General features: G+C 42.3%; 1 long non-coding RNA gene across 1 annotated transcript; it reads right to left on the bottom strand.

Annotated features, from left to right (window-relative positions):
• Positions 1 to 24,097: 24,097 nt before the first annotated feature.
• On the bottom strand, positions 24,098 to 61,848 carry LOC150055870 (uncharacterized). Its single transcript, XR_016537473.1, has 4 exons — positions 61,700 to 61,848; positions 43,962 to 44,091; positions 43,236 to 43,384; positions 24,098 to 24,182 (listed from the first exon to the last, which is right to left on the bottom strand). It is a non-coding gene; the product is annotated as an uncharacterized LOC150055870 (long non-coding RNA).
• Positions 61,849 to 72,089: the final 10,241 nt, after the last annotated feature.

The following is a 72,089-nucleotide window of genomic DNA, read 5'->3' as shown; positions in this document are numbered from 1 at the left end:
TGATTTAGCTTGGGTCCCTCCACCAGAGTAAACTTCTCTCCAGTCTTTGGAAATGGATACGCCAAGGTCCTTTGTTGGCCCTGGACTCCCAGCTGCACTTCTAACTTCAGGCAGTAGGGGGAGCTTGTGTGCAAGGGGAAGAAAGCTCCAAGTTAGGCAGGAAATGTTTAAGACCCAAATGTCCTTAGCATGTCCAGCTTAAAAACGAATTTTCCCCCCTGCTTGCCTGGCTGCAGGCTTCTTTGAAAAGATTCGTGTTTACTGACTTGTAGAATGGGAAAGCGAGGGGAATCAGCCTTGGGAGTTTCAGAAAAAGATCCCATATATGTCTACTGGATCAGAGGAATGAAAAGCTTCCCCACGACAGCTGAGAGAAGATCCAGGCCTCCTCACTTCCCTCCTCAGCTGAGAGGAGAGTGATGGGGAAGCCAGGACAATGAGCTCTCCTGAGCCCAAGCAACCACCCAGGACCTGCTCAAGAAGACAAGGTTTTATATAGCCCGGCGGAGATGTTTGTCTGTATCTTGTCTGACCATGCAGGTGGCTGGCCATAGCCTTTTGTGGGGGGGCGGGTGCAGTCCATGCATGCTATTTCCCTTGAAATGCATGGGTCATGGGGCTTGAACTCAGCCTGGGCACTGTCCTTGAGCTCTTCAGCTCAAGGCTACCATCCTACCCTTGAACCAAGCCCCACTTCCCATTTTCTAGAGGTTAATTGAAGATGAGAGTCTCAGGTCCTTTTTGTGCCCAGGCTGGCTTTGAACCTTGATCCTCAGATCTCAGTCTCCTGAGTAGCTAGGACTACAGGCCTGAGCCACTTTGCCCAGCACCCGGCTTTCCCATTGACTTTTGACAAAGGCCTGGAAGTCAGGTGGAGAGACAGCAGGCCCTGAGGCCAGGGGTCAGGAAGGTGTCTGTGGCCTTCATGCTGCAGCTGGCTGCTCACCTGTACTCTTGGGCATTACTGTCTTGAAAGTTTCCCTCTGAACTAAAACGTTAGCCTTCAGTCTGGGAAAGAAAAGTTGCAAAGTTCTAGCAGTGGAGAGAGCTAGCCAGTAGTGGTAGACTGGTAGCAATTTCTTTCCCAGGAAAACAGAAAATCAAACATGTCTATTGAGCTACCCACAATTGGACAATTGACTTTTCTCCCATGGCGGGTCTTTACAGAAAACTTCAGTCTTGGTTCCAAAGATACACAAGGTATGTATGCACTCTTAATGTACCCAGTCCTGTAATTATATAAAAATCACCCACATGCACACACACACTCATACAATAGAAGTTTAGAATATTGACTTCCTAGGGTATTTTTCTAGATGAGTAGAAAAGCCATTAACTAAAAGTTTCTGTTAAAGGATGAAAGTAAACTCTCTGCCTTCATGCTATTTGGAGGCTAAAACTTTATTCACAGTGAATAACTTAATAAGGAGTCATCATCTAGATATGGTTCTAGTCACATAAAATGCCAGCACTCAGAAAGTAGAGGCACGGGCAAGAGAACTTGCACCAGATTGTACTACATAGCAAGACTCTATTGAAAAATAAATAAAATCAGTGTTGAAGAGGGACATGGACAATATAGTGACACATCAAGAGAAGAAAATACTTATATCTCCTTAATTTAGATAACTTCATGGTAGTTTCTCTAGTATAAAATGATGCCAGTGTCATTTATATGTATCATCATCGAGACAACCTGTGTACTCCACTGTATCATTGTGTAATCTCAATTTGAGAACTTTCATCTTTGGAATGGTTCTCATTTTCATGATCCAATAATTCGGTGGGCCAGGAGTTTGGCCTAGTGGTAGACTGCATGCCCAGCATACACAAAGACCCAGGTTCCATTCCTCAATGCCACATACATAGAAAAAAATCAGAAGTGGTACTGCGACTCAAGTGATAGAGCTCTAGCCTTGAGAAAAGTCCAAGGACATTGCTTAGACGTTTAGCTCAAGCCCAGGACTGGCAAAAAAAAAAAAAAAGCATTCAATTTGCAAACCTTCTAATTGAAGTAAGTCATTGACTTGGTACCCTGTATGCCAGGCCAAGGTGGAAGGATGCCCACGTACCCCATCACTGTGCTTGGAGGGGAGGCCTAGCCTCTCAGGGCTGTGGGTTTATGTGTGGGGGCAGCAGAGAGAATATTTGAGAGCAGGGAGTAAGGAAGGCTTCCATGAAACCTGCATGGGGCAGTTGGAGCAGGTATTGCAGCTCTGAGTGAGGACAAATCCTAGTCCAACATTTTATGCTGTGTGTCTGTGTGTACCTGTCCAACCTGCCTGAGCCCTACCATCATGGTGTGTGTGACACTGGGATGGTGAGATAATGGTGGTGTCCATGACACGGTTCACTGCATGCTGGTGACAATGCTGGCCAGTGGCATAGGAGACAGAAAAGTTGTAACTCAGGTCTCCATCTGGTAAGGAAGGGATCTATAAAGGGCAGGACATTGAATGAATCTACTGCAGCATTTTTCTCTTTTCTTTAAATGGTGTGTGTGTGTGTGTGTGTGTGTGTGTGTGTGTGTGTGTGTGTGTGTGTGTACATGCCCACACTAGTAGTGGGGCTTGAATTCAAGATCTGAACTCTGCCCTGAGCTCTTTCACTCAGGGCTTGAGCCACAGCTCCACTTCCAGCTTTTTGGTGGTTAGTGGAGTTAAGAGTCTCGTGTTTTCTACCTTGGCTGGTTTTGAATTATGCTTCTCAGATCTCATCTTCCTGAGTGTCTATGATTACAGGCATGAGCCACTGGCTGTCAGCCGAATGCAGACTTCCTATAGTGCAGGAACCACAGATTCACAAGTTGTGGATTTAAATAATGAAGGAACTGCCTTTGATTTTTGTTTTGGGGGAGAATGGATGGCTGAATGGAGGATGAGCTGGAAGGAGAGAAACAGGAAACACGACAGGGAAGGGTCAGATCTACTGAGACCAAGGCAGAAGCGCTGGAGACTTGAGCTGGAATCATGGTGGAAAGAATGTGGGAAAAGGAATGACAATGGAAGTTGTGGGGTCTGGGAAAAGAGACCCCCTGATGACACTGAAGAGGTAGAGATGGCCAGAGTTACCAGGGAGGAAGAGAGCGGGTGGGGCCAGAGTCATACCCATGACAACATGGCGCCTCTGTGGTCTAGAAAGACCATTCACTGGGCCTCTCCCTCTCCTTCACCACAGGTGACTGACATCTGTGCAGGGGGTCTGTTTCCCTTTGGAATGCACTGTTCCACACTGGTGCCCTGCCCTGCGGGCCCCGCCCGTCCACTCCCGTCACCCCCCACTGCCTGGCCTGGCCTCCTTCCCCCACCTTGGTTCCTGCCACGAGGGCTGTGAGTCACTCTCCCAGAACAGCCTCTAGCCAATGGACTGCCCTCTCCCATGGTTTGGGAGCACTTCCAGGGACTGACTCTTCTAGGGGAGGGGGGCATGCCTCCCCCATCTTGAGGTCCTCTTCAGTGTGGGCCCAACCCACAGCACATCAGTACTTAGAGTTCAGGCCAGGAGACCCCTTTTATAACAAAATCATTTGATGTTTGGTAAAAATGAAAGTTCCCAAGTCCCACCACAGTCACGTTGAATCACGAGGCAGGAACTCTATATTTTAAATAAGCATCCTCTAGTGATTTTGTTTTCTCTTGCTGGTACTAAAACTTGAGCTCATGGCTTTGTGCTCTTGCTTAGCCTTTTTGCTCAAAGCTGGTGCTCTGCCATTTGATTTACACCTCTGCTTACAGCTTTTTGGTAGTTAGTTGGGAGAAAAGAGTCTCAGTTCAGGTTGGCTTTGACCCATGATCCTCAGACTTCAGCTTCTGGAATAGCTATGATTCTCGGCAGGAATCCCTGGCTAGTTTTCTCTACTTAGTCTTCAATCTTTTTTTTTTTTTTTTTAACAGTACTGGGATTTAAACTCAGGGCTGTGGGCTATACCTAGGCAGAGCTCTATCATTTGAGTCACCCTCCCAGTTCTCCTTGCATCTGATTTACTTTTCAGGGAGGGTCTTGAACTTTTGCCCAGAGCAAGGCCTCTGATGGTGACTCTCCCATCACTGTCTCAGCATGTGAACTTTCATGTGTGAGTACCATGCCTACCTCCATTTTCTCCTGCTTTTTTTACAAGGATCTTTTTTTTGATTTTGAGATATGATCTCCAGATAACTTTGCCTGGGCTGGCCTTGAACTCAATACCCTCCTGCCTCCACCTCCCAGGTAGCTGGGATTACAGGCATGTACCACCATGCCTGGCTTTAAATTACCTACTTAAAAGGGATAGTGGTAGTAATATTTCCTGACTCACCAAGTAGCCCGGGTGAGTTCACAATCCCAGGCAGGCAGTACATCTATTCTTAAGGAACAGAGTACAAGCATGTACTTGATTCTGCCAGCATTCCAGACTCACATCAGCGTATGGTTGTCCTGTTCAAGCCCGAGTGTGCAAATTAAGCAACTGTACATAAATCCTCATAACATATCTGTCAGTAGTAAATTAAATGCATGCTCAAAATAATGATGTTGGGCCATCATTACCCTATTTCTTTCTCAAAAAGCAGTGTGGAAATGGGCTCACCCATTATCCAGGAAATGCTTTGCTGGTTGTTCTTGATTGCCACGAAATGTTTGTCCTAAGGTAGGTTTGCCCTGGCCTTTCTCCCTCCGCCAGTGACAGTGACGAGCCAAGCTCAGCCACACAGTCCCAGCAGTGAACTTGACCCAGTACTGGACAGGATCACAGGCGGACACTGTGGTCCAAGGGCTTGGCACTCAGGCAAATGCAGAAAGTTCTTTTAAAAAGCTTCTGAAACCTAAGTCTGCTGGGGGGTGGGGGTCTTGTTCTGCAAGTATTCACCAAGGCCTGGACTTGGCTCTGAGTGAAAGGTGGAGTGGATTAAAGGTGGAAGTGAGATTGCTGTCCTGTCCTGGCAAGCAAGATGGGACATGCCTCCTGCCTGGGTCCCGGGACATTGGCGAATGTGGAAGCATCAACTGCTGCAGGGCCTTCAACGACGGAGGTCACCCAGGACACACAGGCAAGGAGGGGCTCAGCCCTGCAAAAGACAGGCAGAGCACAGAAGAGGACAGAAGGGACCGGGCTGGGGGCCGGGGGGACCTCTGAGCAAAATGCTTTGCCCTGGAAGAAGAAAAGTGCAGGTTAGGGAGCACTTGACAGACAGATTGGAGGAAGTTGAGGCTAGCGATGGAAAGGGTAAAAAGACATCATTCGGATTTCCTTCTCAACATCTAACCAGTAACGTGCCGGGCTCTATGCTCTGCTTGTCACTGGCATTTTTGTCATTTAACTGTTATAACACACAGGGGCTAATATTCTGCTGTGTTCTATTTCAACCAGGAAGCTGTGGCTCAGAGAGGTTTGGTGAGTAGCTCAACGTCACACAGCTAGAAGTGCAAAAGTCAGGAAGCAAATTCTGCCTCCAAAGCCTGTGAGTGTGTGTGTGTGTGTGTGTGTGTGTGTGTGTGTGTGTGTGTGTGTGTGTTGCAGGGGGGCAGGGGAGGGGAACTCTTTGAGTTCCCTTTTTGTTTCTCCAGATCATATTGCTCCTTAGCGCACACCTGGCTTGCATTGCTTTCTTTCTACATTTCTTTTATACTTGTTTCCCTAAGAAGAGAAAAAGAAAGATAGCTTTATCCTACCTGCAGCCCTCTTAGACACTTGGTTGCACATGGTTGCTTTGATTAAAGTTTGGCAAGCGCAGAGCACATTCCCCCAGACAGAATTTTAACAACTCATGAGGCGTTTCTCCTTCTCTCCCCGAGACGCACCACTTCAGCTCTGTGTAACGGTCCTGTGAGGTTTCACAAGAGTCCAGGATTAGTTCCCCCCCCCCCTTCATCCCTTCCACTTTTTTTTCTTTCTCTTTTTCTTTTCAATACTGGAGTTTGAATTCATGCCTCGTCCTTGCGAGGTTAGAGCTCTATCATTTGAGCCATGTACCCAAGTCCTTTTTGCTTTCAGTTTATTTTTTGGATGAAATCTTTGGCCTGAACCAGCTTAAAGAGATCTTCTTATATCTGCCTCGTGAGTAAGTGGGATTCGAGCTTGTCTTGTTTTTGAGCTAGGACTGGCTAATATTTTCCGGAATGACCTCAATCCCCCTATTTGGGCCCCTTGGATAGATGGGATTATTGACAAGGACAACGCCACACTTGATCTCAGAATTCTTTCTTCTTGCTTTTCTACCACCTTTAGGTTGCTGCCTCCTGGAATAAGAGGGCTGCTGGGGATCCAGCTTTTACTTCCTCCCTCTAACCTGCAGGGAAAGGAAGAGGCTAAGAACCTATGGCTTTATCAGTTAAAGGTTTTCTGTGTGAGGTGATCACAGCCATTTCCTCATGGGTTTGTCTAAAGTGACTGGAGGTGAGGGGTTCTTGGAGCAGCTGAGCTGATCTGTGTTCCATGGATTCCACACGCATCTGTTCCCCACTATTCTGCCTGCCCCCAGCAAAAGAAAGAACAACCAGATACTGTGTGTTTACTCACCCTTAGGTGGGAGGACCTATCTCTTGTCTTTATTTTTCCTAGTTATTTTCCCCGGGGAAGGAATTATAATAATGTCCTGGAAGCCGAGGAAAGGAGAATGTATAAAGTCCTGACGGCTGGGAGCAGAGAGCACAGTTAAATGTCCCAGATAACTGCTCCCAGGCAGCCAAGGACTGGCGGGGTTGGGCCACCTCAGGGGATGGGCAGCCTCTACTCAAAGGCCACAAAGGCCTCTGGGCACCTGTTGGCCTCCACCAGCTGTCCTTGAACTTGCCTAAGTCCTATCCACCAGCTGGAATGTTCTGCCAGCTCTGCTCCTGTGATGGTCAGCTTGGATCTGGCCTAGGTAAGAGGTAGGTCAGCCTCTTCTCACCACTCCCTCATGCAGGGCAGGGCAGAGCAGGGCAGGGCCGCTAGTCCTGGCCCAGCCTGGCTCCCAGAATGTGCTGAGACCCAAAAGTGAACCTGGAGCCCTGGTGAGCCAGCAGCAGCCTTGGATCCTGGTCTGGGGGAAACCAGTTTAACCTGCCTGGAGACTGCTGGACACTACAACCTCCTCCTCCTCCTCCTCCTCCTCCTCCTCCTCCTCCTCCTCCTCCTCCTCCTCCTCCTCCTCCTCCTCCTCCTCCCATCTCCAGACTCCTCCTGCCCCCAGCTGCTTTCTGCTGGGCAAATGATTAACCAGGAAAGAGACTCAGTCTTCCAGCAGTAGCCACTCAGCCCCACTTTTATTCCTGAGGCTCTCTTGCTCTCCTTCCCTCTCTCTTTTCCTCCTTCCTTTCCTTCCTCCTTCCCCCTCCCCCTCTCCTTCTCCTCTTCCTTTCCCATCTTCTTCCCTCTCCTCCTCTGGCCTCTTTGTAGCGGTGGATATCAAACTCAGGGCCTGGAGCATGCCAGGCCAAGACCCTTCCATTCACCACTCGCCCAACCTTGCCCATTCCTCTCCTAGTCTCCTATCCTCTCCGAGTTCCGCCCTGGGAGTCTATCGGAAGAGACGAAGGTTTCCTCCCTTGTGCAGCTCCAAGAAGTTAAGGCAGCAGATCAGAGTCAAACAGAGCCAAGTGGTAGGGCTTTTCGTTTTATTTTTCACTCTTGCCCAGGGTCAGCTTCCACCTCTGCCTCACAGACGTGCACCACCATTCCTGGAAGGAGTGCGCAGTTTTAAAGACACGCATTCTTTGTCACAATGACAAAAACAAGGAGGTCTGGAGGTCTGGGGGCCGGGAGTTTGGCCTAGTGGTAGAGTGCCTGCCTAGCATGCACGAAGACCCGGGTTCAATTCCTCGGTACCCCACATACATAGCAAAAAGCCGGAAGTGGTGCTGAGGCTCAAGGGGTAGAGTGCTAGCCTTGAGAAAGCCCAAGGACAGTGCTCAAGCCCTGAGCCTAAGCCCAGGACTGGCAAAAAAAAAAAAAAGAAAAAAGAAAAGTAAAACCCAAAAGGACTGAGGATATGTGTCTAGCATGTATAAAAAAAATCCTTAATTCAAACCACAGTAAAGTTAAAAAAAAAAAGAAAAGAATAAAGGCCAGTCTCAAAAAAACAAAACAAAACAAAACAAGGAGCTCTACGCGATCACTAAGTTCCAATTTCTTCCAAATAAAAATACCTAGCTCCATCACTTTCCCACGAATTCAAGGCATCCCTCAACAGTTTTATCGTAAAACAAGACGGCTCCATCATGTGAATCATTGCATAAATAAACCAAAAAAATACAAAAGACCCATGTTCTGTCCATGCCTGTCCATCACTTGGCTCCCTGAGATCTACATGATTTAATGGCCATGTGCACGCCAGGCCAGGTGCCTGTGTTGGTCGTGGATGGAGAAATTATTTATCATTGCCTGCAGTCAGAGCAGAGATCTGCTACTTCCAAGGGGTTATCAGTACCTCAAAGTGAAAACACAAAGAAGGAAAAGGCATTAGAGGAGCATCTGTGTGTGGCCCACTGGAATCAGCTCCTACAAGGCCAAAGAAGAGGCCATCTTTTTGCAGTAGCCTGGACACACACACACACACACACACACACACACACACACACACACACACACACGGGAACAGAATTGCTGGAGCTGTCAGGTGGATTTCCAAGCTCTGGGGGAGGAGCCTCACATAACCACGGAAAGCTGGCATCTCACCAAGTTCCCCAAAGACAGTCTGCTTCCTGTTTGCGTGGGGTTTGATTTTCTTTTTGTTTTGGTTGAGAGCAGATGGAAAAAGTCTTGAGAGTCCCCTTTACCTCCAGCAATGGCAAATGCACAGCGATCGTGGCACTGCCAGCTACTCAACCCAAGACCCTTCCCAATGTGGTGACAGGGGACTCAGACATCCCCACCGGCCCAATGGCTGAGTGCACATGGGAAATGCCTGAGTGTGCACAAAGTGGGGAGCAGGCACATGCGTGCACCCACAGCACACGCATGTGCACACTGCCCATGAGTGGACGTGCTTCACACACCACACGTGGACACCCTGCACACGTACGCATGCTGTTTTCAATGCAGGCCTGCAAGGTTTTGTTTTTTGCTAAGTTTATTCCTTGGAACATATGTTCTTTGACACAATTGGCAACACAATTTAAATTGTTTTTCAATCGGGTGCTCCTGAGACGTAAGATGACGGTTGGTTTTTTGTGTATTGGTACAAATCCCTGCTCCATTTGCTCATGAGTCCTAGTTTGGAAGCTTCTTGAGGGTTGGGTTGTAACTGTGAAAGTCATCTGTAGATATAATCAGTTTTACCTCTTCCTTTCTGATCTGTATGTATTTTATCTGTCATGGCCTTATTGTGCTATTACTAACCTCCAGTAACACGTAAATTCACTATTGATCAATTTTAATTTGTAATCCAAGACAAAATCTGGCAAAAATTAAAATGCTAATTTTAAAAATTACTTGTTTAATTTTAAAACCTACAATAATAAAAGTAACTTTAAAAAAAGGTTAACAAATCCAGATAACTTTAATTGCTTGTTTTCAAGATAGTCTTTCATGCTATGGAAATCAAGAATTAAACCATGTCTTGATACAAATAAATAAATAGAAGCAAAGAACAGAGACAGAAAAAAATGGACCAACACTGAAATGGTTATTTGGTGTTTGAAAAAGATGTGAACAGTCCAATGACAAAGTAGAAGTATACCCAATGAATTTTGCTAAAAAAAAAAAAACTGCATATGAACAAAACTAATACTTATCAAAGATGTTTTTGTGTGTGTCAGTATTGGAGCGTGAAATTCTATTCCAACGTTTGACTCTTGGCTGGTGCTCTATCTCTTGAGCCACACCTCCAGTTCTGGCTTTCTGCTGGTTGCTTGGAGATAAGAATCTCTGGAGCTTCCTTCTAAGCGTGACTCTCAGAACTCAGCCTCCACAGCAGCTAGGATTACAGTAATGAACCACCAGTGCTCAGCTAAAGGCATCTAAAAATGAATAGAACTGGGTGCCAGTGGCTCTGACCCATAATTGTAATTATTTAGGAGTCTGAGATCTGAAGATATAACAGTTTGAAACCAGTTCAAACAGGAAAGTGCAAGAGATTCATCTCCAGTTAACTAGCAAAAGACCAGAAGTGGAAACCTTCAGCAATAAAGCTAAAGAATAGCACCCAGATCCTGAGTTCAGGCCCTAGCACTGGGGAGTGTACACACGTGCGTGCGCGCGTGCGTGGGCACACACGCACACACTCACACACACATTTGAATAGAAATGCCACTCTAAGAAAAAAATACATATATATATATATATACATATATTTTGTAATCCAAAATACATAAAGAACTCTTTCCAATCAGTGTCAAGGCAAATCAATTTGCAGTAATTATGTGGCTAGTTTTAATAAGAGTAGCTTGTTATTTAAAAAACGATATCAAAGCCAAACACCAGTGGCTCATGCCTGTAATCCTAAATCAGGAGACTAAGATCTGAAGATTACAGATCAAAGCTAGCTGGGGCAAGAAATTTAAATTAACCACACGCACCAAAAAAACCCAGAAGTAGAGCTGTGGCTCAAATGGTAGAGTGCCAGTTTTGAGCCAGAAAGCTCAGGGACAGCGTCCAGACCCTAGTACAGCACTCGTACTGGCATAAAACCAAACCAAAAAACAACAAATCTTAAAAGTCAACCACAGCTAAAGATATGACTTATAGAAATAGTGCTAATATTTGAGAACTTTAAAAGCTAAAAATCTTAATACATTTAAGTGTGTGTGTGTGTGTGTGTTGAATGTTGTGTGTATGCATACACAAGTACTGCAAACTTCAAGTTTAATTTTTAACTGATCAGAAATAGCCAAAAGGCAACTTCTATGGTAAGCTTAGATTTTTCTGCTACTTAGTAAATTGACTCTCCATACCACAGCCATAATTTTTAAAGAGCATTGCTTTTTATACTAAATAGCCCCAGGTTGATTAAAATCATATATAATTCTTGGAGCTGGGAGTTTGGTCTAGTGGTTGAGTGCTTGCCTAGCATACACAGAGACCCAGGTTCAATTCCTTGGTAACACATACATAGAAAAAAAAGCCAGGAGTGGTTCTGTGGCTCAAGTGGTAGAGCTCTGTCCTTGAGAAAGCCCAAAGACAAGTGCTCCAGCCCTGAGTTCAAGCCAGGACTCGTTAAAAAAAAATCATATATAATTCTTATCCTCACAAATGAAACTATACTGTACTTACAAAGTGAATATGCTTTAAACTAAAAGCCAATTACATTTGCAAAGCACTTTAACCAAGTGGGAGATAGAAATGGTTATTAATTAGAGTAACTCATTGCTCCACACTTTATTTTGTTCCTTTTAGATCTTTAAATTTATTGCTATCCAATTAAACAATTTATAGGAGCATACAGTTTAGCTCACTTGGTCTTTTCCCTTTGTGCTAAAATGTTCAATGTGATTTGAAAGGCAGAGAAAAGATGATACAGAACCAACAGGCCATTTTGCCTGTTAGGGGATACAAGCGTAGATGATACTATGTGAAACTAATTATTTGAAAGAACCACTCTTCGCAGAATGCTGAGTAGTCTCTCCTGAACGTTCCCCTTTCCTCATGACACGCGAGACTATTGAAGAAATATCGTAGCATTGTAGCATCTTCTGACAGGTCTGATTCTTGTAAGAAAAATGCTTGCCATATCAACAATAGCCACCAAAACCCTTCCCTTGGATTTTAAGCATGTTATTCCACAGCTATTTCTACTAGACAAATGATAGGCTCCGGTTGAAGATGGGTGGACATAAAAAGAACATGTGCTGAGGACATGGATGAAAAAGCTTAAAAATTAGTGTTCCAAGGAAGAGAGCGGGAGGAAGAGGAGATGGCAAAACTTGTGGTTTGGCTTGCTTACCCCTCTGGAGACTTGGAACTACTTCTGTGCATCAGAGATCTCTAATGGGCTCTCGCCTCTCTCATAGCCCGGATGAAACAACTCCTACATCAGTCCCCCTTGGTATAAACTAGTGACAATTTAGGAGAAAAAAAGAACTTCTAGGAACATTAAAGCTACATGTGCATGTTATCAAATAATCAATGGATATTTCCTGAGCACTTTTTCTGAGCAGGTAGGAGACTGACAGGCACAGAAAAGGAAGAGGAGGACCTTACATCATCTGAATGTGTCCACCTAGCATGCATGGGGCCTGCACCCTGACAGCTTGGGTCCATGAATAGTTCACTGCCCTAAACCATGAGCTCGAGAATGGACAGATGCCTTGGCACAGGAAATCCTATCAGGGCAGAGTAACATCCAGCTGCAGTGCTTCTCTGGAACAGTTCACTGTATTAATGTGAAAATGAACGACTATAAATTGGTCCAAGGGGAGTCACTGCGTAGCAGAACGGTAGAACTGGGGAGGGAATACTAAAATATCACCAAATCTAGTGGTATTTTAGAGTCCATTGTTCTCCCCTGTGGCTCCCTGAAGGGAACAGGAAAGCTACTAGAGCAAGGAGGGCTTCTCTGACTCCTTGGCTTTGTCTGTCCATTAGAACAGTTTATCTGTGTTCCATGCGTGGACTCTGTTTTCACCAGATTAAGGCAAAAAGCATGTTTTACTGTGAAAGGAAGAAGAAATGGAGAGAGGGGCAAAGGAAAACCATGAATGGAAGCCAGATCTCTCAATGGTCCTGAAGGCAGAAAGGTTAGGGAGCCTGGCCAAGGCTTTAGACCAGCAAGTCTCCTCCAAAGAGGGGCACCTGATGATGCACCAACCCTGCCATATCCACTATGGGTTACCTGTCCCGTGGAAGACTGAGTCCCTCTCCAGCTCAGGGCTGAATCAGAATCTACCAAGGTTATGATGAGCAGATAGTGGTAGTGGATAGTGTCACTGTTGTCTTTTGGATTGCCATTCTATAGTGGGGGAAGACTGGGACCTACTGGCACTATAAATTCTGCCATGATAATTGATACGGTGGAACATCGGGTCACAGACTCCCAGGCACCCAGATTGCTGGTTAGAGTCCACCCATCAGATGCATTTAGAAAGACTTCAGCATAGATTTGAGCAATATGGAAATGGGGGTTCTATGTGGAGTTTCCTCCCTCCCTCCCTCCCTCCCTCCCTCCCTCCCTCCCTCCCTCCCTCCCTCCCTCCCTCTCTTTCTCTTCCTCTTTTCTTTCTTTCTTTCTTTCTTTCTTTCTTTCTTTCTTTCTTTCTTTCTCTCTCTCTTCTTTCTTTCTTTCTCTCTCTTCTTTCTCTCTTTCTTTCTTTACCTCCCCTCTTTTCCTGGCTCAAAGAAATGATCAAAGCATCTAGATTTACTGGCTTCAGCACCCGAAATTCCAACTTCTTTTTAGTTCCAAAGACAAGTTCCTAATAAGAGAAGGCCTGAGGTAGTATATGGCCAGCAGTGTCCACTGGTGGGAGAGAGCCAGTGGGGCGTCCCCTCCTCCAGTTCTGGGGGCACAGTTTGGAGGCTTGGCCATTAACTTTCCACTATAATTCCTAGGTCCTCCCCAAATACTACATAATACTTGTTTAAGTTTTATTCTGTGTGATAGATAGTTAAAAGACTAAAAAAGAAGAGAGTAGCATAGAACGAGCTGAAGCCCTATCTTTGAAAAATTATCAACAATTTTATCCATCTTTTCTTATCTAGCCCATTCCATTTTTCTTTACCAGGCAGTATGCAATTTGATCATATGGTGGTGGTGGTGGTGGCTGTTTTCATGGGTTGGGGGCTTGAACTCCACCTGAGCGCTATCCCTGAGCTCTTCAGCTCAAGGCTACCACTCTACCCTTGAGCCAAACCCCACTTCCCATTTTCTAAAGGTTAATTGGAAATAAGAGTCTCAGGTCCTCTTGTGCCAAGGCTGGCTTTGAACTTTGATCCTCAGATCACAGCCTTCTGAGTAGCTAGGATTACAGGCCTGAGCCATCATGCCTAGCTTCATATGGTTTTTAAAGGAGAAAAATTAATAGTAGTCAAGTCCTCGCTGTCATTTATTATCTATAACTTATTTGAATTTTCTTTTACGCATAGTTCTGATCTACAACATTTTGCATTTGGTTCTATCTCTTAAGTCTTTGTTATTCTAACAATTCCTCCCTTTCTTTCTCTCTCTCTTTTTCTTTTTATTCATGTCATTGGTTTGTTGGGGGGGAACCAGATTATTGGTTCAATAGCATCTGTTCAATACTAGATTCCGATGAGTTTCCCCTACACAGTCATGTATTTCCTTTAAACCGGTAGTTGGATCTGGAGACTTGGTTGGATTCAGGTTGGATGTCATGGTTCTGTGAGAGTGCTTTCCTGAAGTCATCCAGTGTTCCTACTGCGTGACATCAGGAGATGTCTGCCCTTCAATCCTGTCCTTCCATTCTCCTTCTGGGAAGGATAAGATTCACTAGTAAGTTACAACCTGAATCCTGGAAAGGAATTCATTTCTGTTTTGGCAGCAGGAATCAGTTTCTAAGGGCCATAATAAAGCAAGCTAAGATATAATGGACAGTTGACTAGAAAACTTCTAAGAAGTTTGGATCTTTACAGTGGACCCAAACAAGGATTCTCACTCCCAAACTTGGGACATTTTCTCAGAAGAGACAATATTTGCAGTGTGACAGCTACTACGTAAGCATAGGACACATGTTACAAGGCAAAGCACAGAGAACAGAATCAAAGATGAGAAGAATGGGGACACCCACTAATGTCATAAGCTTCTAGCTGAATCAGCTCAGAAACTTCCCATGTAGGATAATCAATTGCTGTATCCCCCTCGTCTCTCTTGTCTATGGCACTCAGAGGCAATGTTTGTAGTGTTTACTTAACACACAAGCATAAGAGCTTAAGGGAGTTCATATGACATAATGAAGACAGGGAAATTATATGTAATTACTGTGGGATATATAGAGCAGAAAATGTGTCTGACATTCTAAATTAAAAAAATAAAAATTTCTTTAATAGTAAAATCTCTTTAATCATTTAATAAAATTAATAATCTTGCTTTTGTGAACTTAGCATTTTAAAGTCAGATGTTTATGCTTTAAAAGTCTACATGGAAAGACTGAACAAAATTTTAAATGCTGTCATCAAATATTTAAATGTGACAAATGACAAGAAGCTCATAAAATAATAAATAATAAAATACAGAGGTAAAATAAAAATAAAAATATAAAAATTTTATATTCAATGGTAATTGTCTCTTAAAAATCTGACAGGTTGGTCGCTGGTGGCTCAAACCTGTAATCCTAGTTACTCAGGAGTTTGAGGTTTGAGGATTATAGTCCAAAGCCAGCCCAGGCAGAAATGCCTGTGAGACGCTTACCTCCAATTAGCTACCAACGAGCTGGAAATGGAGCTGTGACTCAAGTGGGAGCTCCCTAGCCTTGAGCAAAAGAACTCAGGGATCTCATGCAGGCCTTGAGTTCAAGCCCCAGGACCAGTACACACACACACACACACACACACACACACACACACACACACACACACACACACACGCACGGAGGCAAACAGCATTATGTGAATGTATTATGCTAACGAAGTCTCCCTCCGAGGCTCTGCCAGTGCTCTCCCCTGCATGCTATCTCATCCATAACATTGATAACGCAGGCAGCTCACAATCTGGAACTGATGCTGCACCCAAAAGTAGTCTGTAAATTGACTGTTTGCAACTTGAAATGTACTCTGTAAGAGAAAATACCAAGAGAAAGAGTTCTAAATGGCAAAGCATGATGCCCATGGAAAAAATGAGCCATTTGTGTGGTTCTGCTTTGCGTGGAAGAGGCAAGTCATCAGAGACTGACCTTGTAGAGATGGCTGGACCTTGAGGCACATCAAGGCCAAGAAGAACAGAGGAGAAACAAATGTCAAAGGACAGGTAATCAGGTGATAACCGGAGTAGAACCTACATTTAGGAAAACATGCTTATAAAGAACTGTATTGAGTTAGATTGGCTTCTTCCTAAATTCACGTCCACCAAGTACCTTAAACTCTAATCCTGTCTTGAAGACTCCAGCTCTACATATAATTCCCTAAGTTAACTGGAGGATCTACTGATTTAGAGTAGACCTAAAATCTAGAAAAGAAAGAGATGGATATACACACATATCGACAAGAAGGGAATGTGAGAGATGAGGGCAGGAATTAGAATGATGTGGCTACAAGACAGGACACCAAGACCTGCTGGGAGGGATGAAGAAAGATCTGCACCCAGGTGTGAGGTGCAGCCAACCCTGAGTTAAGATGAAGAAATTTCTAGTGTTTCAGAGCATCTATTTTGTGGCAATTTCTTATGATTGCCCTATCAAATACATTTCATAACTAGAGAAACTAGGGCCTTGGATTTTAAAAAAAAAGACTTATTAATCACGTATTTACAAATATAATGCTTCCTCTTTCAATTTTCAGAATTTTATTTCAGTAACTGCCAAGAGATTGGAGCAGAAAGGAATCTCCCCTCTTACTTTCAAATGTGGTGTCATATGTTTTAAAGTAATAGAATATAATGTTATGTCTAAAGTCAGGGTTCAACGCCAAAACGCTTCTTTAAATAGGAATAATAAAAATTTATGGAGGATCTACTGTGCTTGAAACTGTATAATTCACTAACTTTTACAACAATATTGTTAGAAAAGGTGCTTTTATGAATAGAATCCTAATTGCTCAGAAATAAGAACAAGAATTGGAAAGTAGGATTGCATAAAACTAAAAGGCTTCTATACAAAAAATGAAATAGTTACTATAATCAAAAGAAAACCTATAGAATGGTAGAAAATATTAGCAAATTCATCAGATAAAGGACTAATATCCAGAAAATATGATCCAATCAGTAATAGGTAAATGAACAGTTCTGAAAAGAAGAGCAAACGGCTCATGAAAAAAATGTTGCAAAACTATGTGAAGTTATTTCTTTTCTTCTTTTTTCCCCTTGACTTTGTTACCTGGTATATTGTATATATGTTTGTTTATTTGAAATAGGAAAGGGAAGGGGGAAAAAACAAGGTGATTGGGAGGGGATGGGGAAAACAAAGGGGACAAAAACTTAACAAGGGGCATCAAGAAGTAATGTATTCACTACCTGACAAATGTAACTGTAACCCCTCTATACGTTACCCCAACAATAAAATACAATTAAAAAAAGAAAAACAAAAATAGTTGCAAAGGAAACTCAAATAAAACATCTTTTAGATTTTATTTACTTTGAGATTTTGTAACATTTTGAGATTTTTACCTATCAGAATGGCAGCCATCATGAAAATAAACAACAATAAATATACCTCAGATATTGTTTGTGGGAATATAAATTTTAATGCAGACACTGTGGAAATCAGTACGGAGATTTCCTAAAAACTAGAAATAGAGTATGGTCATGCAGGATTATTCCTGAACATATAGAAGAAGGAATTTAAGTTCACAGACAATCTAGATATCAACATTCCTATCAGTATGGCAGCATTATTAACAATAGCCAAACTGTAGAATCAACCTAGGTGCCTGTCAACTGATAAAGACATAAAGAAAACATAGTATATATACAAAATAGATGATTATTCAGCCATTCAGAAGAATAAAATTAGATTATTAGCAGGAAAATTGACTTGCAGGATCATCATATTAAGCAAACTAAGACAAATTGAGAAATATTACATGTTCTCTCTCACCTCTCTCTCTCTCTCTCTCTGTCTCTCTCTCTCTCTCCTCCATCACCTCCCTAGTCCTGGGGCTTGAACTTGGGGCCTACGCACTGTCCCTGAGCTTCTTTTGCTCAAGACTACTGTTCTACCACTTGAGCCACAGCACCACTTCCAGGAGTTTCAAGGACTTTCCTGCCCAGGCTGGCTTCAGACTGCAATCCTTGGATCTCAGCTTCCTGAGTACAGGCATGAACCACCAGTGCCCACTCCTTTAAGCTTTGCTAGCTACATCTCTCCTCAAGCAACAGCCAACCTTCTTCAAGAATATCTCAAACCTTTGGGTGTGCCAATGAATTTAAGCTTAGTTTACTGGATGTCAAAATGTTTCTCTGATAGTTCCACTATCTATCATGTTGGGGTTACAATTTCTGCCAGGAAGGGTGGATGTCTGCATGGAGACCAGCGAAGTAGCTAAATCAGAACCAGCCAGTGTACACAGAGCCCTGGTTAAGCAAGTCATGGGGATGCAGCTGGGTGAGTAGGACTCGCTTTATTTAGACTGAAATTGAACTGTATATCCAGCAGCAGGTGCAATGGGAACTACCAGGACCAACCTGGTTTTCAAACGTCAGCCTAGCTTGTGTTTTGGCTAAATGGAGGCCAAAGAGAGGTGCTGGATTTGCTTTATCTGTGCATCTGCTAATCCCCTTTCTGTTTTAACCTTTTCAGTCCATTTTCAGATAAATGCAAAGGTCTGAAGCCATATTTAACATTCAAGAACTGTAAGGCCCTCCAGGGCGCTCACTTAACACCTGGAGGATGCTATAAATATAGACAGAGTGCAGATACAATTCAAAGGAGTTCAGTCCGTTCCCAAGGATCTAATCATGATCAGACTCCAGATGTCCATATGGTCCACTCTAGGACAGGCTTTGGCTTTTGTTCCACTGGGAGGAATAAAATCTGGATCATCACTTCTATGGCTATCATTTACTTCTTCCTTTGTCTTACAACATAACATCTGGATAGCAATCCAGGTAACTTGGCTTAGCTTGGTTCCATTTAGCTGAAGCAGATAGTGGAAGCACTCACAATCATCTTATATAGCTATTGCATCAAAAGAAACCATACTGAAATATATAGCTACAGAGTCTATTGGTCTAATATGTTTAGTGTATGGCGTTCTGATTAGTCTCAGAGTCTGAAGGACATAAGTGAGGGTTCCAACCCTTAATTACTCAAAGAGGTATTTAAATTGGACCAAAATAAATACATCGTGTTACTGTTGGGGGTACCCTTCTCCTGACTCCAGGAACCTCACCCCCACTCTCCTCTCCCTTTCAGCACATGACAAGATGTGGCACGTACAATATGGAATGCCTCTCCTCTTGGCAGATTCTGGATGAAGCCAAGGGAAACAGTTACAAAACAGAAAACCGACTATGATGGGACACTCTTCGGTGCTATGTCTGATATGATTAGTAATTTATTTTGGCAACACCCGAGATGGATTTCATCTGGCTTTCCTGAATTCAATAGGGATTCCTGCCAGAAGGTTCAGGAACACTAAGAAATCATTCAGGCTGAGTGAAGAATATTATGCCATCTTGCAAAGTGTTTCTGTAGTACTGACTCTGATCTGGAAACCAGCCTGCAGTCTTCCAATCCAACTGCTCTTCCACAAGTGTCTTAGGAAGCCTGGGTGGGTGGGTGGGTGGATTTCTAGTGATCAGCATAGAGAGCCTCGAGAAGGGAGAAAAAACATGTGGCAGCCAAATATTTGGCAATTCACAGCATTCTTAAAATGTGAATATTCAGTCGTCAGCTATGAGAATTCCGACTGCTACCTATTGTGAACTCTCAGAGTTAACTGCTGTTAGAGAAATTTACTTCCAAGATGGAAGCAAGGTTAGTCTGCTATAAGGAACCCTTCTTTACCAGCATTATTGGGGTTTGCGTCTATGTGGAGAGACTTTACTAGCTACATGATACCCTGGGTTTTCTTGGCTTTCCATACCTGATTCTTCCTCTGGATGAACAGAAGAACTTGGGCTGGCATTCCAGGACTTTCTTCTCTTTCTTTCTCCTAGGAAAGAGTCCATCTGCAGGGAGCAGAGGTGATCATTGTCCTCACACCTTGGAGAAACCCACGGGAGAGACAGAGGCCTCTCTGTGCCTGGATGTGTGGTTTCCATATTAGGAAGTCCACATACTTACACATAAAAGGTATGTTCTTCAATGTTAGAAAGCCACTTAATGCCGTTGTACATGTCTTATTTGTTTGTTTTGTTTTCAGATGAGCTATCAGTATGTCACCCTCTAATCTTGAATTCCTTGACTCAGTGATTCTCTGATCTCAGCCTCCTAAACCGCTGGACTATGGGCAACATGTGACTGAAGCATAAGTTGTCAATAATTAGCAGCCAAGTTCTTAATAATTTGCATCATCAGTAATACGTTCTGAATAGCTTAGCAGCCAGGTTCTTAATAATTAACATTATCAATAATAACAGTAATGTTCTGATTCTCTGTTTTCCTTAACCTATTATTTTATTCCTTAATTTGTTCAGAACATTGTCAAGAAAAGGTGGTACTAATTTGTCTCCCACAATCCCTGACATTTAACTAGTGGCAAGTTTCATCTGATAGAAGACCGTTGTTGCTGCTTCCTATGAGTTTAGCTTTTCTTCTCCCTTCTCCCTTCTGGACCAATGGAAAACCCTTGCTTCAGCTTTGGGCTTCTATATAACCTTCAGAGTCAGAAAGACTGGGAGTAGAAAAGTATTTGACATTCACGCTCTGGGAGGCTGTTCTATATTTCCCTTCTCTCCTCTCTGGCAGAGAGTCCCAGGATTTGGTGTGCATAAATACTTGGATATCCAGACAGCCATTAGATGGACTTGAAATTGGCGTAACACTCTGTGTTTTAGTCTTTAATTGTGAAATCAGCCAAAAAGGCCAAGTCACTATTAAATTAAAAGTGAAACGTAGACTGGGAGTTTGTCCTAGTGGTAGAGTGCTTGCCTAGCATGCATGAAGACCCCAGGTTCAATTCCTCAGTACCACATACATAGAAAAAAAAAGCTAGAAGTGGTGCTGAGGCTCAAGTGGTAGAGCCCTAGCCTTGAGAAAGTCCAGGGATAGTGCTCAGGCCCTGAGCCCAAGCCCAGGACTGGCAAAAAAAAAAAGTGAAAGTAGAGAGGAAGGGAGGGAAGCCAAGATTGAAAGAATGTCTCCCAATTCCCTTGATCTGCATCTAAGAAGTCTATAAAGTAGTATTGGAGGTGAGAAAATACTACAGACTTTTCTAATCTCAATGAGACAGCAACCGATATAGGCATTTGTCAACGATTATAAGCAATGAAGTAAGGCCCAAACAGTCATCTTTTCAACGTATCTCATCCACATGATCACCTTTGATCCAGCCTATCCTCATCTTCCTTACAACTAGTCCTCTGAACTAGTCATCTTGCTTAAGAACTCATGTTAGTTGTTTATATATTCTTGTTAACTAGACACTTTGACATAAGTAATTGCTTGAACTCATCATTTTGAAGTTAACACTCACCATACCTAGTCATTTTGAAGTAAGTGCTCATGTTAGATGTAAGCAGTCACCCTACCTGGCCATCTCCTCTTAACTACTCCTTTTAACTAGTCCTCTGGCTAAGGACTCGTGTTAACTACTCGTTTTGACATAAGGACTCATATTAATTTAGTCTCTTGACTAGTCTCTTAGCAAGTCCTCTGGCTTAAAGACTCACTTGTTTTGAGATAAAAACTCAGCCATTTTGACATAAGCATTCACGTTAGCTTCTCATTTCCTATCCACTAGTTATCTTAACTAGTCATATGGCTTAAGGACACATGTTAACTAGTTGTATTTTCTAACCTAGTTTCTCTAGCTAGTCCTCTGATTTAAGGAGTCATGTTAATTCTTTGTTTTAACATAGGAACTTAGTCATTTGGACATAAGCATACACATTAATTAGTAGTTTTGATAGAAACACATGCTGTATCCTCTTAGCTAATCCTCTTAAATTGTCATTTTGTCTTAACTAGTTCTCATATCTGGCCATCTAGCTTAAGGCTAGACAATAGTATTTAACATAAGGACTAACGTTAGTTAGTTATTTGGACATAAGTGCTCATGGTTAACTACTTACCTGGATTAAAGATAAGTAAACTCATGTTTAAACTCATTAAACACATGTTTACTAGTTGTTTTCATGAAAGCATTTACGCTCATCCTAACTCATCATTTGATGTAAACACTAATGTTATCTTGACATAAGTGCTCATGTTAACTAGTTGTCTTGATGTAAACATAGGCATCAACTTGTCCTCTCTGCTTAACTAGTCCTTCTAACTTGGCGTCTTCTGGCTCAAGGATACATGTAAGTAATCATTTTGATGGCAGTGCCCATGTTAACCAATCACTTGATATAGGTGCTCACATTAACTAGTTATTTTGACATAAGCACACATGTTGACATTCTAACACAAGTGCACGTGTATACTACTCTTCCACTTGTAACCAGTCCCCTTGTCTCCTCTTGACTAGCCTTATTAACCTGTCTTCTTGCTTAAGAGCTCATATATTGAGTTGCTTTGATGTGAGAATGCACTTACCTAATGGTTTGAATATAAGCAATTATGTTAGCTACTCATTTTGGTGTAAATACTTATGATAAGTAGTTTACATAAATACTCATATTAACTAGTTGTTTTGACTGAAGTACACATACTACACAATCTTCTATTTAAGAACACAAGTTAACTAGTCATTTTTGACTTAAGACACATTAACAATGTTTTAACATAAGCTCAGTTAACCAGTTATTTTGATATATCATGTTAACTAGTTGGCATAATGTGAAGATATACATTAACAGTTGTTAAGCTATGACAAATGACCTTAACTAATCTTATTCTGTTAACTTCTAAACAAGCTCTGCTAGCTAGCAACTTGACTTGTGGATGCATGCTATCTAGTCATTTCGATGTAAACATTCACATTGACTAACTGGATAAAAGCATGTGCATTAACTAGTCATTTTGATGCAGTCACCTTAATGGATCCTCTACTCTTAACTTGTTCTCCTAACTAATTGTCTGGCTTAAGGACCCAGATTAACTAGTCATTTCAATATAAGAACTCAGGTTAAGGGCCGGGAGTTTGGATGTTAGTACAATCTTTGGCTTAAGTGTTCACATTAACTAGTGGTTTTGACGTAGCTGATGTCTTAACTAGTCAACTCATGCTATCTAGTTCTTGTAACTATAACTCTCCTAAGTGCCTACATTGACCAGTCATGTTGACATAAGCTGTCATGTCAGCTAATCAGCTCTTATAGTCCTCTTAACCAGCCATCTACTTTAGGATTCACGCTATTGAATCATTTTGTTGTCAACGTTTGTGTTAACTAGTCATTTTTCCTGAATTGCTCATGTGAATTGGCCATCTCTAGTTGTCATAACTAGTTCTCTGCTTTAATGACTCATTGACGTAAAAGTTCACACGAGTCTTTTTTTTTTGTGGGTCATGGAGTTTGAACTCTGGGCCTGGGCGCTGCCCCTGAGCTCTTCAGCTCAAGGTTACCATCCTTCTCCTTGAGCCACAGCCCCACTTCCAGTTTTCTAGTGGTTAATTGGAGATAAGAGTCTCATAGACTTTAGTGCCACGGCTGGCTTTGAACCATGATCCTGGGATCTCAGCCTTCTGAGTAGCTAGGATTACAGGCATGAGCTACCTCGCTCAGCTCACATGAGTCATTTTCTTATAAGCATTCACATTAACTAGACCTCTAGCTTAGGGACTCTTGTTGACTAGTCATTCTGATGTAAGCCTTTACAGTAACTAGTTTAGATGCAACTAGTCATTTTGACAGCTGGGCTTCATTTGAATCATTCAAGGACCACAAAATTCAGCTCCATGATTTTAAAGGCAATTTACATTCTTTTGGCTCTAGATGCACAATGATCAAGAACAATCATGCAGTGGTATATTAGAGTAATGGCAATGTGGTATTATCCAAAAGATACTATGAACTACTTTAGAAACCTTCCAGACTTGGAAATTACTCCATGGACACATACTTAGCTGAGTTGCACATGGAGAGTTGTGATTGCTGTCAGTCAAGTTGCATTTCATCTCTATGTAAAGGGAAATTAGAACATCTGAGCCCAATCTCTGGAAGCCTAGTGCTTTGGGGGGCACAGAGGATATGCCACAGTATTCATTTGCTGATAGGAATGGTTGCTTGTCTGATGCTAACGTGGGATATGCCACAGTATTCATTTGCTGATAGGAATGGTTGCTTGTCTGATGCTAACGTGAGTAAGAAAGAGGCTTGGGGTGAGACTGGCTGGGTGGAGGGCTGGGAAGCAGGCAGAAATGGGCATCAGAATGTCGTCAGCAGGTACCCAGACTTCACAGCTGGCGCTTGGCACTATTCATCTATTCTGGCCCTCTGCCCTCACTTCCAGAAACCTGGGGCTCTCACCTTTGCTTGTGCTCTCTTATCTTGGTGAAACTGTGGAAGACGTTTCTGTTCTTCATCACCTGGGTACCTTGAAAGGCTGAGCTTCAGATATCAGCACTATAGCCACACCTGGGTGAGAAGACCAACTTCCATGAGGGGAGTGAAAGCTTGCAAATGTACACAACTCCAGATGTGTGAGAAAGCCCTTTCATGAATAATTTTGCATTTGATACTCACGATCACTCCTTGAGCTAGGCAAGGAAGGGACGGCCCCTATTTTATAAATAAGGAGACCTAGGCTTTCCGGAGTTAAGCTAACAAAGACAGAACCAGCAACATTTACAACATCTTTAGGATCTTTCCATCTCAACGGTGTCCCAGTGACTCTCAAAAATACATTGAAATCGAAATATCTTCACACTGATGATAAAATGTATTTCCTTTATTATAAAGCAATTTTTTAATCCATAAAATTATATTAAGTCTATTGAAGTTAGTGCTGTATTCAAATGTAATAAACTTTAATGCTTGGCTTGAAAGGACAGCACCGTAATTAAGAAGATTGTTAAAAGGATGGCGCATCTGAATACATCTATTATCAGGATTTACTAGAACTCGTTGTACCCACAGTCATAAAGCAGGACCAGCTGTTGCCTGGAACATGGACAGAGACTCGTGAAGGAGAAGCTGGATATTGTCCTGAGTCTTATTAAAAAGTGAAGGTGACTCCACAGGGCATTAGTCCTGTCTGACTTTCTGAATCATTCAACTAATAGTTCCATAGCACTGACTAGCTTCCAGGTCGTGCATTCATGGGTGGCTGTCCTTGAGTATTATTTCATATGTGAATCTGTAAAGCTAAAATCCCTGTAGCCTTTGGCCCTTTATTCATCTATAAATGACATCTTTGTTTGAAGACAGTCCTTTTGGCTATCCATTCAAGTGACTCGATTTCCAGAAATCCACTGCTCTTCTAACCTTGCTTGTGGGGTGAAGGGTATGGAGAACTCATGGCCCATTAAATGGTCTTCGTTCATTTACCTCACTTTTTGGTGTCTCCAACTTAGACTAGCACTTGTTGAATTGCCAATACCCGAGGACTCCTGTGTACCTGCTACGCCAGAGGAGTTTCTTGTCAACCTCGTGGGCCAAGAGTCGTCCTGGATGGAATGCCATGCCCTATTTCTCTATGACATTAGGCTGTTGGATCAAGAAGACAAAGGAGAAGTCTGCGCTGAGACCAGGCAGTAGGGTCAAAAAGGCTGAATATCACCATGAATATAGTAAGACAAAGCTCCAAGCCTTTAAAAGTTCCCGGACAGTCCACTCACCACTTTCCCTGAGGGGAAGTGGAGAGTTCATCTCAGCATGCGGGGTCCAGGTATTCCCCTGTCCTCTCCATGGTGCTCTCTCAAGGAAAAGCCTTTGCCCTTCAGGTCTATCACATGTGGACGTGGAATGAAGAGCTCCTAGTTGGAGTCATTCTCAGGGCTCTGTATCAGAATCAGCATGTGGGGGAGGGCGGAATCACTCCAAGTATGTTAGCCAGGAAAAGATGGGCTTACTCCAGGAAATGGAGTGTTTACTAAATCTTTGGAAGGGATGGGAGAGTAAAGGTCAAGGGAGATGGGGATGGGGGTGGCTCCAGGTCTTTTGGTTTCAAGATCAGTCACAGCAGCTGCAAGCTACAGGCTAGAAAACTTGCTGCTGTTGCCATCTCTGCCCCAGACCCTGGTGACCAGAAGTGGAATGTGGAGTCTGGTTGCTGCTACTTGCTTTTGTTGGCACTTGCTTGTCTCCTGCACAGCTGTAGGAAAAGCCTTGCCTCTCCTTTGCCTTCCAAATGTCATAGAAGTGCATTTCATCGGCAGAACTGAGGTCTCCCCCAGAATGCTGGCTGCTTCCCAAAGTCTGGCAGGGAAGACAAATGAGAATAGGAATAGATGCCCGTTGCCGACAGATAATACCTGGCATGGGGATTGGCTGTTGTTTCTCGGCCTTTTCATTCCCCACAAGATAAGATTCCTTCACCAGTGGTTCTAAACTGGAAGCCATTGCCCTGCATCCTACCTAAATCAGAGATGGCCCAAGAAAGATCCAGAAGCCGTGTACCCAGGTTCTACTGAGAAGAGCTTTCTGAGAGCTGCCTAGCTAGGAGGTTGATTTGTTCAATATTGTGCAGGCAGAGAGAAGATTTGGAATCCAAGGCTAGGAGTGGGGTTTCATCTCCACTTCTTTCCAGAAATTTACTCACTATTTTCTGAGCTCTGTCTCTTATTCAAACTACAAAGTAACGATTATTAGTCTTCTGGGGATTCATGGATTGAACATGCAAGGCTTGTCATGAAGACTGGGAGTGCTGGTGGCTGACTGGTCTCTACTGAAAATATTCTAGCTCTCATTCAAGGCAACTCTGAGACCTCCCACAGTTCTAGAGATTTCCATAGAAACAGATGACAGTTCTTTCTCCCTGACATCATCACCACACAAGGTCTCCTCTGTCCTGTCCACTTTCTCACCTTTGCCACATGTTGGTCTTGAGAGCTCGCCTCCAAAAGCCTCCTACACACCATCTCTATCTGGAAGTGTGTTTTCTGGGAACTGAAGCATCAGTACAAAGTTATCTGACAAAGAATCTGTGAAAGGGTAATAAGGAACTCAGAAAATCCCAAGAATACCGGCAAGCCAGGCGTGGAAAATGTGTTCTAAGGAAGAATGCCCCAGTTTACTCCATCAGAAGGAAATCTCTAGAGTTAGGCGCAACTCATGCATGGGGGAGTCGTACAAATGTAAGAAGGAAATAAAACACTGCTGGACCCACTGAAACAGAATGGAGAGACTCCAGCAAATGTGGTAGTGATGTAAGTTATGGAAATGTGTGGTAATGTGGCCTTACTGATAGTATAGCTGCATCTTAACCAGAGGTCTGTGTGTGGTTCTCATCTTAACCCACAGTTTCCCAGCTCTGTAGAGGAGTGTTTTCAGTAAACTTGCCCTAACTAGTCAATTCTTCAAGGGTTAGACCTAGTTTTTCTTTTCTTTTTTGTGTTAGCATGTATTAATTTTTTTTTACTGAAATAAAGGTTGTATTATGGCATTTCTATACAGTATAATTCCATCATCTTCATCTCCATCATCCTGTTTTGAACTCCTTTCCCTTCCCAATAATTGCATTTCATTTAAGTTCTATTATTTTTTTTTTCTGCATTGGAGTTTTTTAACTGTTAGGCAGACGCCCTATCACATGAGTCATGACAGCACTTTCTTGCTTTCCCCTTCCCCCCAAGGCTTGTCTGGACAGTAATCCTCCTATTTGCAATGAAAGGTATGTGCTACTACACCTAGCGCTTTCTATTGAGAAGTGGGTCTCACAAGCCTCTTGTTTGGACTGGCCTGTGGCCTGCAAGTCTTCTGATCTCTGCTTCCCAAGTACCTGGGGTTATAGACGTGAGCCGTGGTTACCTGGCCTTACCTTTAAAAAAAAAAATCTGGTTTATTTGACATGTGATGATTTCATGTTCCTGATAAAATAAGTTTGTTTTTATTTTTGGCTAAAGAATACTTCATGTATGGATATTCCACATTTTCTTCATTCATTCATTGGGTGATGGGCACGTGAGCTGATTCTAGGACATGGCTATTATGAATAGTGCTGTGATACCCATGGCGGTGCAGGTATCTCAGCTCCACGCTGACTTTGATTTCTTCAGGAGCGTATCAGATTCTTCAGGTGTATCACATGATTAGATGGGAGTTCCAGTTTTAGCTTCTTGTGGAGTTTCTGTACTGATTTCCATTGTGGTTGAACTAATATGTAAGGATTGATTTTTCTCCTCCTATCTTTACCAGCATTTGCTGTTGCTTATTTTCTTGAGGATAACCATTGTGAGAGGATATGAGGTAGAATCACAATGTGTGTGTGTGTGTGTGTGTGTGTGTGTGTGTGTGTGTGTTTCACTACAGTTCTGGAGTTTGAACTCAAAGCCTTGCTGTTGAAAGTCAACTATTGCCTTTTCCAGGCACAAGCCTCAGACCTCAACCCTCTTCTATGCTTCTCAGGGAGTTGGGATCACAGGTGTACCACCTCATCTCAAATGTTTATTCTAAAGTTCACAACTGTGTCCAAGACAACATTTCATTCCAGCAGTAGTGGAACTGAGAAGTTTAAATAGGAATGGATCCAGTGGCCCAAAGCATGGCTTTCGATTATACTGGTGACTAGAGGACAGCTTTTCAGAGCCTTCATGTGTGTGTGTGTGCCCGAGTGCACGCACGTACCGGTCCTAAGGTTTGAACTCAGGGCCTGGGTACTGACTCTTATGTGTTTTGTTTTTGCTCAACACTTGAATCACAGGTCCACTTCTGGCTTCTTGGTGGTTAACTGGAGATAAGAGTCTCATGGACTTTGCTGTCTAGGCAGGCGTCAAACTACAATCTTCAGATCTCAGCTTCCTATGTAGCTAGGTATGAGCCACTGGCACCCGGCTAGCCTTCACTTTTTTCTTCTAGTTTCTTCTGCTCCTTTCTTTGTTCTTGTTTGCTTCTTGTTCCTCCTCTCCCACCTGAATCCCCACCTCTCTTGAGCTTCATCATACACTACCTCTTCCTTATCGTTACAGGCCTTTACCTCTAAGGTTGCCCTCTTGTTCAGAAGATATTACTTCCACATTCTGAGTGGTTCCTTCTTCCAATCAAGCCTCAATTCAAATGCCACTTCCTGAGAGACCATGCTGATCACCCAATCTAAAATAGTCACTGGCGTCTGAGTCACTTTCTACCAGCTTGTTCTATTATATTTTCTTCCTAGCATTTACTACCATCTGAAACCATCTGGTGGTTGATTCATTGTTCTTCTCCACTAAAATATACACTTGTTGACAACTACAGCCTTGTCTATATTATTCACAACTGTAATCCAAGTGTCTAGAACAGTAGTAGACATACCACAAATATTTCCTAAATGAATGAACCTTATTCATCAACCTGTCTTGTTTATATGAGTATAGAACCGAGATTTTTTTTCACCCTCATTATATAGCCCCAATGGGCCAGCAAAGACCGTTCAGGGAGTTTATGAACTTGGAAAAAGGATTTATTGCATGTTTATTTGCATTCTCTCCTGACAGAACCAATATTACTCTTCTAGTATTTAAGTACATTTAAGTATATTTAATTAATTATTAATTATTTTTAATTTGTTAATAAGTATAAAGAGGGGGACATAGCTTATGTAGTAGAGTGGTATTTAATTCATTAATAAGTACATAGATACGGGGCATAACTTAAATAGTATAGGTATTGCCTGGCTTGAACTCAAGGCCTGAGCTTAGTCTCAAGTACAGTTGAGAGATAGACCGAGACAGAGAGACAGAGACAAAATATATAAGGTAGTCCTGGATTTAAATACACACGCACACACACACACACACACACACACACACACACCCTGAACTAAATAGCCAAACAAGAGTGTAATGTCCCAAATTCAAGCCCTACTATCAACACACACAAAAAATTACTTTAAAAAATATAAAAATCTGAATGTGGTGATATATAATTGATATCTCAGCTCACTACAGGAAGTATATGTAAAATGATTATAGTCCAAGACATAAATATAAGAGATACTATTTGAAAAATAACAAAAGCAGAAAGGATTAGAAACACCAATTAGGCATGAAGCTCTGAGTTCAAACCCCAGTATTGCCAATATTTATACACATATATACATATTAAAGTCCAAGTATATAAGTATTGAATTAATTTGTTTCCACTGCAATTCTATATCTTTTCATTTTGTGTATTAAAAGGATTAGCCTAAGAAGGAGTCCTTGGCTTTCTGAAACTACAGAAGAGTTCCCATAAAAGGTTAAAGCAAGTGGTGCTGTGGCTCAAGTGGTAGAGTACTAACGTTGACTTGAAGAGCTCAATGTCCAAGCCCGGATTTCAAGCCCAATGACAAAAAAAAAAAACGGTTAAAGCATAGAACTGCACCATTGGATGGAGTAGCCATTGGCACCATGTAGATGTTAAAATTTAACTGATAAAAATTAGAATTTCAAGATCCTTAGAAGCACTAGTCACCCTTTGTGGATAATGGCTGCCATGCTGATCAGAGCAGATGCGAACATATCCACCACTACAACAGCTGTACTGGAGAGGGTTGGGCTAGAGCTGAATGCTTCAGCTCTGAATTCTCTTTTCACTGCCACACTTTGGCCCACCCCATCTAAAGCATCACAGCCCTCGTATTCTAACAGAATAAGAGATAGAGCAGAGTCACTTTCTGTCATGTTTCTTGTTTGTTTTCCCCCCTACAAGCAAAGCTTTACTGCATCTCCCATCACCATACTTCCTGATGATTCAAGAGTCTGGCTAGTCAGGGCCATTCAACTATTCAGTCTAGGTGTTAATCAACTTTCAACTGGGTGATGGCCCAATAAACTCATCATGAGTTCAGAATATAACCAATGCATTTAATACACTTAACCTACCAAACATCACAGTCCAGCCACAAAGTCAACTGCAGAGTAGTAGTGGTTTATGTTCCTGTCACAAGCTGACAGGAAGCTGTGGCTGGCTGGCCCTGCCCAATAGCATTAGGGAGTATCACACACACAAGAACTAAACTCGAATTTTGAAGATGGTGTCTATTGAGTGTGTGTTGCTTTTGCACCACCTTAAGGCTTTCAAAACCTTAAATAAAACCATCACAAGTTGTGGGCCATCTATACCATCCTCTCCTGGTCAAGATTAGAGGCTGTAACTGTGAGTAACTAAAGGGAGGGTGGGCGAAGGGAGCCCAGGCTCGTGCCCGAGATCCCTGCCAGCACTTGTTTTCTAGCTATAGAAGACAAATGGCCATGCAATAGTTGGGCTGGACAGGAGTCCAGCATGAACCAGTCAGTTCCATGTGGTATCAGGGGCTGCAGTGGGGCCTAGTCTACAAGGAGGACTTTGCGCCTTGCCCAGGTCGGGAGAGAACAGGCCACATACTGTGGCATAAACCCTTTGGCATGTGAACTTCCCTTGCTGGGCTATCTGCAGCTCAGCCATCCTGGACATGTCAGTTAACAATGGCTCTGGGCCAGCATGGCTCGTGGGGCTTCCTCCTCAACAGCCCACAGTCCTGGAGCCTCCACAGACCCAGATGCCATCTTTTTTTTTTCCATATATTTTTTATTGTAATTAATAGAAGGGTTACATGATATTTGCCAGATAGATGGTGCATTAATTCCCATACATTGATACCCTTTCACATGTCTTGGCCCCCATTTCCCTCCCCCCACCCCCACCTCTCATCTTATTTTCCCCTGTTCCCTATCCAGTTTCAAATAACCAAATACAAATATATCTGATATATCAGGTAAAAATTGAATCAATCCAAAACTAATCTCCAAAGTAAACCATCCCATTAAAAGATGGGCCAAAGACTTAAAGAGAGTCTTCTCTGAAGAAGAAACAAAAATGGCCTATAGACACATGAAGAAATGCTCGACATCTCTGGTCATAAAAGAAATGCAAATCAAAACAACTCTAAGATTCTACCTCACTCCAGTTAGAATGGCCAGGATGAAGAAAACTAATAACAACAGATGCTGGAAGGGATGTGGCCAGGAGGGATCACTGTTGGTGGGAGTGCAAACTTCTTCAACCACTATGGAAAGCAGTATGGCACTTCCTCAAAAGACTAAACATAGAGCTCCCCTATGACCCAGCAATTCCACTACTTGGCATTTACCCAATCATCCAGAAACAAGGACATACTAAATCCATTAGAACAACGATGTTCATTGCAGCACTGTTTACCATAGCAAAGATATGGAACCAACCTAGATGTCCCTCAGTTGATGAGTGGATCAACAAGATGTACATAATGTACATTATTTGTACATAATGGAATTCTATGCTGCTGTCAGAAAGAATGACATTGCCCCCATTTGTTAGGAAATGGAAAGACTTAGAAAAAATCATATTAAGTGAAGTAAGCCAGACTCAAAGGAACTTAGGCTCAATGGTTTCCCTCATTTGTCATAATCAGTAGAAACCTTGGGCTCTCCTAGCAGAGATTTGCAATAGAGCAAAACCTTGATACAAAAGGCCATATAGTAGGACGCTGAATGAAAGGATCTCTAGGATATAGAAACATAAGCCGTATAATGAATGATTGTTGTTCTTAATGTACTATGTTATCTCTCATCTCTTTTGCTGTCCCTTGGTTATCTCATATTGTTGCAGTATCTCACTTTGTTACCAGATGCCATCTTAAAGAACAGGGAGAGTGATGTCAATTGAAACATTGCTTCACTCCAAAGAGACTTACTGGAATGGCCCAGCTATCACACTGCACTACGCATCAGTCCATCAGCACCTTCCATTAGTCAGCAGAGTGGGTGGCAGGAGGCGTTTAAGCACCATGGGTCAGTTATAGAAAGTCACACAACTACATTTCCTTTGCACAGTTGAATGAACACCAAACAGCACTGATTGGATAAAGCAAAACCAAAGACATCTTCTAACACCAGATGAATGAGATTCTGGGGTTGTTTTTTTTTGGGGGGGGGAGTTGTTTTGGGTTTTAGTTTTGGCTAGGTTTGGTTTGGTTTGGTTTTTTGCCAGTCCTGGCATAGACTAAGGGCCTGAGCACTGTCCTTGAGCTTTCTCAAGGCTAGAGCTCTACCACTTTGAGCCACAGCATCACTTCTGGCTTTGTCTATATGTGTGGTACTAAGGAATTGAACCCAGGGCTTTGTGCATGCTAAGCAACTATTCTACCACTAAGCCAAACTCCCAGCCTAGATGAATAAGATTCTTATAAGAGCTTCTCAAATAAAGAACTGAGGAGCTAGAAACTATTGGACTCTTGTTACAATGTCACTGTGCTGTCCCGATTCTCTTTCCTATGACAAGACAGCCAGGAGCCCTCGTCTCTCAGTTGCTCCCCCTACTTCTGGTCAACTCGGGTAAACACCATTCACAGACCCCTGTGAGGCTGGACACATATGAGGCTGGTGTCCCCCACAATGGAGAAGACAGAGTGCTTCGTCTTGCAGGTGCTGGAAGTACAGTGAATAACCTCTCTCCCCTTGCTAGTAGCCAAATGTACATGTGGAGGGAAGAAGGGTGTGGAAGAAAGGCGTGCTTGGAGAAAGATAGTGCTGTTGTGAGTTTGCTAGGCTGCAAAAGACAAGAGATGAATATTTCAGATCAATTCCTTTTCAAGTCAAACCCTGCTGCCTTTGTTTCCAAGTCTAAGGCTACAATGTCATTGGCTCCTAGTTTGTGTGTGTGTGTGTGTGTGTGTGTGCCCACGCACCCACGTGCTTATGTATATACATGCGCATATTTCTCTGTGCTCTGCTTTGTGCTATTCCCACTTATCAGGAACCTCCAAAGGTGATCATATTTGACAAAATTGTTGCTAAGTTGGGTCGAATACTCTGGCTGGAATTCATGTGAAAATTTGACTGCATGGTGGTGTTAAGGGGTGGGGCCTTCCAGGGATGGCTAAGTTGTGAATAGGCACTAATGCTTGTCCCCCAGTGAATGGCTTTGCAGTCTTAAGACTGTGTTTGTTAGCACGAGGGTGGGTGGTTATAAAGGAGCTGCCCCTGTGTTTTGTCTCTTCTGTCTGTACATGTTTGCCCCTGTCTGTACCTTTTGCGGCCCTTGCCAAATACTGACGTCATGCCCTCAGACTTCCTAACTTCCCAAACTGTGAACAAACCAACTCTTTCCTTCATAAATGATCCTCGGGTGCTTGGTGATAGCAACAGAAAGCAGACTAAGACACAGGTCTTTGCAGATTCAACAGCTCCAAAGAGATCACAGAGACACTAGGACTACCTCAATATAACTGATATCCTTATTGTCCTTATGAGAACACACCGATACACACACAGACACACACACCCTGCATGTGACAACCAATGTACAGTATGGAATGAAGCAGCTACAAGCAACTACTAGAAGCTTAGGGAGAGATGGAAAAGATTCCTTAATTTAGGAAAGTGTGATTTTGGAATACTGGGCTTCACAATGTGAGACAACACATTTCTAATGAATTGGGGCACTCCATTCCTGAGACTTTGTTACAGCAGCCTGAAGGATCTAATCCATGCTTCAAAGGGGCTGGAATGAGGTAACGTTGAAATGAGTCCAGCTAAATGGAATGGCAGTCTTCATTAGTAACACCCTTTAAGGCTTCAAAGCTCCATATAGGAAGTCTGGGGTAACTTAAAGAGCCACCGTCTATGTCTGCTCTTGTTTCCAGCACCCTCACCCAGAACCTAGCCCAAGGATGTCTTATCCAAGCCCAAGTCCTGCTCAAGTCCTCCTTCCCCTCTTCTGTCATATAAGAGCAGGACACACAGTTGTTGGCTGGGTCCACATCTACCCCTAACCTCTCACTGAATGCCCCCTGGGAAGAGTTATTCTTCTACCTATAGTCAGGTATCAGCTGACTTGATACCAGGCTCTTTTCTTTAGACTGAAGGCAAGACCAGAAGCACTTGGGAAAAGAGGACAGGGAGAAGCTCTCACCACTACCCAGGAAATACTTTGAGAGAGAATAATCTTCACTGTGTACACATAAAACTTACCTGTCATTGTTTTGTAAGGCAATACTTTGATTCATGAAGCAGGTGGTCGGGTCCAAGCCTTATAGAAATAACTGCAGTATTCACTACAACTCCCACTCCTTATCAGTTATCACTCACTAAGGGACCATCCTGATTTGTTTCACTTTAGCAGGAAAGAAAGCAATGGAAGAAGAGAAGGTGATTAAAGATTAGGTACAGAGTTAGGAATCCTGTCCCTTCTCTTCTTCCCTCCAAGGTTTTGATGTCTCTGAAATGCTGTTTTATGAGTGGTGATAGTCAGATATAAGTCCACCATATTCCTAAGAAAATGCTGCTTTGCCATTGCTTTACAGTGAAGGAAGTATGAAATATGAGACATAAATGCTTCTGGAGGTTTAAAAAGAGAAGCTAAGGGGTTGGGAGTTTGGCCTAATGGTAGAGTGCTTGCCCAGCATGCACGAAGACCCAGGTTCGAGTCCTCGGTACCACATACATAGAAAAAAGCTGGAAGTGGTGGTGAGGCTCAAGTGGTAGAGCTCTAGCCTTGAGAAAATCCAAGGACAGTGCTCAGGCCCCGAGCTCAAGCACAGGACTGGCAAAAAAAAAAAAGAGAGAGAAGTTAAAAATCCCATATTGTTCTCTTTTAATAATATGATTCATCTTATGTTTATCAAGATTATTTTTAACTGCCTGCCTCCCTTTGTATTTTTGCAAAAAAGAAAAACAAAAAACAAAAAAAAAAACCCTGAAAGCCTATGGAGACTCAGGGCTAGGTTTGGGGAGACATAGTAATTACAGACATAAGAATAGCTCACATAACTTCACTTGGAAAAATGTCTCCGCTGTGGTCATCATGATATGGCCTTGGCTATGCCACCCCATTCCACAAGACAGAGTTGGGAAAAAAATAAGGTAGTCATAGTGAAGCAGAAGTGAATTCCCAAGAAAACATAAAACACATCCTGGGACACCCCTTTGAAGATGGCATACTTATCAAAGAGCCAATTTTTGGTTCTAGAGTGCTGTGTTATCCACCTTTTCTTGAACTAAAAGACATGGAATACAAGTTTTGTTCGGCAATAAGTTTCAGATTTTATGTTTTTCTCAAGTGTGGGGTTTCCTTTACTCATGGGGAAAGTATTTTAAGGGGAGATATTTTCCTCTTTAATTGCTTACTATAATGAGTAGACTTTAGGGTGCCTCATGATCCTAGAATTCACATCCTGGTATAATTCTCTCTTGACTGTCATTAGGCCTGGGAGCTGCTTTAGCCAATGGAATACACCATCCTACTGGAATATAACTCATCTGATTCCATTCCATTAGGTAAGACTGTCTTGGTAGCAAATTCATTCTAAAGTCTTGATCTCTTTGCTGGCGCTGGGAATCAAGCTTCTGGGAGTCTTCAAGTTGCAAGGAAATGAAGAATGTCAGCTTATTAACTGAGCGTGGAAGCCTATCTTTCAGCACCCGAGTCTTCAGATGAGAACTCAATCCTAGGTGACACTATTATTTCAGCCTTAGAAGACCCAAAAGACCCAGCAAAGCTGTGGTGGGACTCTTGAGTGGTACATTGTTTTAAATCACTGTTTGTGGTAGTTTGTTATGGAAAGAATTGAACACACTCTTCGAACTTATTTAAGAGTAAAGACTATGGATCTTAGATTGCTTTCATGATCAATGTGTATAGGACCTTATACAACAGTACTCTTCTTTTTGGTAAACATTATCAGAGAAGATCCATGAATGTGTAGCAGTTGTTACTGTCCTGCCTTGCAGCTAGTGAGTCTCTGGATCCAAGAATAAAGATAGTCTGCAAATCAATAGGGGTTAGATAGCTTAAGAGTCATTTATATGATGAAAAGCCAGATAGTTTAAAATTATGCTGTGAATGTCTAATTTTCAGTCCCAAGACCACGTAAGCAAAGATTTTAAAAACATTATAAATGCCAATGTACAATTGTCCCTATTTCTCTGTGTATGTATCTAAAGTATACATATACATTGGAAATAAAAATGAATGTATTCCAAAAGTATCTGGTTTTTTTTCATTCATTCATTTATTGGCTCTACCTTCTAATGTTTTTATAATGGTCACATGTGATTTTTTTTTAATTTAAGAAATTCATAATGGCAGTGGGAAGTTTGGTTTGTCTGTGTTTTCCGAAGGGATTCTATCTGGTTCTCATTCCTGCTCTGAAGGTGGGCTTGGTCTGGCTCCTGGTCCAGAGGCCTTGTAGGCAATGCTGCCTGACAATGAGAGCATCATTTTGGCACACGAGGCCTGAATCCTCCTACATCCTTCATCCCTCCAAGAGTTTGCCACACGGATGGGTATCCAGCTGTCTCCGCAGCTCAGCCCAAGCTCACTCAACTGATTCAACAACCACACTGCTTCAAAAGATAGATTTTTTTTTAAACCACCTATTCCTATCAATTTCCAAATGCTATACAACAAATCCAATCTGCATCATCCAACCCTAACTCTGCTGGATATTGGCAACAGAGATAGCTTTGTAAAAAGCTGTAGTGCTCAAGGAGTAGAAGATGCAAAGCACAGCCGCTTGGCTTTACAAACACACTTGTTCAGGTAACAACTGCCATGTGTACCAAAAAAATTACAAGAAATACATTGCGCCTTTTATTGTTCACTTTGAAAATAAGATGATGTTGTTTAATGCACTGTATCTTTCTCTTTTATTTTCTTTTTCTAGATTTACTCCAGAAGCACTCTAAGAGTGAAAGGGTCAGAGAAGAGGGACGGTTTATTAGAGCAGTAGCAAGTAGCTAATGTTGTCAGCTCTCTGATCCACCATGTTCTGCAGGGCAATGAGAAGAGAGCTACTTGAGTTCTATACTCACAGAAAGTTGAGTGTCAGGTCAGGCATGGTGGCTCACGCCTGTAGTCCTAGCTACTCAGGAGGCTGAGATCTGAGGATCGTGGTTCAAAGCCAGCCCAGGCACTAAAGATTGTGACACCCTTATCTCCAATTAACTACTAGAAAATGGGAAGTGGGGTTATGGCTCAGGGGCAGGGTGGTAGTCTTGAACTGAAGAACTCAGGGACAGTTCCCAGGCCCAGAGTTCAAGACCCATGACCCACAAGAAAGAAAGAAAGTTGAGTATCAGAAGAGGAATCTGAACTTGAGAACCTCAGTTTCTTATATGACAACAAATATTCTTCCCTTTGCTCTGGAGAGGGAAAGAGAGACGGAGAAAGAGAGAGACAGAGAGATAGACACAGAGAGACTGAGACTACCTCTGTCTCCCCAGGCTATTCATTGGACAAATACTCTTAAAAAGATACTCTAGAGCTGGGAATGTGGCTTAGTGGTAGAGTGCTTGCCTAGTACACATGAAGCCCTGGATTCCATTCCTCAGTACCACATAAACAGAAAAGGCTGGAAGTGACAAATGGTAGAGCACTAGCCTTGACCAAAAGGAGCTTAGGGACAACACCCTGAGTTCAAACCCCAGGACTAGCCAAAAAAAAAAAAAAAAAGGAAAGTAAAATCAATACAAAGATAGTCCATAACAAAGGTAGTCAATGTCCCGGCTTACACGACCGACAGAAGCTCTAGATCCAAGGACGATTTTCCCCATTAAGTTTCTTTGTGCGCGCGCACATGCGCGCACACACACACACACACACTCACCCCAGGTGACCACATGTTTGACCACATATGTGTATTCTGGAATTGGTTGCTTAGAGATCACAACTGTGAATAAAGGAAATGGATGAAATCAACCTTTTTTGTTGTTGTTATTGTTTGAAGTTATAAAGCCACCAGACTAGGAATTTGGGGATTTCCCTATGTCCACTCCACAATTTCAAGTGGCCCCTACCTACTTTTTTGCCTGAGTCAGTTCTTGTACTTCTACCTTCCTCATTCCCAGAAAAGCACACTTGTTTTGAGTCTTATTCCCCTTTGACTCTGTTAGAATATTTTAGCAACCTCATTTTTATTTATAAAATCCATCCATCCTGTGTTTTAAGGCATTTTATTAATACTAACCTATTTCATATAGATAAGCCTAAAAGGTGGGTATGTTACCCTCCATTCTCCAGATGAACAAAATGCTCAGGAGCAGTGCCCAGGCCCAAAGTCCAAGCCCCATGACTGACCACCCCCGCACCCCCACCCATGAAAAAGATTCTGAAACTGTTTCAAGGACATATAGGAAAACTGGACATGGTGCTAGCTACTCTAGTGGTACCCCAAAGGTAGGTATTTCCAGATAATGGAGACTCCTCTTCCAGAGAAAGAACCCCATGAATCACTCTCCCAAAGTTCTCATGTGTGATTGGGGTACAGGGAGTTTCCCATTTTGGTGCCACTGGCCTCCAGTTGCAGTTGCAATTCACTTTGAGGAAGGAGCGGGTTATTTTCCCACAGCAGGGCCAAGTCTAGTTCAGTACTACAGTAAGGAACTAAGTGTACCTTCTGTGCTCATTCCAGCGTGCAGTTCCCCCTAACAGCTCAAAGGTGTGCTGATAATTGTGTGACTGACTGGCCAGCTAATAGAATGGATGTGGGATCAATTGGCATCAATGTTCATTTAAGCAGGAAAGGGGATTAGAAGCTAGAGATTTAACTGCACCTTAAATCAAAGGATGAATGTATGTCTCTGTTCAGAAATGGAGAAAGCTAAATCAGACCTGCAATGTAACTGGAAAAAAATAAGACCAAATGGATATTTAATTGAAAAATAATAACAATAGGGGATTAGAGACCAAGAAGGAAGAAGACTGAAACTCCCTGGGTCAATCAGAGTGAACCAAACATAAAACAGAAGGCAGTGGACAAAGTTATCAAGCAGCCAGAAATCTTAGATGTCCAATTCCAGGAAATGGCTGAAAAAGGAAAAGGATGGAAAGTAGGAGAGCAATATTAATAATGATAATGGCTGCCATATGTGGATAATATTCAGTTCCTGGCTGGATTCTCACTGTCTTGTGTTTATTGATTCATTATAGTACAACTCTGAGAATTAGATCTCATGATGATTAACTATACCATTTAACAAATGATAAAACCACAAACCAAAGGTTAAGAAACTTGTTCAGGGGCCGGGAGTTTGGCCTAGTGGTAGAGTGCTTGCCTAGCATGCATGAAGACCCGGGTTCGATTCCTCGGTACCACATATACAGCAAAAAGCCAGAAGTGGTGCTGTGGCTCAAATGGTAGAGCCCTATCCTTGAGAAAATCCAGGGACAGTGCTCAGGCTCTGAGCTCATGCCCAGGACTGGCAAAAAAAAAAAAAAAAAAGAAAGAAAGAAACTTGTTCAAAGTCACAGTTTGTAGAAAGCAAAGCTGAGATCTGTATCTATGTAGTTTGTTCAGTGGCTGCACCGTCACTTTTATCATCTGCCCTTTCTTCCATGGATAGACAGCTCCAGGGCAAGCAGCCATGACAGATAAGTCAGCCATCTAAGTTTGCTATTTGTTTCTGCTATGCCAAAGATCACTACCAGGTCTTTTAGCCCTGTGGCTTTTCCTCATACAACTCAAGCTCCTCCCTCTGGGAGGAGCCACCTCTCACCATCTAACAAAACAGTAGGCTGAAAGCTAGAGACAGAGACCAATGGAGATCCCTAAAAATGGAAAACAATTCAATCACGGTAGACCCTGGGTGCTCACAGGAATATGGTCCCAGGACAGCACTCGAGGGAAAAGCTCAGGAGGCATAGAATTCAGTACTGCACTACAGATTCTGGATTCATTTTGCCCAACACTAAAGACCTGCCACCTTAAAATTTTTCATTTTATCACTTCAGTTAAGCACATTCACTTTTATTTGGCTTTGGGGAAGGCATATTGTATTTAGATAAAGTTAAAGGCAGGGAAGCCTGCAAAAGACTGTACAATTTAGACAGAACTGCTGCTAACATAGAACTGAATGAATTCCTCACATCAAAGCATATGTAGTATAGTTCCAAATTTAATTATTTTTTTGTTTTCACATTGATTTTGCTTTTTAAAAAATTTTTTATTATTTATTTTACTTCACTAATGACATGGGCTCACTGTAGATTTTTCAAGCTTCCTAGGATAGGGGGAAAAATGAAGCTAGGGAGAAGGTTTGAGATTAAAGTTGGCCCAAGAGATATTACCACCCATAAGCAGGTTTTCTGCACAGAATGCTTAAGAGAAACTCTTTTTTTTTTTTTTTCTGGCCAGTCCTAGGCCTTGAACTCAGAGTCTGAGCACTGTCCTTGGGCTTTCTCAAGGATAGCTCACTACCACTTGAGCCACAGCACCATTTCCAGCTTTTTCTTTCTTTCTTTCTTTCTTTTTTCCCAGTCCTGGGCTTGGGCTCAAGGCCTGAGCACTGTCCTTGGACCTTCTCAAGGCTAAAGCTCTATCGCTTGAGCCACAGCACCACTCCGGGCATTTTTCTATGTACGCAGTACCGAGGAATCAAACCTGGGTCTTTGTGCATGCTAGGCAAGCACTCTACCACTAGGCCAAACTCCCAGCCAGGAGAAACTCAGCTCTGCCTAGAGAGGAGACAGTGATTGCTTCCAGGCTGGCCAAAGAAGCCTGGGAACTTGTCCAATGCAAAAGCCTTAGGGGATGAATTTAAAAGCTTGCCTTGACCACATGGAATCAATGCAAATATTTCCTCAATAAAACAGAAATACACAACTGAATTAAAGACAGGATGGGCAATTTGCAGCTATTTCAATAAATAGCAGCTATAGTTACAGTGGTAATAAAATCACCTGAATGTCTCTGTAAAGTCTAGAAGCTCAGACTTGAGATGTTGGAACATGGCTGGTCTCATGGTTTTTCTGGTCACAGATGGGAAAGATCCATCAAGATTGAAACCCTCACACCCTTGTATGACCTTGGACAAGTCACTTCACTTCTCTGATTCACAGCTTCCTCTGTGAAGACTCAAGTTCTGGAACTGAGTGGAATAATAAAGTAGGCATGGCCCATGAGCATTCGGGAAATGTTTGCCCTCTCGTTCATCACAGATGGAAGGGGAGAAGGGAGCATGCATTTGCTATGACTAGCACAGCAAAATAAATAGATAAATAACCCAACTCACCTCTCAAGCAACTTTTGTTGGGCTGAGAGTATGGCCTGGGGGTAGAGTGCTTGCCCAGCATGCATGAAGCCCCAGGTTCAATTCCTCAGCACCACATATATAGAAAAAGCCAGACATGGTGCTGTGGTTCAAGTGGTAGAGTGCTAGCTTTGAGAAAGCCCAAGGATAGTGCCCAGGTCCTGAGTTCAAGCCCCAGGACTGGCAAAAAATAAAAAAGCAAGTTTTGTTTACTGTTCCACAGAGGTGGAGGTTATGATTTCCTCTCTTTGCAGGGGAAGTGTGGGGTACAGGGTTAGATTAATGGAGCAAGCTGGTGAAGTAGCCCATGCTGCAGGGCAGAAAATCATCAAGGAGGGTTTGCTTCTGAGTTTACCTTCCCCGATGATCCTCCTCTTTTCCTGGGTGACCATCTCTCCACTTACAGCAGCAGAGACTAATTCCACTAACATTACCACTCAACCCCAGCCCTTGGGGCTGCTCGAAGTCCCCCAGCTAATTCCCAGTGGGAGTCCACAATTTGGGATTCCAATGAGAAAGAAAATTACTTTAAATACATTCATTGTCTTCCTGAATAAACCTCCCTACACCCTTGACTCATCATTCTTTAAAAGAAGGATTGCTTCTGAGAACATACTCCATAGCGATTGAGTATTAGCTTTATTGTGGATTGAAAGGTTGATTAGATACAAACACCTCTCATCTCTGGTGAGCTGGTTTTGAACTGATTGAGGATGAAAAATGGTAGAATGCTGTACAGTCTCAACTTGAAGGAGGATGTGAGTGCTACATATTTTTTTGAAGCCGTGGAATGTCAGACAAGCCTTTTGGCATAGAAATCTAAATCATGTGTTTGCTCAGTTAAAATGAGGGTGATCTAGAGGTCTGCCATGCTAGATAAAGCCAGAAAAGTGGTCAGATATCCATGCAAACCTATACTCCTTAAAACAAGGAGAGTGTGGGCTAGGTGTGGTGTTACACACTGTGAATCCACCATTCTGGAGGTGTGAGGTCAACCTGAGCTACAGAGCAGGATTTTCTCTATGAAAACTAAGAGCTGGATTTGTAACTAAGAGGTAGAACGCTTGCTTAGCATGTGCAAGGCCCTGAATTTGATTCCCAGCACCATATGCAAATAGGCAATTAACTTAATTAATCAAATAAATATAGAGAGTGTGCTCTGTCTGCCTAGGTCTTTTCCTCTTACATGTCTGATTGCTAGTTGGAGATTTAACAGAGAGTGTGTGAAAGTTCTTAGCAATAATCTCCCAGGTGTGAGGAGTCTTAGAATTCACCAGGACGCTCCTAACACATGATCTCATTTAATCCCCAAATCTTCCCCAGAGCCTTGTCATGTTGGAAGTGTTGCCACCGCCATGCTCACATCCTGCTCCAGCTCACAGATAAGAAACTCAGAGCCTACAGAAGTGGAAGAGCTTACCTGATGTCCTACAGCAAATCCGGAGGGGAAGGATTTAGATGGGACCCTTTGGGATCCAGAAATCCTGCACAGCTTCTCCTTAAGAGAATGGAAAATACTTCTCACCTATTTCCTACGTGACTTTCCATCCGTACTAAGGTTGCATCTCTGAGAAATAACATGAAATCAGGGTGTCTGGAGAGCTCTGCTTTCTCAGCTGGACTGACCCCGAGATGACCTTTACGTCCCATCTGCTATCTGTTAATTCCTTGAGTCTGTGGACAGAACGAATGAAAGAATGAATGAACCAGCATAATAGATCCATCTCTCACAAAACGAACACATAGTAGGCATGCAAACATTTTCTTTGAATTTAAAAACCATACTAGCTGTGGCAGCACATTTGGTCAGGAACGAGGTCAAAGGGTTGATTTGAATTAGGTGTGAAGGTTGGCTGGAATTCAATTACCCATGACCCTCTAGTCTCTCCTGCCAACCATGATTTATGGCGTCTGGCTAATGAAGGTTAAGGGATTACTGACACTGCCATCATCCTTTCTGGGGAAAGAAAACTTGGGAATTATCTAAGGCAAAATCTCAGGCCAGATGAGATTTCCTTGTTCTTTAGCCAAATAATAGCAGGACTTAGGGAAAGACTAAGGGTAGTCATGGCAGAGCGAGAGGAGTGCTAGCTCCCATTTCTTCCACGATCACACTGGCCAGTAGCCCCACCTGGCGTGAAAGATTATCATGGAGGGCCGTGGAGCATTCCATCCAGACTTTGAAATGCTTCGCTTGCGGATCAGACAAATGCATCCATTAAAGTAAGAAGAGATTTTACCCCATCTTCACCTTTCCTGCTCTGCAATAGCGATTCTTCTCCACCTTCCTGTGCAGTAAGTCAAACCTCTGCCAGCAGTTGTCTGCAGGCAGGCCTCGAGAACCCAGGTTCCAGTTTCAAGTTGCTTTCCTGTTTTCAAAGCTGATCTCCCAGAAGGTATGGTGAAAAATATTTTAATAATAGTTGCTGGTTATTTGAGTTGGTTTTGGCATCACTTTTCAATATTTTCCAAGCCTTTCGCCATTGTCTAGCAATAGTATGTCTTCAATTAACAATGAGAAAAAACCCAATGTTAGCTCTGAGCCTCTTTCAGTTACCCTTGTTTACAGAGTTGCAGGCCTGTAACCTGCCCTGGTTTGCAAGACTGGTTTATGCCACTGTTAAGGAATCATTACAGTACCTCTGCTTTGACCCTCTTTGGCCAAATTTCCTGATTATTGTAACTGAAATACTTGATTGTAGTCTGAGAATCATTCTTTGATAGGCTTTAATAACACACCTGTCTCCATGTAATAGACTACTTCCCTTTATTATTATTAACAATAATAATAATAATAAAATAACACACGAGAGCCAATGGCTCTCATCCGTAGTCCTGGCTACTCTGGAAGCTGAAATCTGAGGATCATGGTTCAAAACCAGCCACTGAAGTAAAGTCCATGAGACTATTTCCTCCAATTTTTCTTTATTTTTCTCCAAAAAACCCGAAGTAGAGCTGTGGTTCAAATGGTAGAGCACTAGCCTTAAATGAATAGGTTTAGGAACAGCACCCAGGCCCTGAATTCAAGACCCAGAATGGGCACCAATACATACATACATGCATGCATTCATAGAGAAGCTAGGTACCGGGGGCTCTCACCTCTACTTCTAGTTACTCAAGAAGCTGAGATCTGAAGATCACCATTCAAAGCCAGCCCAGGCAGCAAAATTCATGAGACTATTTTCCAATTATCCACCAAAAAATCAGAAGTAGAGTTAGGGCTCAGGTGTTGGACACTAGCTATAAGATTTAATTTAAATAACTGATGAAGCTAACACCATGCATTATTCAGGCAGCAAAGAGAAGTTTATTTTCTGAACTACAGGCCCCCAGCCCAGGTTGGAGGTTGCCAACGTGGTCCAAAAGGGTTTATCTAGGGAAGGGAGTGGAGAAAAGGTGTGGGCCAGGTAGGGATAGGTGTGGCCAGATACAGATGTGACCTCAGAGCTGGGGTCTCTCCCACATCCAGTGGGAGGTGGTCCAGGATGTGACCTCAGAGAAGGGGGAGATAACTGCCTTCAGTTGTGCCAGTTACCTAGGTAACACAGGTACTGGGTGGGACTTAACCAGGAGGGAGAGGAGTTCGGCCTCTAAACTGGGGTCATTCAGAGCAGACGGACCTGACGTTTCAGCCTTTTAGTAATTAAGAAAAAGGATGCACATTCTCACTGGCTACTTCCTGCTGGCAAGGGTCATTGACATTGGAGGTCAAAGGCAGAGATGTGGTCCTCTCCCCCTAAGGCAGCGACTGTGCCTTGGTGGTGGGCTCAAGTCCTTGGCTGAAGTCTGGAAGAAGTCTCATAAGGCAGGGGTTGGGCAAGAAGAAAGATGTAAGAAAGCACACAACCTGCAAAGGAAGGGTTCAGGGCAGAAAGTGAAAATCGGATGACTTGGCTATATCAGCTAGCTCTTACCTCCTACGTTCAAGGCTATCCTGCAATTGGTGGGAAAATGTCCCTAACTACTTCTGGTGGTCTGGCTGAGGAGAGCAGATTGGATGGCTGGTGAGCAGTCAGCTGGGCCTGACTGGAGTAGGTAAGAGGCCCTAGAAGAGGCCTTGGTAGATGTCTGGATTACACAGTAATCAGGAAGCTGCCAAGGCTACACCAGCCTTAGTGAAAAAGCTCAGGGATATTTCCCAGGCTCTTGAGTTCGAGACCCAGGACCAGTACCCATTCACATGCACATGTACACACACATACAATTTGACATAAGGATCTTCGACTGCTTAAGGAAAAAAAAAAGGCTCAAACTTGAAGGAAATCCAGACTATAACAACATGTATTATTTTTAGAGCATTACCTAGTCATTTTGATTAATTCACTTGGATTGCTTTCCCCTGAAGTTCCCCAGGGAGAGGCAGAGGGGAAAAGATGGTTTCACACACACACACACACACACACACACACACACACACACACACACACACACTTCCTTGGGTGGACAAGTTCACATGTTTAGAATGGTAACATGGGCAAATCATTGTGAAAACCTAATGGCTGCCCATCTCATGCCAATCAGCACAGCACCCAAAGCACATAAAGAAATCATTGAAAGACACTGGCCCTGATCCAAAGCATCTGGGGGTTCTTCACCTAATCTCTCCCTGGCTCCCAGCCCACTGCCGCCCCACCCACAGGACAGGCACTCCAGAGCTTCCGGGCAGCTGCTCTGGGGCTCTTTGCACACTCTAACCCCTGGCAGAAGCAGCCCAGGTTACAAAGGGAAGAAGAGCTTGGAGAAGGAAAGCTAACCCCAGTCACCTGAAAGGGTTAAGAGCCCTGGGATGGGGTTGCAGCTGACCTAGGATAGGCCCAGGGCCAGCGAAAGGGCTCCCGTGGGGCTGGAGGAGACCCTGGTTCACTTAAGCTCCTCCTCCCTCCACTGCCCTGGGCTTTGGGGTGGGGTGTGTATGAGCTGAGAACAAAAGTTTGGGGGTTGGGGGACGCTTATTTTGTTTTCAATTCCTTTTTATCTTGGCTCTATCTCAGGCACCACAGACTCCACAGCTTAGGAGGCTTAGGGTGGAGTAGGGTGGGGTTTAGTGATTTCTTTTTTTCTTAAAGGGAAAGAACAGGGAAATCTCCCTGTGTCTGGACAGTTAGCTCCAACATTAAAAAAAAACCACTGAACAACAGCATTTCCTCCTGCCCCTCCCCCCCACAAAGTGGCATTTACAAAGATGGCAAGATAGATCAGAGAACAGAAAGGAATTCTGCTGCTGCTCAGGAAGGAATTTGGACCCACAAAGATATTCCTGACGTTAATTATTGATGGTTTCAGCTGGCTCAAACTAGCTGTGAGTTCCAAGGCAGTTGCATGCAGTATTGCTAGAGAGGGCTCCAGAACAGCTATAGGACCAGAGAGAGTCATCTTTAGATACAGCATTCCAGAGAGAGGGGGAGAGGAAGGGGAGAGCCTCTAGCCCCCAGAATTCTAGTTTCTGGCCTAGAGTTTCTTTTCTTTTTTTCTTTTTTTTTTTTTTTTTTTTGGTGGGGGGTGTTGTTATTTTTTTTTTCTTTTATGTGCCAGTACTGGGACTTGAACTTTGGGTCTGGTATTGTTACTTGGCTTTTTTCACTCAAGGCTAGTGCTCTACCATTTGAGCTACACCTCCACTAATGGCTTTTTTTGTGGGGTACCTGGAGAAGAGAATCTGGAGGATTTTTCTGCCTAGATTGGCTTGGAGCCTCAATCCTAAAATCTCAGCCTCCTAAGTAGCTAGGATTATGGATGTGAGCACTACTGACAACCAGCTCTAAAATTGACTCTTTGGGTAACAGACCTGAATCCTATAGTAAGAAAACACAGTGTGTGATGCAGAGATTTTATAGGAAGATTTGTTACTAGATCTTTTCAAGTAAAAGTTGTGCCTTTAAGCCAGGCACAGATGGCTCACACCTGTTCTCCTAGCTATTACTCAGGTTCAGTCAACCAGGATGGGAAAGGTTGTGAACTCTTATCTCCAATTAAGTCACAGAAAAGGCCAGAAGTGGTACTGTGGCTCAAGGGGTAGAGTGCTAGCCTTGAGAAAAAAGGAGCTCATGGGCAGTGCCCAGCCCAGAGTTCAAGACTCAAGACTGGCAAAGAAAGAAACAAAAACAAAAACCGGTTGTGTCTTTAAACTAGGGATCATTGTGTATATTAACCTTTAGGGATCAAGTAAAAAGACTTGATAGCAAACTCACCCTTTACAGAGACTCTCAGACTTTGGGGTCACATTCACTGGGGTTGAATCTCAGCTCCATCCTCCACAGGCAGTGTCTAGGGTCCAGTACTGCAGTACTGCATGCCTCTGAGCCTCAGCTGTCTTCTCTGTAAAGTAGCTATTTTACATGAGCTGCTCATTTGCATGTTATTTAAATGAACTGCTACTCATGCTGAGTGAGTCTTGGAGTCCTAGCAGGTGTTTGGAGACAGCACAAAGTGTAGCAGCAGGAACTAAAGAAAAATCAGCCAGCCAGTACTTGAACCCAGGCAATGGGTTCCATTGCCTCAACCTCTGTACGTGTCATGAGCTTGTGTTTCTTGTGCCTTCTGAGACCAAAGCAACACAGATGGAATCCCAGGGCCACTCCTGCACTGTCTAGAAAATAATAGCTGTATTGAAGTTGTAAAATTTTTAAAAATCTCTGTTAATCAGCTTTCATAGCCAGAACCTCAGAGCAGTGAGAGCAGATGAGGTCTGCTGAACAAGAGTGCCCTGGCCCCCTGCCACTCTCCACTCCCAGCAGGCCAAGAGGGTGCAGCCTCCACTCACGTTTCCTCATTCTTCCTCACCCCCTTGGCTCACCCCCTTGTGAGTATGAATTTGCTGACAGCTGCAGTCTGTGTGGGTGGAAGGGTGGCTGAAGAGAACCAAGTATTGAAGGAGTCAAAAAAAAAAAAAAAAAAAGCAAAACAACATGTTTTAAACTTTCCAAAAAAAACCTCTAATTCTTTCTCCCATGCCATAGGATGGTCACATGACATAAATCCAGCCAATTGGATTAAGTCTGGCCTAGAGTTCTTGCTCCTGAGGCAGATCTTTGAATGTATATGTGACACGTAGAAAGGAGAGGGTGGCAGGGGCCACATTAAGACCATGAAGAAAAAAAATGCCACAAACATTTCAGACTTTGGTTCTGGCACTGTCAAACTGCTGAACCACTGGGCTTTGGGGTTTTAGTATTGGCAGCCAAGGGAAATCTTATTCATACAATCTTCATTGTAGAAAAATGTCAAAGTTCAACAAAATAAACAGCAGGAAGCGGGTACTTGAAAGGGGTAGGATGGGGTCAAAAGGAAAGATGAAGAGGGGGGCGTACAGTCAAGAATGCAATGTATATCCTACAACATTAAGAATGGAGCAGGGGGTGGGAGGGGGTGAGAACACTGAAAGGAGTGTCATTAATCAAGATGCATTGTACTCATAAACTGCTTGGTTGAATGGCAACCCCTTGGTACAACGACTTAAAGATAATTTTTAAAAATATAAAACAAATAAAATAAGTACATAAATAAAAAGTGCAGTGAGTGGTGGTGCACGCCATTCCAAACAACAGCAGTTAGAGACTTGCCCCCGCAAAAAGTTAGCAAGATATCACCTCAACAATAAGCTGGGTGGGCAGCCCACACGTGTGATTCCCTGCTACCGAGGAAACATAGGTAAAGAGGAATGTGGTCTAAGACTGGCTCCAGGTAAAAATGCAAGACATCATCTGAGAAAATAGAAACACAAAAGGGGCCAAGGTGGTAGAGCACCTGCTTAGCAAGCTTGAGACCCGAAATTCAGAAAACTTAGAAAATACAGGAGAGAAAAAGAAATATTATTTTTGATGCTACCACCCAGAAATAGCCCAAATTGTATTTCAATATACATGCCTTCATTTTGTTTCTTTTTATTGTTTTATGAAAATATTGAGGAGGTGGCACTGTGGCTCAAAGTGATAGAGCACTAGCCTTGAATTGAAAAGCTCAGGGACAGTGCCCAGGCTCAGAGTTCAAGCCCCACGACCAACAAATACATATATTTTTTTTTCTACTCAATAAATGCCAAGTAGAAAGACTGTTTTGTAGTGGATTGCTTTACTTACCAAGGTGCTCTGGCCATCTTTCTAGATCAACAATATTCATCCACTTGTCATCGATGGAATTTCCTAAGGGTTATTTAATTCTGTATGGTTAAGTATTTGTTTCTTCTAATTCCAAACTCTTGAGCTTTTATAAAAATGTTTGTACCAGCCTGGTGCACAATGGCTCACGCCTGTAACCCTAGCTACTCAGGAAGCTAAGGTCTGAGAATCAAGGTTCAAAGCCAGCCTGAGCACAAAAGAACCTGAGACTCTTATCTCCAATTAACCTCCAGAAAATGGCTTGGCTCAAGGGTAGGGTGATAGCCTTGACCTGAAGAGCTCAGGGCCAGCACCCAGGCCAAGTTCAAGCTCCATGACCCACAAAAAAGAAAAGAAAAGGAAATGTACATACTACAAAAGACACAAATTCAGTTATAAAATCCCATCAATTTATGTTCCTTCTCCGTAGAGTGAAATTGTGACGTTATATGGTTAGTTTAGAGCAAAGGCAGTATAACTGCACAGCTGCTGAGATTAACATAAAGTCTCTGACCATGGCCCAGCATGGGCCACAAAGAACCTTTGAGAAAAATGAGTAGATGGAGAGATAGGAATAGAGATTTGCACTCAGGCTTACCTACCTACGGTGGGCCAGGAGCTCAATGGGTGTCATCCATCTTTAATCTTTACTAAATTTACGTTTCATAGATAGCTTTAGGAAACCATCTGTTCATGAGATAAAAGCCTGCCTCAGGAATTAGGATGACCTGGATTTTGAGTTGAACTTTGACACTTTATAGCTTCATGTTTTTAGAGAACTTAAATATCTTCTCTTGAGTCAGTGAAGACTAAAACAACAAACGTACACACAACATCTGGTGCGTGACAGGTGACTAAGAAATGTGGTTTTCATTCCCCTCTTTCTATTGATATTTCTTAGTTTTGGCTGAACAGTGGAATCAGACAAGGAGACTTAGAAACGTTCTTTTGAGTCAATCTTTTCTCCAGAGATTTGGATTTAATTGGTCTAGGGCACAAGCCAGACACAGGCAGGGGAGTTTTAAATGTTCCCTGGTGAATCTCAAAACAGCCAAGGTTCAAAACCACTTGTCTTAATTGAATCACCCAGCATCACACAGGGAGCTAGTGAGCGCTACCACAGTCGTAATGCTCCTTGCTTTGGGAATTCTAAGAACCTGCAGCCTGCCTCTGCTGTTGAAGGAAAGGGTACCTTTGCTGACCGAAAGGCCAGTTTTATCTCAGTACAGGCCACCATTTGGGGGAGACCAATTCTTTAGCACAAAACGAATGCATAAAAGAGTCTATGCATGTCATTCTTCAAGTTGATGACATGTTTCAGAAAACAAAGGAGAACTGAGATTTTTCCATGCAATGCGTCAGGAAAGTCCTTACACTCACTGAGCTTCAACTTCCCAAACGATTGGGATATGCTCACTTCTAAGAACAGTCTGGAAGCTTGCAAAGAACATGCTGTCTGCCTTTGCAGCCATGGTTGTTTTCACAGTACTTCCCTTTATCCACGATTCTGCTTTCTAGGATGTCTGTTACCAATGGGCAACTGTGGTCACTTGAAAACATAAAATGGAAAATCCCAGAAACAAACAACTTATAAGTATTCAATCATGTGCAGTTCTGAGTATTGTGATGAAATTGTATGCAGTCTTATTTAATCCCATTGGACAGAAGTCTTCCCTTTATTCAGGGTATCCATGCTGTATCTGCTACCCATCTCGTATTCATTTAGTAGCTCTTTTGGTTTTTAAATAGATTGCTGCAGTGTAAGGGTGCTTGTGCAGTCAAGAAATATACATTCATTTATTTACTTATTTATGTGGTACTGGAATTTGAACTCAGGGCCTCTTGTTTTCTAGGTAGATGCTCTATCGTTTGAACTATAACTCCATGTTCTTAACATGTTTTGTTTTTGAGAAAGATCCAGAGGAAGAATATATTGTCATAATAGTTCTGTTTTATTATTTTATATCATTAATCTACTGTAACTTGCTTATTCATTAAGTTTTATCACAGGACAGATGAAGTATATATGAAATTTGGTACTATCTGCAGATTCAAGTGTTCACTGGGGATATTGGAATGTAAAGGCTGCAGATCCAAGATTACCATACCTACAATTTTAGGAAGTCTGTGGACCATGCTAAATTTTCCTTGATCAGTTAAACCCTAAATTTCTTCTAAGTCTGTAAAATTACTTTGCTCCACTCAAATACTAGAAAGGCTGTGCCCTCTGGGTGGACTACTGGGAGGTTGCTGGAGAGGATGGGTCTTCTGGGAAGCCAATAGCTAAGCAGGAAATGATGGAGTACATTTTGGAAGATGAACTCTTTTTTTTTTTTTTTGCTTGCCAGTCCTGGGACTTGAACTCAAGGCTTGAGCATTGTCCTTGGACTTTCTCAAGGCTAGAGCTCTACCACTTGAGCCACAGCCCCATTTCCGGCTTTTTCTATGTTCTATGTTTTCCAGGTTCGAGGAATTGAACCCGGGTTTCGTGCATGCTAGGCAAGCATTCTATCACTAAGCCAAGCTCCCAGCTTGGGAGATAAACTCTTTCAAAAGCCTTGGATGTAAGAAACCTAACCAAAAACAAACAAAAAAAAGTTTCATGAAAAATAATCAGTCCATTCTCTCTTCTGGCATTTGTACCATTAAAATGATTTTCAAAATCCTATGTGGAAAAGACAATTCCTCCTGCAGCTTCATGCAGAGCTGTGTGGACCAGTCACCAACCAGGCTGGAGGTGGGAGCTCAGCATGGAAATCAGCCTCCTCCAGCCCTCCTCCTGCAATCCCATCTGAGGCATGTCTCTTCACCTCTCTGTGCCCTCGCCTGTAAAATGCAGATAACAGCGCTAACCTCACAGGGCTGGTATGAGGAATAGCTAATAAAATGTGATAGTGACACGCCCAACTTAAATGCAAACGGCTGTAAAACAACAAAAAGCATATTTAAACATTTCCACAGCGAGGAGGTGGGGTGGGGGAGACAATAGAGCTTTGAGAAGAGAACATTTATTTTTTTTCTGCGGTGTGTGCACTTCAGTTAAGCAGTGGCATGGTTATTATTTTGTGCATGGACCATCTGCTAGACTTTTGGAGCTAGAAAACCGGTTTGGGGTCTCATGATATCTGCAGTACCCATTCAAAAATATTAGAATTCCTGGGGCCGGGAGTTTGGCCTAGTGGTAGAGTGCTTGCCTAGCATGCATGAAGACCCAGGTTCAATGAAGACCCGGGTTCAATTCCTCGGTACCACATACATAGGAAAAAAAAAAAAAGCCAGAAGTGGTGCTGAGGCTCAAGTGGTAGAGCTCTAGCCTTGAGAAAACCCAAGGACAGTGCTCAGGCCCTGAGCTCAAGCCCAGGACTGGCAAAAAAAAAAAAAAAAAAATCGAATTCCTAGCTCCCTCTTTTTCTCTTCATGAATTTACCAAATTAAGTCTGCCTATGATCGTGCAATGGCTATAAAACACAACACATCAGTATCCTTCACTCAAGGCTAGTGCTCTGCCATTTGAGCCACATCTCTACTTCCAGCTTTTTGGTTGTTCGGAGATAAGAGTCTCAGGAACTCTTCAATACAGGTTAGCTTTGAAACTTGATTCTCAGATCTTAGCTTGCTAAGTAGAGAAGATTACAGATGTGAGCCACCAGTTCCTCCCTTATGAGATGGTATCTTAATAAGAAGGAAAAGGTAACTTGTACAAGTTACGTGGTAGTTGTAGGATGCCATGTCCAGTGAGTTAAACTTCCTCCATTTGTGATTCTTCCCCCATTTGAGCAGCTAGCTCTCTTTTTTTTTTTTCTAGCTCTCTTTTTTACTTCCTTCTTACCCTCTAAGAATCTCATCCAAATTCAACTATGTTGTGTGAATGGCGGACTTTCATTTGGGAAATTTCTCTCCTTTCTTTTTTAAAAAAGGAATCATATTTCGCTATGCATATGCGATAACAAATATAGCCCATCGATCTTTAGCATGTAGGCTGTTGCGTATCCTGACGGCAGTGAAAGATGCCTCAATGAGCATAACACTTCAGGTATCTTTGATACTGATTTCATTTCTTTTGGATATAGACCTTGAAGTGTAATTGCTGGATCATATGGTAGTTCTGATTAATAATGACGATTACTAATTATTATTATTAGCAATACTTACGATTGAACTTAGGGCTCCATGTATGTTGGGCAAGTACCTTAATTCTTCTGACACATCCACAGGCTTGTGTGTATGTATGTATGTGTGCATGTGTGCTGGTATTAGGAATTGCCTTTTAATTTTCTTATTTATTTTTTCATAAATAAAATATTTTAATTTTGATGAGATCCAAAATGGTCCTTTTATTTTCTTTTCTGAATAGTGCCTATATTAAGATTCTCAAGAAAAACAAAACCAGTAAGATACACATGTGTGCATGCACACACACATACACAAACACACACACAAGCACATCCCATTGTTAACACAGAATTAATGATCACAGTACCTTTAGTGTCCTAAGAAATCTTTACCTATGTCAAGATGTTCTCTGTTTTGTCTTCTGTTTGATCTTTCTTTCTTTCTTTCTTTCTTTCTTTCTTTCTTTCTTTCTTTCTTTCTTTTCCTTCCTGTCTTTCTCCTCTCCTTCCCCGCCCGACCTCCCTCTCTCTTCTTTCTTCTCCCTCCCTTTCTCTCTCCATGTCTTTCTTTTTAGATATAGAATCTCATTGTGTAGTTCAAGATGGCATGATACCTCTCTTGCTGTATCTCCCAAATACTGGAAATATGCCAGCATACTGGATTACTTTTGATATAATAAAGGGTTTTCTAAAATCATTTCTTGGAAAGACTATCTTCTCTCTACCTATTATATTAATTCTATCCCTGAAAGAATCTGTGTGTGAGTTCTGTTCCTAGACTTTGTTGTTTTCCATGCATCTACTTGTCAGTTCTTACATCAATGCCACACCATCATGTAGAATAATAATGTCTTTTATATTCATTAATTTTTGCTGTATAGCAAAATTACCCAAAAGTCTAGCAGTGATTTATTTCCCATTGTTTCTGAGTGCTGGGATTTTAGAGCTGCTAAGTCGGGGAGTTATGTCTTGGGGTCTCCTACAAGCTGCTGGCCAAGTTTTGCATCCGGGGGGACTAAGTGTCTGTTGCTCCAAATTCTAATGCAGCTGCTGTCAGAGGTCTCCGTACTATTTGTGGGAGCTTTAGTTCCTTATCATGTGGCCATCTTTATGACAGATGATCTGGCTTTCCTCAGAATAAGTGTTCAAAGAGAATGACCATGAGAAAAGAGAGACAGAGTGAGAGACCAATATGGGGATTGTAGTCTTTTATAACTTAATCTCAGAAGTTGCATACCACCAATCTCTGCCATATTTCATTAGCCACACAGCCCTTTCCTAACAAGGTATGAAAGGGACTAGACAGTTTGTAAACACTGAGTGGGGAAAATGCAGCCACATTACCATGGACTTAGAAATCACATGGTTCTTCATGACTGACTTTGTTTTCAAGGTAGTGTTGGCTAGCCCGAGTTCTTTGCATTTTCACATTAATTTTACAACTAGCATGTCAACTGGTTTTTCTTTAATCTTGTTGACATTAGGATGGCGATGGTGATATTGGAAGTCTGATTGATTATTGAAAAGGGTCATTTTCACTATAAAGATACTGCATGTCTTTCATTAATTCATTCCTGGTGTTGGTTTTGTTTTTTAGTACTTAAAGAAAATTCCAAAATTTGTTGCTAATATATAGAAAGTAAAATTGATTTAAAAAATTCAGGATTTTGCTGGACAAGGTGGCTCATACCTGTAATCCTAGCTACACAGAAAGCAGAGATCTGAGGATCAAGGTTCAAAGCCAGCCCGGGCACAAAAGGATCTGAGACTTTTTTTTTTTTTTTTTTTTTTTTTGCCAGTCCTGGGCTTGAGCTCAGGGCCTGAGCACTGTCCTTGGACTTTCTCAAGGTTAGAGCTCTACCACTTGAGCCTCAGCACCACTTCCGGCTTTTTTCTATGTATGTGGTACCAAGGAATCGAACCCGGGCCTTCGTGCATGCTAGACAAGCACTTTAACCACTAGGCCAAACTCCCGGCAGGATCTGAAACTCTTATCTCCAATTAATCTCTAGAAAATGGGAAGTGGGACTTGCCTCAAGATTAGGGTAGTAGCCTTGAGCTGAAGAGCTCAGGGACAGTGCCCAGGCAAAGTTCAAGCCCCACAACCCAAAGGAAAAAAAAAAAAAAATCAGGCTTTGTATTTTACAACTTGGCCAAACTCTCTTACTGTATCTAGAAGTTATTTTATGGGTTCTGCAGGATTTTCTATGAAGCAATAAATTAAAACCACTTTTGCTCCTTTCCAATAGTTATAGTTTTTACTTCTCTTTGTTCTCTTCTTGTACCATCTAGGCCAGGAATTGCCAAGGGTCTCAGAAATAAACACTTTAGCTTCTGCAGGCTACCGTCTCTGTTACAGCTACTCTGCTTTGCCACTGACCTGAAAAAGTAGCCACAGACAGAATGTAGGTAATAAATGCCTCTGATAAGATTTTTTTTTTTTTTGCCAGTCCTGGACTTGAGCTCAGGGCTGGAGCACTGTCCTTGGATTTACTCAAGGCTAGAACTCTACCACCTGAGCCACAGCACCATTTCTGGCTTTTTTCTCTGTATGTGGTACCCAGGAATTGAACCCGGGTCTTCGTGCATGCTAGGCAAGCACTCTACCACTAGGCCAAACTCCTGGCCTCTGCTAAGATTTTATTTCCAAAGATGAGTGACCAGGTTACATTTCACTCCTTGAAAAACTTCAAGTGAATGAAGGTCATGAACATTAGCCAGACTTAAGAATTGCTCCAGTGGTTCCAAACTGAAGCAAACTAAAGAGACATGGCACATCAATGCATGTGTGAGCCTAGATCCGGTTCCTTTCATATACAGGCCTCAGTTATTAAGCTCATCGGTGAAATTGGAGTGGGTCTGCAGGTGAGATGGCATTGATGTGTCCCAGATAACTTTCTGATGGCTATTACTATCGTGTAATTATTGAGGAGCATGTCCTACATCAAGGTCCTAAGGACTGATTTTGCTGCACACCGGTGGTTCATTCCTATAAGCCTCAGGCAGCTGAGATCTGAGAATTGCGGTTCAAAGCAGCCCTAGCGAGTAAGATAGTAAGATGCCCCTCTCCAACTGGATCACCAAAAACCAACAACCACAAAACAGAAGTGGAGCTGTGCCTCAAGTGGTAGAGTGCTAGCCTTGATCAAGAAAACCCAGCATCCATAAATGAAAGGACCTCCTTAAAGTACTGTTATCTCTCATCTCTTTTGCTGTCTCTTGGTCATCTCATATTGTTACAGTATTTGACCTTGCTATCTGATATATTGTATATATGTTTATTTGGTGATTTGAAATAGGATAGGGAAGATGAGGGGTGGGGGTGGAGGGAGGAAAATGGAGACCAAGACTTGAGAAAGGGTATCAATGTTTGTGAAGTAATGCTCCTTCTATCTGGTGAATATAATGTAACCTTTTTATTAATTATAATTTAAAAATATGGAAAAAGAAAAGAAAACCCAGCATCCAGGCCCTGAGTTTAAAGCCCCAGGATCAACACCAAAAACAAAAAACAAAAAACTAAATAGGGTAAAGGCTGATTTTTATAATTATGATGACATAGATCTAATAAGGAAGGCACATAAGAATTCTATACTTATCAAAAGGGACACTGAATTAGTCAGAGCCCCTTACTTAAACAAACAGAAATTCATCAATACCAAAAGATTTGCCCAGGGTTAAAAACTTGGGCCAAGGACAATGCCCTGACCCTTGTCCTTTTACCCTAAGACTTCGCAGAAGACACTAAACCCCAGGCAATGTGTTGTAACTGTAGGAAAAATGATACAGTTGTCCACAGAGACTTAGGTTCTCTTTTGTGAGCCTGTTCCTAGCTTGCAGGGACAAGCACTCTTGTTTCTCCTTTCAGATAAGATACAGCCCTTATTTCCAGGACTCTAGCACAAGTGCCCAGAGGTCACCAGGAAGGAAAGTACAGATTATTCTTACAACAGGGCCTCTTCTCAGCTGTCTCTGGGTTAGTCTGACACTGTTAAGGGTACTGGGTCCTTTGAAGGATAGGTGACTTTCTTTTTTTTTTTTTTTTTTGAAAATCAGACTTCCTGAACTGAGAAATAATTCTTTTCATATGTGACAGTGAAAAAAAAAAGTAGATAGTGACAACAATGGGTAAATGCAGGTTGAAAAATAAAATGTTCTTATTGTCAAAAGAATTCTTTCAGTATCCTCTTGTGTTTTCCATACATTTCCACAGCAGAAGAGCTTAAGGCAAGTTAACTGAGACAGAACAAATATCACTTCAAACTTGCTAAAATATAGTCTGGATCCTAAATCTGTTATTATGCAAACATTCCAAGATTTCTATGCTTTCCCTTTAGATCTCCTACAAGCTGCATTATGCTCTGACAGGTTAAGCGTGTGTGTATGTTTGTGTGTGTATGATTGTATGCATGTTTGCATAAGATGTTTTACTGGGCTCAAATATGAATATTTGAAGACTGTTGATTATGCATATGAAACATATACTAATTCTTATCTGATTTAGAATTGTTGAATAATTCAAAACAAATGATTTGTTTGGATCCCAATTTGTTCCAATTGACTTCCTAGATCTAAAACCCAGTCACTCAGTTTCTCCTCGTATCCTGTGATATACGTACAGAACTAGATGAATTCTATAGGATATTAACTTCTGGAAATGTATTCATTGCTTGTGATCACAGAAATACATTTTACATTGCAGGCCAGTATATATCACTCGAATACTCATACCTTCAGAAACACTACCTACCCTAGCTCTGTGTCACATTTTCTGTACTACTTTTTAACTTTTTTCCCTGGTTTTCAGTTTTCTGATTTCTCAGAATCTACTGATGTGTCCTGGTTTATAGTTTTAAACAATGTGTGTGCAGCACAGCCCACATATGATATCTGAGCGATGTTAACTGACAAATACCCTTGGTCATTTTCTCTCACCAACCTCACTCTTGTCCCGCCTCCCCAGCCCACAGGCCCGCTGGAAGAAATATATCAGAGATCAGCATGTGTGGAATTCTTCTCTAATGCTCAGGGGGTCTTTGTAGTCTGCACTTATAGAACCTCATTAGAGTCAGATTGTTCTTCATGGGAAATGATTTACATTAAAAAAATGATCAAAGGCTATTTTCCTTACACAGTGTGATTTCAAAATTCTTTTCATGGGTAAAGGTCACTTTCTATTTATGTAGGGCATCTAAGGGTTTTGTTGCAAAGGGCGTGGCTCTCAAAACATAAATTAGGGGACTAGGAGTTTACCCTAGTGGTAGAATGCTTGCCTAGCATGCATTAAGACCCAGGTTCGATTCCTCAGTACCACATACATAGAAAATGCTGGAAATGGTGCTGTGACTCAATTGGTAGATCTCTAGCCTTAAGAAAGCAATTAGGCCTTAAGTATGGATGCAAAAACTTACAAAAAGCTGTCAAAAGGGAGACATGGGAAATCATCTGATAAAAAGAGACATAAAATTCATCAGATGTCCTGTAGCACAAGCCCAGCTCACCTGTCTTTACCCGAGAAAATGAATAAGGCAGATCTTTAGAATTTCTATGAGGATTTCTAGTACTCTTTGTGTAGTACTTGGGAGAAAACAAAGCAAACAAACAAAAGTTTGTTCCGATAAGAACAGAAACAACATAGAGCTAACCCAAATCATGTGCCTATTCTTTTCTCCTTAACACAGTGGTTTATCTTCAGACATAGGGTCTAACTGTCTGGATCTTTCCCGCCCCTTATTAAATGTGTGACTTTATGAAAAGTCACTTACCTCTCTGCACCACTGTGACTCAGCCAGGCACCAATGGCTCACACCTATAATCTTAGTTATTCAGGAAGCTGAGATCTGAGGGCCACAGTGCAAAGCCAGCTCAGGTAGCTAAGACCATGAGACTTATCTCCAATTAACCACCAAAAAGCCAGAAGTGGTAGAGCTGTGGCTCAAGTGATGGAGTGCTAGCTTGAGCACAAAAACTCAGGGCTAGTGCCCAGACCCCAAGTTCAAGCCCCAGGACCAGCCCAAAAACAAACAAACAAGCAAGCAAACAAACAAATAGATCCCTATCCCACTATGCTTATTTGTAGGAAGGGAACATGTTAGGCTGGGGAAAGCACTGAGCAGCCAGACCATGTGTAAGCACTTCTTAAATCAATTGTCTAAGTCCAAATGGAATCCGACAGCAGCACAGGAGAAAGAGAAATCAACCTTAGAACCAGGATTGATGAAGCCACCTCTCATACTGTCCTGGCACAGATTTGATACCCAGGATGACAATGCAGAGATGCCATCTCTTATGAAAAATAACTAGCCACTAAAAGAGAAAGCATGGGGACTAACAGCTCAATCCCTAAATGGTGACATATAAGCAAAGTGTGAGAAAAACATTGAACAGAACTGTTGGTGACACCTCAGGGCCAGAAGTGGCTGAAAGACCACCCACTGGCAACCAGGAAGAAAGAGGAGGGTAAGCTAAAAACCCAGCCAGCCGGAGCTCCCCTGTACCAGAGGCGATTTGGGAAAGAACAATTAGAAGCCACACAGGCAAAAAAAAAAAATTGACAAATTTGTCTGGATAAAGCTTGTACAAATGAATGATTACAAGAACAAAAGCCAATTGAAAGGAATAAAATTAAGAACAAAAAGAGGAACCTATGGAAATGGTCTCAGTTAAGCTAAGAATTGTGTCTCCTTATGGATGTGCTTTTCAAAAGATTGAGTTAAAATAAAATAAATCAAAATAAAAAGAGATTATCTGGATTTATTGAAAAACTACCCTGAAACATTTTGTTCTTAGTTTTGTAGGATTCTCAATGTAGGATTCTCAGTCATATTCAACACATACCAGTTCATATTTTTTTAAAGAACTTTCTCTCAGTTTTCCCTCTTTTTTAAGTTCTTTATTTATTTTGTGGTACTGAGAATCAGTCCCAGGGCCTGGCATATACTAGGCAAGCACTCTCCATTCAGCAACACCCCCAGCCCTTAAAGTTCTCTATTAAGCAATAGTAAAAGGATGAAAATTCAATTAGTGCCAAGTGATTATCAGCATTAAACTAAATAAACTACACTCTTGTTATCAGAAATGATCTATTGATTAGGGTCTTAACTCTGGTCCCTGAAGTAAACTAGTTCAAATAATTGTCAAATCTGAGGATTGAAGTTTGAAGCCAGTCCAGAAAGAAGACGAATTGGAGCGACTCTTATTACCAATAAACCAGCAAAAGGCTACAAGTAGAGCTGTGGCTCAGGTGATAGAGCAAGCGCGAGCTATGCCAGTAGAAAACAAAGCGAAGAGCATGAGGCTCTGAATTCAGCTCCCAGTTCTAGCACACAAAGAAGAAGTATAGAATTGGGCCTGTGGCTCAAGGGGTAGGGCAGCAGCCTTGAGCTGAAGAGCCCAGGGACAGTGCCTAGGCCCAGAGTTCAAGCCCCACGAAAGACAAAACCAAAAAAAAAAAAAAAAAGAAGTATGAAAAATGATTGACTCTAGAACCGGGGCCTCTGAGTTTAAACGGTGAACATCTTGAGTTGTAGGGAGCTACTTTGAGGTCACTAAAAGCTCTGGGTGAAGAGAATATAGAAAAGTCAGCTCTGACCCTGTTTCTCAGGCCCCTTCCAGCCACTGTCAACCCAAGGGCATCTCCTATCAGCCAGGAGAGCCATAGGAGTCTTGAACTACTGGCCGCAGATTGCTGCCTGCCGGTCAGGTCAGCTCTGTAGCCAGGAGCAGTTATGGAAGAAAAGGGAGTTTCCTTTCAGGCCCATTACAGGTTTCTCTTTTCCTCCTACCTTTCCTCCTGGGTCTCTTCTTCTCACACATTGCCCACTTTCTTAGGTCTGTCTCCTTTCATCTTAGCAGTCTCATCTTATCTGCTTAATTTTTAGTCATCCTGTTCACTTCCTCCCTGCCCCCCTTAAACTCTGAACTTCTCATTCAGGGCAGATCGCCAGACCTTGCAAGTACTCTCCAATGCAGTAGCACTCCAGAATCACAAAAGGTGAGGGGGGGGGGTAAGGTCCACAGCCAGCACGATTTCTCTAGTGCTGGGGGAATGGTATTCCAGACATGATGGGTGATGTTCTTGGTTCTCCTTCTGTTGTACTGACCAAATAGCTTTATTCAGGATCTCAGGCGGGAGTGTCCTTCTTGCTGGCAGAGTCCTGAGGCAGAGCAGCTCCTCATCTAGTGAGAAGGTTGTGTACAACAGTCCCATTCTTGAGAGAACCCACTAATACATGAGCAGATGAATCCATTCACAAGGCAAAGTCCTGCGGGAACCATGATTGGTAGCCACACGGGAAATGTGAATCCTCTTGTGTTTCCTTCATCACACATAGACAGTGCCAGGCTCTGAGCTGCCCCTCCCGTCTTGTCTCCTGACACCCTTTCTTGTGGAGTCTCGCTGAGGACTGCCACTCGACATTGTTCGGTCATCACGTTTGCTTCTATGACTCTCCTTTGGTTCTATTTCAATATAATCGAGGAACTCTTTGCCATGCAGGGGTTCTTAATCACCTCTGTGAAGTCCCTTTGTCCATATATGGTGACACGGTCATGGGTTCTGGGGATTACGATGCCACCATGTTTTGTGTGGAGGTGGTGAGGAAGAGGTCATTTCTGCCTATGAGTGTTTCAATATTTGAAACCAAAAGAAAGAAAGATAAGAATAAGCATCTGGGTTTAAAAGTCTTCGGCTTGTCTATAAAGGAGGATGAAGGGCCTAGAAACTTGCAGAGAGATGAGAGAGCCATTTCCTGCCCCCAAATTTCTACACGATTAATTTCATTGTCTATTTAGAACCATCTTGAAATCCCAATGTTGGATATGTTTGCCATGGCTGCCATAACTAAGTTCCACATATTGAGGGGCTTAAGCAATAGAAATGTGTTCTCCTACAGTTCTGGAGGCTTGAAGTCTGAGATGAAGATGTCTCCAGGGAGGGTTTGTTTCTTTCGAGGCCTCTCTCCTTGGCTCACACATGTCTGCATCTAAACCTGGTCTTCTTTTGTGTATGACTGTGTCCTAATCACCCCTTCTAAGAAGGATGCCAGTCAGGGTGTTAGGCCTCACCAGATGAACTTATTTTAACTTGTCTAAAGACCTTTAGAGACCTTTATCTTCAACTAGAGTCACATTTCTAGGCTAAAGATTCCACGTAGGAATTTGGTGAGAATAAAACTCAAACTATAACCATATTGAATATATCTGAACTATAAGAGTTTAAAACAAAAAGAAAAAAATATCAGAATAGCTTTTTTAATTCAAAGAGCATTCATTTCCAAGGCCCAGTGTGTTGTCTTTTCTGACTATTGTGACCACTCTCTTATGTAACTATCTCCAAGCCATTGACATATATCATCTTGTGCAATCCCTTCAACCAGGCTAGATCTCTAAAATGCCTTTCATTAGCTTGGTACAATGCTGGAAACCTTCTAGAAGCTACTTGGTACAGATACTTGCTTGAGTAACTAAACAAAAATAAATACCTATCCCAACTTGCCAAGTAAAGGTGAAGCCCATTAGGGATAGTGTTGCTGCCAGGACCAGCAGACACAGCAGACAGTGAGTGTGTCAAGTATTTTTATCAGTAAAATTCTATGCTTCTCAGAACATGGCTAGGTCCAAAGCATACTCTGGGAATTCAGAACTTGTGTGTGTGTGTGTGTGTGCGTTCATGTATATGTATGTGCCAACTCATACTCCTGTACACATCAGATTATTAATTAAGCACACACACACACACACACATCTTATCTACAAGGCTGCAATCTTTGGAGACTTTTAAGAAAGAAAACAATCACAGTGTGCTGATGTTGCCTGACAGGCAGGGGATTGAAAGAAAAATTAAATGACAAACAGGCCAAGGGCACCAAGGGCAAGAATCTGAAGTCTAAACCTTAGAACAAGCACTTTGATAAAGAAAACAAAGGCTGTAGAGGAAAAAGCTATTAACGGAGATAGAGCAGAGAACCAAAAAAAAAAAACAAAAAACAAAAAAAAAACCAAACCAACCAGGTCCAGGGAAAGCTTCTGGAGGATAAGAGGAAAGGGGAGCTGACTAGAATGCGGGAGCAGAGAGCTAGTCAGGCTGTCATTAGCCCAGAATTATCAGACACCTGAAACAACAAGGTCAAGAATGTGACCTGAAGGACAGATGAAATATTTGTTTAGGAAGCTGCATGCTGAGAGAAAGGCCCCAAGAGTTAAATTGGGGCACTTACCTTTTGGAACTGCATTCTGCAGTTAGAACAAGAATCCAAGCAAAAGGCTCTGGGACTGAGGAAATTCTTTTTATAAATGTTCTAAAGGAAACTGATAGGAGTCTGAGGATGGAGAAAAGGGGGGCTCTGTCCCATTTCTTAGTGTGTGGGGCACCGAGGGCAGGCAAGGCATGTAGGGGACAGACAGGCTAGGCCCCAACCCCTCCCTAGCGTGGTCAGCAGCCCCTCCCGCCAAGGCATCCGGATTCCAGGCCTCCAGCACAAAGGCCCTCCCCCAGCCCCCTCCCGGTCTTCCTGTTCCCTGAGATTGTGTGGCTCCACCCTTTGATCTAACGAGGGCATTATGTCTACAGACAACTGCTTTAAATATCAAGGTTTCTGGGCTGGCTTTCTGGCTCTCTCTCTCTCCTTTTAGTGTTCATCATCAAAGAGATCTTGTCTGGCTCTCAGGGTTTCTTGCAGTAGTCAGGACTCTTAGTTTGGCTTTCTGACACTGTCTCAACTCTCAAAAGTACCGTCAGAAAACGTGCCTGGTAGATGAGTGCTGAACCTAAATTCCCAAGCTTGGTGTCCCTGGTGGTTATGGTTTCGGTGCATTTGTGCATAGCCCCACAGTGGAGGAGGATCTGCTCTGAACTAACATCAGCGTGGAAAGATATTCCTGAAGGAATGAACCAGGACTGCAGGCTGTCTCAGCCTGGTTTTGCAGCCTACTTGTTGGCTCATGCATCCAGCTTCCCTGGTTCAGAATTTGTTCTAATCTTTAAAATCATAAATTTGAGCCTGCCACAGTGTGAGCAAGCTTAACCAGCCTAGCTTAGGCAAAGGAGGCAGGAAGATCACAAATGTGAGGCTACCCTGAGCTACATACTGAGTTCCTGGGCTACATAGCAAGATCCAGTTGCCAATAAACAAACAAATTAACAACCAATATAGAACTACTAAACATGAAAAATTTAAATTTAAAATCTGACAAACTTTGATATCAGGTTTTAAAATCCCATAATTTCCTCATTGTTATGGATGCCCTGGAAAGAATATTCTGCTGGGTCTCATAGGTGCTGTGTACTTCATCACCATCAAGAAATAGCTAAGCAAAAGCCAAGTATCACCTGTTCTTATTCATTTATCGAGTGTAGACCTACAATGATGATGATGATGATGATGATGATATAATAGTAATGGACATAAAGAGGGGACAGTCTAGAAGAAGATCAGCAAACAGGTAAATATTGGAAAGGATTCTAAGTCATAAAGAGAATATATGTATATATGCACCTATAATGTAATGATACACAAACTACTTTCTTAAAAAGTATGAGTAGGGCTCATGCCTATAATCCTAGCTACTCAAGAAGCTAAGATCTGAGGATCGCTGTTCAAAGCCAGCCTGGGCACTAAAGACCCTAAAGACTGTGAAACTCTTATCTCCAATTAACCACTAGAAAAGTGGAAGTGGTGCTGTGGCTCAAGGGGTAGGGTGGTAGCCTTGAGCTGAAGAGCTCAGGGACAGCGCCCAGGCCCAGAGTTCAAGCCCCATGACTAATCAAAAAAAGAAAAAAAGAAAATGACGAGGGAAGGAAGAAGTGGAAATGTGGTGAAGGGAAAGAATTTGTTCAAAGTGCACTGTGTGTATTTATTTATTTACATCACAATGAAACCCTCTCCTGTTACTCAAAAATAATCATAAACAGCTAAATTGGAAGAGGAAATACAAGTGTTTCAGGTTCTAGAAGGATCTGTTTCTCTTGCCTTTTGCGTTATAGACCACTTCTCTTTCCTAATCAGAAGAAATCCCTTCCCTTAGAGCAGAAGTAAGAACTGTGAATCAGGTACAAGATGAGAGAAATAGATCAATGTCAGATCTATCAAGAATGACATAATATTTGCTGTAAGATTATATTTATTTAACAGAGTAACATAGTTGGTTACCTGAAAGCAGCTTTGCTAAGGAATGACTGAATTAGACACATTTGGAAAAGTGTTAAAGATTGTCTTAGAGGCCATGTGGTGGTTCATGCCTGTAATCTTAGCTGCTCAGGAGGCTGAGATCTGAAGGTCAAGGTTCAAAGCCAGCCCAGGCACAAAAGGACCTGAGACTCTTATCTCCAATTAATCTCTAGAAAACAGGAAGTGGGGCTTAGCTCCAGGGTAGGGTGGTAGCCTTGAGCTGAAGAGCTCAGGGACAGCACCCAGGCCAAGTGAGCCCTATGACTCACAAAAAAAAAAAAAAAAAAAAAAAAAGAAAAGAAAAAAAAAGATTATGTTAGAGTTATTTTATCATTATTCTTAGTGATATATTTAACATGTTCTCTGTTACCTAAATTCAGTGGGGGGTGGCGTGTACTAGGCTTACATAGCAGAATTTAAATAATCCAGGAGTTCATAATGAACGTCTTTTCATATAGATTATTTGGAAAAGCTATTAGACATCAGAATCCCAGGGTTTCTTTGATTATTTTCCTGATTTCTGTTTTTAGATTGTTTTTGAAACATGCTGTGTGCAAAAAAATAATGCTGTAAGACCTTGCCAAACGCATTAGTCAGCTTTTCTGTCACTATAAAAATGCTAGAGATAATCAATTTTATACAGAGAAAGGTTTATATTGGCTCACGGTTTTAGAGGTTCCAGGCCATGATCAGATTTGGATCAGGATCAGGCCATGTGCAGGAAGGAGAATGTGGTAGAACAAAACTGCTCAACTCTTGTCCAAGAAGTGAGGAAGTGGACAAAGTGAGAAAATGGACAATAGCAAAGAAAAGGCTAAGGTCCCATGTTTCTATTGAAAGCAAATCCAAATGACTTAAAAACCTTCCACTAGATCCCACCTCTTAAAGTTATATAAGCTCCCAATAGCATCAAGCTAGAGATCAAGGTTCTAACAAATGGACCTAACAATTCATTTTGGAGAGCCAATACGTCATGCAAAGTGGGGAAGACAGCAAAAGATAAATAACCAAGCAAGAAAGCAAGTGACAAGAAAGAGTGCTTGCCTGGCACTGGTATCTCACATCTGTAATCCTAGTTACTCAGGAGGCTGAGATCTGAGGATGTCCATTTGAAGCCAAATTAGGCTGAAAAAGCTCATGAGACTCTTATTTCTAATTAACCAGCTAGAAGCCAGAAGTGAGGCTGTGATTCAAGTACTAAAGCACCATTCTGAAGCAAAAAAGCCAAGGAAGAGGTTAAGGTCCTGAATTCAAGACCCAGTACCAGACTCACATCCACAATAAAATCCTTCCTCTGCTTCATTTCTATAAAAGATTTCCAGAAAACATTCTTTATCCATAAGAGTACTCTGTTCTTAGGAATATATCCTGCTCCACAAATAAAAATGAAGAAAACGATACATTGATCAAATAATAAGCTCAGAAGACAGACCCCAAATATTAGTACAGACTAGAACAGAAGTGTTTGCAAAGCAGCACACTTAATCATATTAATCACTGCACAGAGTGCCAGCAATGCCAGAGCATCCCCTTGTTGAGGTTTACATCATTACCCTAAAGTAATTAAACTGCTGTCAATATCAAACATCACATAACTCAGTTATACCTGGAATAGCTATTTCAGTTATAATCATGCCCCATGTGAAGTCTCAGCCTCATGAATATGATTGAGAGTTTGTGAAATGAACTAAAATTTGTCTAAGGATTTAGGGAAGGAAAGAGATAGACTTGTTGCTGAGGGAAGGCATTAATCACTGGCTATGAGCTCCAGTCCTCTCTGCTGACTCTCAGAAATCCAATACAGAATAAGTACCTTATACATTTCTGAGCTGTTTTAGAAAAGCTTGCATTAATCTGTGATTCCCCATTGATTTTCTCATTCCTTTTCCTCTTTAAGTTACTCCATGGTAGTAGTCCATGCTCTATCTAAAATATTGAAAAGCCAAAAAAGGAAAAAAGAGTGATGGGGTTGATTTCTCAGATTCTGGATTTCTAGTTTTCTGTTTTCCTCCAAAATTTCAAAATTATTCCTGATGCACAGCTTATATTATTATTATTATTTGTTTAGTAGTTGGGTTTTATATATATTTGAAATGACTTTAAATGGCATAAAAAGTCATCTATGTCTCATCGGTTTTGTCAAATTATCTCTTGGAGTTAGAAAGTACATTTGTTCTTGGAAGGGGTCATGTTTCTTTGGGCACAGCCTACGGGCCACAGAAGTAAGGTTTGCCAACGTGGTGGCTTCTCTTCAGACATGAGGTAAACCAGCATATCAGGCCTCTGAGAGGCCCAGAGCGTATCACAGCCTCTGGCAATTACTTGAACATACGGTCATCCTGGGAAACTTCTCTCGTGATTTTTTTCCTAATAATTCACTGTCTATACCCTGGTGGGACCTCCTTTCCCAGAGAACCCAGATTGCACCCCATGTTAGGTTGTTAGCCAAAAGCAACTAGGCATAAGTAAGACAAAGGGCAGACATGAGCCTCTTCCAGTGGTGATCCACCTTGATCCAGCCAAAGCAGGTCTGCTTCTTGGGATTGTGTGTCAGGAAAGACAAAATCACAAGGACACAAAAACATGGGGCACATAGCACGAGCAGCAGTAGTCCCCTCTGGGATCGATAGGCAATGGTTTAAAGAACACAGGGACCACTGGAGTCAGAGACTGGCTATTATAATACCAGCTCCCTGTATAATGTGACTGGGCGTCTGCTTCAGAATGCCTCCTTGCTCCGTACAGGGTTTTTCTCAGACTTGTGTGGGTGTTTGAGTTGCAGACTAAGAATGTGGAGCAGTTTCTACGAAGGCCCCTGACACTTGTTCTACTCAGCGTTCATCACCAGTGGACAAAGACATGTGCATAGAATTTGAAGAAGCCATTTGCCTTAACTTCTGATCACTTTGGCCAGTCTTGGTATACTCTTGAAGAACTCATGCCAAACTGGCAGATTTGATGAAACCAGACAAACAATCTGCTACATGGCATCAAACATTTGTAGGCTGAAGTCACCTTACAACATGACTATGTTTTAGAGAAAGAGAGTCATTAACAAGATGATAGATTAAAAGGAGTCCAGGCAAATGTGCCCTTATCCAGTGTGCCTTGTCCTAATAAGTAAAAGTGATTTGCATACAGGAAGAAATGCCAGGATACATAGGTATAGAAAGAGAGAGATGATGTGAGATTGCAGCAAAAAGGCTACTTACGGAGAGGCCTCATCAGAAATGAAGTCTGCTGATAACTTGGCCTTGAACTTGCAGCCTACAGAACTATGAGAAAATGTTCTGTTCTGTGAGCCCCTCAGGCTAGGGCATTTGGGTATGGCAGCCCAAGGAAACTCATTGAGGTGGCAAATAAAGAAACTCACTTTCTAAGTAGTTTAGAGTGTCTAAGATTCTCCTGTAATATATTCAGTTCTTATTGTTTTTGTTTTGTTTTGTTTTTGCCAGTTCTGGGCCTTGAACTTAGGGCCTAGGCAGTATCCTTGGGCTTTCTCAAGACTAGAGCTTTACCACTTGAGCCACAGCACCATTTCTGGCTTTTTTCTATGTATGTGGTACTGAGAAACTGAACCCACATCTTCGTGCATGCTAAGCAAGCATTCTACCATTAGGTTAAACTCCTAGCCCTTATTATTTTTTTAATGTACTGTAATAGGGCTTAAATTCAAAGCTTCATACTCAAGGCCTCATGCTTTTGATTGGCTTTCTTGTTCCTTGCTGGCACTCTGCCACATGAGCCACACTTCCATACCTAGCTTTTTGCTGGTTAATTATGGAGTCTTACACACTTTTCTTTCTGTGTTGACTTTGAACTACTCTAGGTCTTAGCCTCCTGAGTAGCTAGGATTGTAGGCATAAGCCATCAATGTCCAGCTTACTGGGATCTTTTTTCTTTTATGAGAAGAGGATCTTTTTGATGAATAGACACTTTGTGTACAGGCAGAGAGAAGGACAAGACATCAAACAATGGGGTAACACGAGGTGCACTCCTCTGGTAAAATGAAGAAAGTATGGTTTAACAATTGGAGCATCCTGCCTAAGTTTGTGGGAAAATAGAGAGTTGCTCCTGGCTCCAAGGTTGACACACAGCCATTGTCCAGGAGCATCTAACAGAGTCTATGTCAAAGCCACACTCCAGGCTGCTGGGGCTGAGGCATGGTCAGCCAGTATTACTGAGGCCAAAATATGCCAGGAGCAGCTCATGCGAGAAAGCAAAGTGGCTCCATCCCTGAGCTTCTGCTTACAATTATAGCTCTGCTACCAATAAGCCAGAAGTCACTGCCACCCAATTCCTTTACTTGTACAAGAGTAAAACCTCCAAGACTTAATGGGATTTGTGAGAAAATTTGTTGAAATAATGCACATAAGACATTTTTATAGGATGTGTTAGTCAGGAATCACCAAAGAAATAGAACAAATACAATGCACATATAAAGAGAGAAAGAGATTTATTGTAAAGAGTGATCCAAAATCTAACAGAGGAAACCTGAGAGATGGAGAGCCAGAAAGAGTCAACTTTGCAGGTGGGGAAACTCTCATGTCTGCAGAAGTCAGACTTTGGTCCTATTAGGCCTACGTGGATTAGGTGAAGCCTACCCCCATTATGAAAAGCAATCTGCTGCTTTCAAAGTCCACTGTCTAAATACAAATTACATCCCAAAACAACAATCTTTGACTAGAGCTGTGGGCCCAGAGGCCCAGCCAAGTAAATGTATAAAATGAACCTTCACCCAGAGTTAGGCACTTAGTAAATGCCAACTAGGATTATAGACAAAAATGGAGGGAAAACAATCCTTTCTTTTGCAAGCTCAAATATGGTCAAACATAAGTGGTACAATCAGGATTAAGGAAGAGAAAAAAAAAAGATCTAAAGGGAAAAGAGACAGAATTGACCATATAGTTACTAAAACAAACCATAACTCAAAACCCCTTTCTTTCTAAGAAAGTGAAAGGGCACAAGGACTGGGTGAAGAGTAGCTGTCTTCTGCTCTGTCTGGAAAAGAGAGGATCAATGTCGTAATTGCCCAACACATGTGAAAAAGAATGCGACTGCCTTTTCGATTGCAAATGACTCCACATTTTCCGAGATGACTAAACTGTGGTCAAACCTTCACCTCAATGGGATGCTTTGAGCAAAACTCTTGTCATTGTCATTGCCCTCAATAACTCTCACTACAACTGAAAGTTTGTGGACTTTCAAAGTTGGAGCAAATAACATGATCTAGCCTGGCAGATGCTAATGGGGCCACATCTAAAGATCCAAGACAGGGCCCAATAGGCAGGGCTTTCAGTTCCCCAAGTTCTCTAGAGTCTTCTTCCACTTGAGATTTCATTTATGTGTAGGGATTGCTGGGAATTTTTCAAAAGAATTTTTGTTATTATTTTTGTTTCCATTTTTTACATAGGGGACAAGTGCTAAGAGCGAACCTGTGGCCTTGCATACACTATTTGAGAACCCTCCCTCTGTGCTGCATCTCCAGCTATTGTTTGCTTGAGATGGGGCCACTCTAAGGTCATCCCAAACTGGCCTCGAACCCACAATCCTTCTGATTCCACACTCCAAATGCTGGGATGGCAGGCATGTTCCACCACAGTAGACTGTGTGTGTGTGTGTGTGTGTGTGCACACGCGCGTGTGCGTCCACATGTGTGCAAGTGTGCATGCCAATACTAGGATACGAACTCAAGGCCTCCCCGTCTTCCTTGGCTTTTTCATTGAAGGCTGGCACTCTACCACTTTAGCCACACTGTGCTTCCAGCTTTTTGATAGTTAACTGGAGTTGATTTTTTGTTTTCTAGTTCTAATGCTTGAACTCACGGCTTGCGCACTGTCCTTGGACTTTCTCAAGGCTAGAACTCTGCCACTTGAGCCACAGCACCACTTTCCAGATTTTTCTATGTATGTGGTACCAAGGAATCAAACCCGGGTCTTTGTGCATGCTAGGTAGGCACTCTACCACTAGGATATGCTCCCAGCCGTGGAGTTAATAATCTTATGGA

The sequence above is a fragment of the Megascapheus bottae genome, chromosome 13, assembly GCF_031878675.1.
Source record: "Megascapheus bottae isolate mThoBot1 chromosome 13, mThoBot2.hap1, whole genome shotgun sequence".
Taxonomy (NCBI): domain Eukaryota; kingdom Metazoa; phylum Chordata; class Mammalia; order Rodentia; family Geomyidae; genus Megascapheus; species Megascapheus bottae.
The sequence above is the reverse complement of the archived record's forward strand: the minus strand, read 5'-3'. Positions and strand labels throughout refer to the sequence as shown.